We start from the raw sequence: 72089 nt of genomic DNA on the forward strand, positions 1-72089 counted from the left end.
GCCCATGTGCCCTTTGTCTCTCGCTATTGGATTGATCATATTAAAAATCAAACAGGCCTTATGGATGCAACTAATGGCGGATGCCAGTAACCAGCAGTCACTGTAGGGTGGCCTTCTGTCGAGCCAGCATGGACACTATAGGACAATTGTCCCAGCTGCCTTTTACCAGGGCTCATCCATAGTTTTGCCATTCTTACTCCCAATTGGATGCTGGCCAGCAAATTCTACACAGTTGCTCCAAACGGACTCTAGCAAGCACATCTATAATCTGCTTTGCACTACAAAATGTTCATGAAAAATGGACGAATATCAGACAAGCCAGGCACCAGGCTAACACCCTGGTTTGAGAACGGCTTCATCTGGCTGTCCGGAGGCTTTAAACGCCCGATGGTGACCTTGGGATCCTGGATGCATGTAACCAATATATGTATATGTCTGCAGATTCCCCATTCGGTCCTGGATATTCTCTATAGGATATCAACTATGGCTACTTTTTCCTGAGTACTTGTTGCTTGCACCATGACCTGATGGACTCCAGATCTGCAATGGCTGGCTGTATCCTTCACATGCCGTGGACCGGTCTTCTCGCACCCCTGAGAGGACCACATAGGGCTTCTATGTGGCTAGTCTCCAGGAAGCGGCCTTGAGTATCTCTACTCAAAATCCCGTGGGTCACTTAAGCAATCACCCCTGGGTAGTCCCTAAAGATATCTTACTATGATTGCATCCGCTCTGCCTGACAGTGACTTAGACCCCACGTTTTCTGAAGGGACTCGTGAGATTATCTTTTGTGGTTGGCTCTGCGCAATCCACCCCTGTGGGTTGCTCTCCTCCCAGTACAGCTGGATTAGATCGATGTTGTCCTGTGACTAGGTGTATTCAGCGCATGCAGTGGATTGCACCTTTGTTGCTCATGGGTAGAGATATAGCAATAGACAATCAGTGAGAGCAACGCCATCTCTCTCTCTCACTACTTTATTCTGCCAGGACCAGCGACCTATGACAAGATAGGAGCATCACTCCGATCATTAATGCACCACACCGAAACACGTCCACACTGTGCCCAACTCTTAAAACTAAGCACTCACCCCTGCTGCATCTTGATACCCCTCTGTTAATGGCCTTTGGTGCCGCGTCAGTGGACTATGAAGAACTATATTATTTAAATACAACTACAATACAATAGAGGGGAAAATCGTATTTTCACTGCTGGAGTGCAGAAGCAGAGGAGGCAGGGAAATGGTACACAAATCACAAAAACTGTTAGACAAAGAGGAATCGCATGGAAGAAATTTTTGGAGAAAAAAACCTAAATATGAGGATTGCATCAGAAAGGACGGAGAGGCGGGATCTCTTCAATTTTAAAAAGACAGCACACTCCTTCCTGGAAGAAATTTTTGGAGAAAAAAACCTAAATATGAGGATTGCATCAGAAAGGACGGAGAGGCGGGATCTCTTCAATTTTAAAAAGACAGCACACTCCTTCCCTACCTCCATACACTCAATCTCATGCGGAATGTCCACATAGAACATTACCACGGCACAGCCTCTAGTCTGCACAGCACGTCGTCTACGGAATTAGCCTGAGTTGGGATATAATAATAATATTATAATATTGATGCCTTCCGCCATATACAATGTCTTCCACCTCTTGCTTCTTAATTCTTAGAACTAAGCTCACTCCTCTGTATAAAACAAACTGTCCAACGGGCAGGCTAATCCCTTGTTCCCAGGATTGAAGTTGTGATTAACATTAACATTTTGAGTGGAATGCAGATAACAGATTTTGTCAGCAGAATCCTTCCATAGGCCCACTATAAGTAATAGCCGGCCAGAGAGTATAAGCCATCAATGTATCGATCGAAAAAGAAGACACTTATTCAATGTGAAAGTCCTTACTCTTTATTAAACAAATAGTAATAAATAAAAAAATTCCAAAAAAACAATTCATCAATTACAGAAAGAATATTTGAAATGGCTGTGATTCTGGGTTCTTTTTAAACATACTGTGAACGATCCACTTTTTAGATCCAATCAGAGTGAGTGACCACTGAGACCCCTATGCCTTTGTTACGTGCTATACATAATGGACTAGTATTGTAAAAATGGCACAATGCTTTATGGTGCGAGCCAGAAAAAAAACCAATTTATTTTTTAGAAAGTGCCCCTGTCTGCTTGGGACTCCAGCACTCTTTACAAATGAAGCACTGGGCTGAATATGCAGCAGGCAGACTCCACTAGGGTGGACAGTCTGAGCTCCTCTGCTAGATTGTTCAAAAACACCTACGAACTTAGGGCCTGATGTAAAAATGGGACGACAACCCATTCTCCCACGGGGGGGGGACGGGGGGGGGACGGAGTAATTTACTCTATCCCCCTGTTGGAGGGACCGCTGCATTGTCACAGCGGTTCCTGCCAATGGATTTCGCTGCTTGGTGCAGGGTTCCATCACCAGGATGGAATCCTGCACCAAGCAGTTTCATTTTCAAAAAGAAAATGTTTCTGAAAATAAAAAAATGTCCCTTTTGCAATGCGCCTTATTTCTGTTTTACGGACCCTCACCGCCTACCGTTTGCCTGGCGGTGACGGGCTGTAAAAAATGGCTATATATCCGCCCATCATAATTGGGGGGCGGGGGTGGCTGAGAGACATACAGCTATTTTTTTGACGACCCTTACTCTATTAGGCCATTGGAAAGGCTTGACTATGGCGGTGACTGAGTAGAAACCGCTGTAGCCAAACCTATTGTCGGCTCACATCAAAATCGAGCGGGCTGACCGTTATCTTGGAGGTATCAGTACTCTGTCGCCATTGCAACAGAGTGCCTCTACTGCCAAGATATAAACCAGGGCCTAAATCCCTTCCCATGCTCCTGGGGTGTCCTGTTTGAGTGTTCAACGTTTATTCAACCTTGTCAGAGTGAAGCATAACACAATAGCTTTTTAGCTGATCATCACGTCAGAAAAACTGAAAAAGATAGACTCTGAGAGGATAGATGGACTCGTGGTCTACATTGCAAGTTTCCCTTTTACAAGCGACACCTACATCATTGCTTTTGTTCCACACAAAAAGTATTCCGCTGTATGGCCTGTGCCACTTTCTTACTCGCATCAAGATGGCTAGAGCTAGAGGGAATCTCAATGAAAGGAGGCCAGTTATCTATACAGCCAACAAAGCCAGATCTATTAGAGTTATCAAGAACACGCACAAGCAGAAGAAATGCAATCAAACATGATTATATGCTCCCAGAATCTGGCGCACATCCATTAGGTAAGTACCTATCTAATAATAATGGCATAGGAGAAAACTGGACTCATGTGCCAGTCTAAAAGCTGTTGCCAACTGGACCAAGAGCAGTAATTGGTCAAAACCACTTAAAGAGGTTGTGTTGTTAATAATACTTTCAACATTCTGTCAATTTCTATTTTTAAATTCTTCCAATCCCTATTTGCACCCTCTTTGTAATCTTGTACCTACACTGGCTGTCCTTGTTTTTAACTTCAACAGCTGAAACTGGGCCTGCCCCTGAGGGGGGTGGGACATAATGTGTTATGATCTCTTAGAGCAGCAGATGTGCACAACAAAAGTGGTGTATGCATTTTCTAATTGAAAAATGCAACTTCCTCACTTTGTACACAGTTATTGTACCAGATCTACAACTAATACTTCCTATCCTTCACTTAATGACGCTTCTCTGATAGGCTGATGTAGAGCGGCATCTGAGTACCAGAATTGCCTGCAAAACAACTTTTCAACCTTCTATTATCCATTTGCGATTGCGTGGTGGTAGACATCAAGAGTAGACATTAGCAATAGATGGAGATATCTTCCCTTAGGTGGGACATAATTGATGGGTAACAGCCCAGTTTAGAATGTCCTTATGCTTTAGTAAGATTGGATGTCTCACCTGCTTTCTACTTCCACCAAAGGATAAGCAAGCCTCTTTTATTGCTAAATTCCCAATATTCCTTTGGATTTAAGTTTGAAAAGAAAGGGTGGGCTTTGAAGACTACCGGAGCTCTGCATCAATTGCATGTTCAACAATCCTGAAAGATGCCCAGCTTGGCAACTTCTAAAATATTCTATCAAAAGACACTCTCAAAAAAAGTGCAATGAATGAGTCTTTTCTAACTTTTAGCATCAACATCATCAAAACAGTCAGCAAAATGAAAAAGCATATGTTTTACTCAATCTTTTGATTGATTCACCTATAAATCGAACAAAGAAAGATGTAAAAAGAAGACTTTGCATAGAAAATTATTACATTAAAACAAGACCAATGTTAAGCAGATTCACGGCTAAGTTTGAATGTGTGCTGCCAGGGAGATAGATGGGCCCCTCTAGGGTTCTTCATTATCCATGTTTTATAAAATAGTACTCCGATCATAATATATGAATTTAAAGAAATTCCAAGGAAGTTCTTTATCATAAGCTTCCCAGACAGTACAGATAATTCTGTGAGGCGGAGGAGGTCTACTTAACTTATCGTCATAACTTAAAACACATAAATAGATTACGGACTTCTTGTAATAGATTAAATACAATTCTAAAATGGGACAACATAATATCTTTTAGATCCAGGACACCATGTTTGGAGTCCCTCTTCAGGCATTTAATATTCGTCCCAAAATGGGTATCTCTATGGGCACATGTCGAAAATGTTTCAAGTCCTGTGACCGTTTTCTAAATTGTCTCTGGTGCCTTGCATCCAGCAGTGATATTACAAGGGGATTTGCAGATGCTGGAGCAAATCAAACCAGTGGCGTATGTCCATCACGCTAATGACATTCAGAATTAATCAGTAACAAATTGTCTTTACACTCTTCCCCTTCTGTTCCAAGGGTAGAGATCCTAGCAACCAACACAAAGGACAATTAGTGACCATTAGCTTCTATGCAGAGAACATACAACCAACAAAATGTGATTGCATTTTCCCTTCTTAATAGATTTTTGCTATAGAAAGTTGATTAATAACAGGTTCCTCAATGGAAAGAGCCACCCGTACTGGATCGATCCTTTTATCCAGTCTTTGGCTTGGGAAGGAGGAGCGGACAAATGTCTTAAATCTCCAACAAGTTTCCTTGCTCTGGGCTCCTGGAAGCCTTGTCTTCACTTAGGGCCAAATTGTCCTGCAGGCCATTAGGCGATGAGGCATTAGTGGGTGCCCCATCACCTCCCTCTACAGGCTTGCCTGCCACATCTGCCTCAGTGTGTGTCTTCTGGTGTTTACTGAGGTGGTCGCTGCGAGTAAATCGCTTGTTGCATAAAAGGCAGGTGAACTTCTTCTCCCGGGTGTGCGTCCGGACATGCCTCTCCAGCTCGTCGGACCGAGTAAACCTCTTGCCACAAAACAACCAGTTGCAGACGAAGGGCCTCTCACCTGTGTGCCAGCGTAGGTGAGCCTTTAAGTGGGAGGCTTTGCCGTATACCTTACCACAACCTGGGATGTGACAGCTATGAATGGGCTTCTTCCTGAGGCTAGCTGCTGAAGCACCTAATCGTTCCAGCTCCTGACAGTTTGGACAATCACATGTTGACCGACCATTTGCTGCGCCATAGGAGCTCCCCCGAGGAGTTTTTATCCCAATGGATCCCTCCATTAGAGAGTTGTTGGACACTGGCTTGGGTTTATACATGTCCTGAGACAGCATGTGCTGGCTTGAAGTAATGCCAACTCCTGGATAGGAGGCAGGGCTCAAGGTTGTGAACTCCGGACTGTAGCTGGAAAGTTGTGAGTTGATGGGCATCTGTGATGGTACTGAAGATTGCAGGCTGTCTGATTGAGACTGAGCACTCAACCAGTTAGAGTTGGAATGCATGTCCCACCATGATGCAGTTGCATTACTTGAGCTGGTAGATATGCTTGGGTGAATGCCTGTCTTGTACCAGGATCCATAGGAGTGTGCCAAGTCCAAAGATGTGTAGACGCTGGGAAGGCAATCTGCGGTTGTGTGGCTCTTGGAGGCCAGAATAGAGGATTCTTGGTTTACAGATGATGAGGCGAAGGAGTGAGAAAAAGGGCTATAGTCTGTACTGTAGGCGGTAGAAGCCTGGGGACTGGAGGAGGGTGACAAAAGGCCATTGCCATTGGGGTATGCAGCAGCATAAGATTCCCCCATCCCGTCAGAGACGTGGTTCCTTGGGGTACAAAAGTCAGAGCTAAGGTTGTAAAGCTTTTTCGACGTATCAGACACTGTTTTACTGAAAGTGGTTGTATCCTGAATTGGACTAGAACCTCCAAACTTGTTGCAGGCAGCTGTCAGCATAGCAAGCGGGCTGGAACCATACCTAACTTCTTCCTAGAAGATGTAAAGATAGTGGTATTAGTAAACAAAATCCTGGGGCACAGCATTTTCACATATGCATCCAATAATTCTCCTCATATACAGTAACAAAAGGCTTCCATCTTTAGAGAGGGGATTGACAATATTTGGATTAAGATGCACGGAACAAAACCAAACAAAAAATGATACAGGTTGTGGCCATTTTTGTATACCTTTATATTCTTATAATATACACCACTGTCCAAGTAATGCAAAAATACATCTTTCTAGCGTATCCACAGCATTAGTTCACAACCGTTAAGTTGTTCTCTTCTAGGTCAATTTGCTGAAATGGAAGCTCATTAGATTGTGGACTAATTCTAAGCCCTGCTTCACTATCCCAGGAAACTTGTATCTACAATCACATGCAAATGCGTATAGGAGGAAACTAATTGGTTACCATGATACTATTTCTCCCACAAATAGAAGGGTAAATATCTAGTCAAATGAGAAAATCCTTGAATAGTGAGAATACAAAAACAAAGGCTGTGGAGCACGAGGATGGAAATTAAAATAGTTGTCTCTTGGAGGTGGATAAGAGAAATATATTCCCAATAAATATTGACTAGCGTGAAATTAATACTCAATTTCAGGATGTAGAGTTATCAGTTGTCTTAGTATCAGGCAGTGTCACAAAATTACACCTGCTCTTGTCAATACCATCAAGGGACGCAAAACAAAACAGTTTAAGCGGGTTATTAGATGTGCCCAAGTGTAGGCTCCATAGGAATGAAAAGAGTATCCTTCGACTGAGACAGGTACTGAACTAAATTCACAATACTCGTTCTTGTAGAGTGTCGACATGCGACTAAACTTGTAGCAAATTTGGGATCAGATCCCAAGCCTTCCAAAAAAATTGTATCTTTAACAGAGCAAAATACACAGCTGTGTTTCTTTTTAACACACTGCACACAAGAAAGTAGCCACTGCCCCTAAAAATTGATACTAAGTTGAAGACTTAAAATATTTGCCTCAAGCTCCAAAGAAAAGCGCAGAAGGCGATTACAGAATGAATCCAGTAGTGGCTGCTAACGGACCCTTTGGGGGAGGGTTGACGAAAAAAGTTTTTTTTAAAACAAAACACTTAGCCATGAAGGCAGGCCGGCCGGCCGCCGCCTCTCTTCCGTCCTCTTCTTCCTGTCTCCGGTCAGCATCAGGATGCAGGAAGCACTCCTCCTAATAGCCAATCACAACGCTGCAATGCAACGTTGCGATTGATTTAAGCGCCGTGGATCGGCGCTCAGCCAGGTAATGATGGTCATGGCATGTTCTCCACGCAGGCTGTAATTAAGCCTGCGTGGAGAAGATGCGAAGTGCACATAAATGTTTGGCCGGCTCGAGAGGGCAGGCCAAACAGTCATGTGCACTTAGGAGTGGGCAAACCACTCCTCCCCTGCTCCTCTGTAGTCGGAGCAGTCCGCCCCGAAAGCTGCTGCAGCAGAAAGTAATAGAAAATGATAATAACGCGAGTTATTATCATTCTATGGTTCCTTTACTTCACTGCTGTGAACCAGTGTTGCGACGCTCCTCCACCTTAGCGGAGGAGCCGCCACTAAATGAATCGCATCTAGTCATGCACGTCCCGCGAAACTAACTGGATTCATTACATTTTGTCCTTACCCTGCAACCAATTGTTTATGTACTTGGTAGAGAACACATCATTAAAAAAGTTAACAATCTTTTAAGGTTTAAAGAAGGATAAACTGTTTTGAAATTTTAAAAAGTTGTTTTCTATTTGCTGTATACGTTAGAACTATTTTAAGTAATCATCCCTATATTTTTAATTTAGTCTATTTTGTCAGCTATACACAAGACTATCAAAGGATGGATCGTAGGGGTGTCGAAAGGAGGATAAATAGGCTACAACACTGAGTATGTATCTAAAGATCGCCAGTGCAAATGGCATTCATGCCATCGGGCAATATAAGGCTTACAAAAGAAAAGGGTGCTGTTTGAATGAGACAAAATTGAGTTTTCAGAGCCGGACTTTATCATTTGAAACCTGCCCGGCGCTAATTGTTTTTTTAACAATGCTCCACTTATCCTTGCTAATCTGAACAAGAAAAGGGGAGGGGACTCTGGGCTAACATTTCCCTTGTTCTTTTTCTGAGAGACATGAGCTTCAGCACCTTAAGACAAAAGCACACCTGGATGTGTTGCAAATAGCTGGTAAAAGAGGGTGCAGACAAACACCGGTCTGTCATGGTCATTTTTCTGACATGGAAGGCAGCCCTAAGACAGAATTGGGTATCGTTTTCTCCCCGGGAAAAAGTCAGAAAATTAAACATAACCCTGACTTTAAAAAAAACAGTAAAAAACTCAAGTCTAGAAAATAAGTTAAAAAAGTTAAAGTTATACAGCATGGGAAATATATAATTATATGATTTAAAAAAATGTGAATGGTGAAACAAATAACATAAAAAGCTCTGATGCTTTGTGCATTGCATATCAAAGGTGGATGGTTCACGTTATGGGAACCAGGGGAACAAAACAGAACAAGCATTTGCAATGCAATAGGTCTCACATTTGTGAGAGTTTAAGCTATTGGCATTGTAAATGACAATGCATTTTATTTATCTGTTTTGATAAGTACCACATAAATAAAAGGCATTGCCATTTACAATGCCAATAGCTCAAACTCTTGTAAATATGAGACCCATTTCACAATACGAGACCTATTTCACTTCAAAGAAGCGGCCACCATTGTCCCGGGCTGCTTGGAAATTGAAAGCAGGAGTGGCGGGCCGAATGATGCAGGAAAGCATGTCGTGCTTGCAGGACGAGAAACTCATTAAAGACGATAGTGTTTACAGACAAATTAAGACTTACGGTGTAACAACAGAAGTAAAAGGGCCAGTCCTCATGAGAAGTTACAAAAGAAGACAAGTTGGTATTTAGGCGGGACTAGCAAGCATATTAAGGAATCAGAAGCCAGCATTTACAAAGGACAATGACACAAGCCAATGACAAATATGGACGGGGAGTGGGCGGGGCTTCAAGGCCATAATCAAATACATCATGCCTCGCAGAGCAGTGCATGCGCTGCCCAAGCTCAACCAAAAAATGGTGCCATTACAGCTCACAGGTAATAAGCAAAATGTTCCCTTATTTAGCCCATCCTCTTTTTAAAAGAAAGAACAATGGCAGCCTGAATGTACTGCACTCAACCTGAACCATGATTTATAGCCACAAGAGAGTGCTGCATAAACAGCAGCCCATTGCACAATATATGCAACCCACACCACACATGCAGGGGCTTGTATAATGCGATAACCACATATCCATTTTGGAACACCATGAAACCCTGTTAGGAATTAATGGAAACATAGTTTATGAATATATCTACCTTAGGAATTGTTATGAGTGTGAAACATGTCCATCTGTGCATTACCAGAATGTGAGGTATTCACAAAGTGATAGAGGGGTCGAGACACTGCTTGTGAAGAAGGCGGTGACCACATGGAAGATAACCTTTTTCCATTAGATGAGTCCAGAACAAGAACAGGTTGTGCACGAGCACCCTTCCTAAAAGCTATAGACTAACATGGCATCCATTCTGCTGGAAAAGCAACTCTGTGGCCTGTAGACAAGCAGGGAAATACCAGAGTCTGGAATGACCAATCCAGCTCTGCTTCACAGTTAGTGCCTAAAATACTGCCTCTTCTCTCTTCAGGGAGGACGTTGAGGTCGCCTTGTCTTAGAAAAGTTTACCTAGGGAATTTGGAGTAAAATGCAAGAATGGATGAAAGTGACACACAGGAGTTTAGAGAACTCCTAAGAATATTTCCAATTTCACAATTATTTCTCCTCAGACACCCCTTGCCTGAATGGACTATCCTTCTCTGTGAGCGAGAGCATGGAGAGTCAAAGAGCACACCACTTCTTTACTCTGAGAATCCTTTGGAGACTTGGGCCTGAAGGGAGTAATGCTGAAAGGGCATCAGGATAATCCAAGGCCAATAACCATAGACATGGGTTATCAGGAAGAAATAGTTCATGGGACTGACTCAGAGGGACGACTGAGTTGCAATGCCCCCATTCCAAGGCTAGAAGAACTACCCGAGCACAAGTGGCCACCAGTGTAAAGAGTGTATTGAAAATGCCACACATTTGTTAGGGAGATTTCCCTAAAATGAGAAGGATCTTGAAAAATATGACTCACCTGTGACACTGAGAGATCAGTCTCGGTCTGAGATCCAAGACTGCTCCAGATTTTCCTTTCGCGTCTGAGATTTTGAGAAACCAAATCTTAAATTGTAAAAATGGGTCCAGAACCAAATGTGTTATAAGCAGTGGAAGATGAAATGGGATCCTCAAAAGAGCCAGAAAGGATGAAATACGAGTACTCAATTACTTGTGTGACCTTAGTTGGCATCCGTGACCTGGATGAAAAGCATGGTCTAAACCAAATGAATTGTTTGTTTGATCACAGTGCAGGACCACAGTTTATCTTAGGGAAGCCAAAACGTAGATCTGTTCTAAACTTGATTTGATCTGCATTGAGGCCAACATAATATTTTCCTTTTTGCACAGCCTGGACAAATCCCTTTTCTTTGGAAGATGCTTGAAGCATTTCTGGGAACTACTTTACCACAACAAATTCCCTTGGCTCTTCACTTGAAGGGCAGCATATGCTTCTTACAGCCTGATAAGGGCCAACATTTCCTGAATAACTGATTCTCTACATTCCTTACAGGGACCTCAAATGTCATTTCAATAGATGATTTAGATACTCAAAGCAGTGACATGCTGTTCCTCTACGATCTGTATGAGGAGCTTGGGTGTGGTACCTAATCACAAGCACCAATCCATGTGCTGTTTTTTTATTAGCTCAGCAACTTTGTAAATGTAAATATTAATGGTTAAGGGGACAGATGAAAAAGGCGATAGTCCAGAGAATGCCCAAGTATATCCCTCATTGCACAATAATTTCTAATCAGAGATTTGTTCCTCTTGGGAGGACTGCCCTTTCCCATCACAGCCTCAGTCCAGATGATTCTGAAGTTTCAATACCCCAGTCCAACTAAGTTTTTAGGGGTTACAGTGAATGTTGCACTTTTCGAAAATCTAGGAAACTGCTTACTTTTTTCGAGTGAAATTTGAAGAAAAGTTGGTGAAACTGCACTTTCATAGCACCATTTTGCTTAACAGTATCTAAGGTGATGTTTTTAAGCGAACAAGCGTGTGTAAAAATATTTCAAGTAATACCAGCCTAAGGCTAGGTTGACAGGAAATATCTCTCGGCTAGAGATTTTCTATACAAAACAGTCTTCGACATGCCCATATGAGGTGCTGTGTCACTTTAAAAAAGCACACGAAATCAAGTAATGGGAATATGACTAATTTCACTGGCGTCGTGATTAGAATTTCACCCTGGACTAATCCGAAAATCATCGGAATAATATGGCTGAAGAGATTGCTTCCCTTGTATAGGCGGCCAGCAATGTATTTTCCAAATTAAATAAATAAATAGAAACTGTCCTACAGCTTCCTAGAAGATTTTGCCCACAACTGACTGGGGGAAGAATTGTCCCCTTCGCCAGACCACAAGGCCAAGCTCGAGCAGCGCAAAGCAGGACAGGCGACGTGTTGTCACAATGCGCTGATTCCACAAACCAGGCAGTCGAGGCGCTGCTCGGGCACGTCCCAGCAGGTGACTAGGTGAAAAGGCCCGTCTGCCTGCAGCTCTCTGCAGACAGGGAGGCGGAGGGCCCCGGGTCTCAGACAGGCTGATTAGCTGCGACTCCGGCCTGCCGATGGCCGGCAGATCTCGCGGGATGATGTCCGGGACAGATAGAGCTGGGAGCCGAAGAGGAGCGCGCGGCGGCGCCTCGAGGGAGGCGCGGGAACACGCTCAGGTGAGACCGCGAAGAACAGGGTTTGGGATAGAGCTCGAGGAACAGAAGGGAAAACGGTCGGTGCCAACGGAGCGAACGTGCTTAGAAGTAATCACTGAAAATATCTCAAGGGGTAGGAGGAAGTTCAGGATAAAATACAAAATACGGAAAGAAAGAATGGGGCAACTCAAATAAAGAAAGGAACTAACTGATGATGAAAATATGTATGCCTAAAGTAGAAAAATACATTGGAGGTTAATGGACAATAAAGGGATGGAAAGACAAGGCACATGGATAGGAGACAGAAGTCTATGAAAGTGAATATAAATGAGAGAAAAGACAACAGTTAAGAAAGGAAACAAGAGAAAATAATTATTGAAAAAAGAAAAAAGGCAAGATGAAAAACACGAAAGATGGACAAGTATGAAAAGTAAGTGTGAAAAATGATGTGAAGCATGACTGCAGAGGGCTATAGCAGCAGGACGAAAAAGACTGCGAAAAAGGAAAATACAAATGGAACGAAAGGAACCAGCATACAGGGATGAAGAGGGGACACTGGCCATACTTAAAAGTAAGAACAGGTGATAACTAGAGAGAAAACCTCCTGTCAAGAAACACGAGAGACTCATACTAAAACGCAGGCATGCAGAATGACACTTATGAGGGGAGGAAGACGAGAGGAAGAGAAAGAAGCAAATGAGAATATGATACAATGTTTGATTGAAGGTATGAAAAGCATATAAATAAAATGAAATGAAACTATATAAAGAAAACAAGATAAAGAAGGCACAGAAAGAATGGCGAAGTAGAGAAAAAGACAGTTGTGCTGATTAGCTCTAAAGCAAAGCTAAAAAGTGCATGCCCTTCTTTAGAACTGCAGGTCTGCCCTCGGATGTAATGGGATATGGAACATTAGAAGGCAGGATGCAATCAAAACTTCAATATTAACAGCACATTGTACTGATTATACTGCCTTGCCATGTTGCTGACACCAGAGATTACCCACAAACAGCTACTATCCCTCAAACTATTTTTAAAAGCCAGGGTTGCTTGGCAGCCCTAAATTTCCTTGTCAGCACTTTTTGTTGGGGATTACTCCAACTGAAAGCCCCCTCAGGCTTGAAGGTCAGTTGTTAGCTTAGGACCGACAGCCTAGGTGGGCAGGCCAAAACTAAAAATAAAATGTACACGTGTATAAAAAAAAAAATGAAGGAGGTAGCATAATTTAGGAAAGCTGCGTGTGTGGCCGTTCACCACAGGTCGGTGAGCGGGGCAGGCTGCAGCTGCACTCCAAGTAGCCCTGTGGGCAGTGTGCCCTGCCCTTCTGAGAGACACTTATGTCCACAGGTAACAAAACAGGGCAAACTCGTCCAAGCTGACGCGGCACATCGCTAAAACCACGGCCCAAGAGTGAATAACACCCCTTCCTTTACCAGGGACTTTTTTTTTTCTCCACAAAGAGACCTTTTTCAAGCCTTGTATAATATTGCCTGGTACTCCTGTCTTATAAGACCAAAGGTCCAACAATTCTTCAAATATGAGGTATTTGGTTCAGTGGTGGGCTTTTCTGCCTGCTCAATTTTTCATTCAAATTGAATTTGCTTTTCAGCAACAAAATACCCCAACCATTGACCCTGATAGGCGAGTTCAAAGTCGCAAGACACGCACACCGTCCTAAAAGGCATTGGCTCTTTGCACCTCTATCCAAGGAGGTATTGTCAAGTATACCGATTGTTCAATAGAAGGGCATCACCAACTTATGAGCAAGACTAAAAAACAGATAGTTGGCACCAGGATGAGTGCTGCAGATTTTTTTGTCATTTATGCAAAAGTTATTAGTATTGCAGAACAAAGCCTTGAGTGTCCAGGGAGTTTTATTAATGAAGCATTAAAAGATGGATGGTTATTCTTGTACCACTGCCCACTCAAGGGCAGATGAGCTGGTAGGAGTTCCCTCATGTGAAGACACCGTCAAGTCAAAGTTTAACTGGAGGTAACTTTAAGATCCGGTATTCAAAGGCATCAGGGTTAAAACAACTCATCAAAAAACCACAGTCCATTAGAGAAAAGTAGTAAACCAAGAATAACACCTCTTTGGCAAAGTGGCTCATTTTAAAGGATCTCTTGTAACATTTCCCCCAACTGGTGATTACCTTATGTGTTCTCCCTTAAACCAATTCCACTCCAGCTTTGCACATAATTTGGTGACCAAAGGATCCCTGGATTCTACTCTTGACGATTGGAAAACATCTCAATATTGAGCTTCTCATGCACGTGCCATTAAAAATTGCATTTTCTACAAAAATTTACAGAAATTGCTTTTGTGCCTATAGTCATTTGACATATAAATTAAGGGATGCAATGAAAACATCCTAGGTAAAAAACTTACAATTTTACCGAAATCGCTCTTACATTATCAAAGCATACACCACGAGATTAATGCAAATTTCCTCACGTTACGCATGCACAATGATGGATCTTTTATGATAAAATGTTCTGAGCTGCAGCTTGTGATGCACTTATTGTTGCTGAGAGTCCCCAAATGGCAAGCCATGGCATCTTTTTTAAAAGAGACAACAATGTGATCAAGTTAACCGCTTTTAAATGAGTAGATGCAGATAATTCATGAGGAGGAACTAAAAATGAAGTTGTTTCCCAAGGGGTGTAAAAGGACCCATCAGTTCGAGATAGTTAATCCTTGCAGTCGACCACTATCCCATGATTCCCTCTTCTAGAGCATTCGAGGAGCTTAGGTATTAGTAGCGTAGCCAATATTCGGTGTGCCAAAATTCCAACTTCATTCCTTTGACTTCTTGGGTTTTGGTGCGGTAGGGCTGGCTTGCAGGACATTGAGAAGGCCATCCCTCCAGGCGCTTTAGGCCTGGAGGAATGTAGCTCCTCATCTTGCAGAAAAAGCCTGCTAGCAAAGCGTCCCAGCCACCAACCAGGAGATAATTGCCATGGTACTGATGCTTTAAATATCGAGCAATGTGGAGATCAGTATGGCAACAGTACGTTACATATCGCGGAGAGGTGATGTAGAGTTTGGCATGACAACAGTGCTTTAAATATGGGGAAGTGTGGAAACTGGCATGAGACGACAGGCTGAAATTTTAGAATATTTTGTTACTTTTCCCTTCAGAACAACCTTTAAAACCAATAGTTCTCAGATACTGTGAAAAGATTGCACAGTTTAAGGTTAAATTCATCCTTTGGTGCCCTCTTTTCCCCAAACATCCTCTTTGGAGGGTTTGGGCGCCTTTGCTAGGCTCGCTCAGTCTAATTGAGGCCGGTATGATTTGGGTTTTTTCAGTGCTGCTTTTATTTGCTTTTCTTCCTTGATGGTAATAACGTTAGAATGATGGAAAACACACTTTCCTGCCTGTTATTCCTCCCCCTGTTTTGCGTTCAATATTATTGGGCAACATAGGGGATGAATCGGCAAAAAAGAACAACACAATTTAAAGTTGTTCCAAACAGGGAACCCCAAAATATTGAAGCTATCACTGCTCTACACTTCGACTTTCATTAAAAACCCTCTCTTAATATAAAACAAGTAATATCAAGAGAGGAGCCCCTCTTCAACAAACCAGGACAAGGGTGAATGAAAACAGAGGCCTCCGATGCACAACCTTGAGCAATAAACAGAGAAGAACAATCCGGCCATTCTACCCAGCAGCTACAGCCGCTGGCACTACCCAAGAGAGAGGGCGCGCATTATCACACGAACTAAACACAGGGCCGAGGCAGGAATGTGCAGGAGGGGAGGCTCTGTCCTTGGAGCGTGTTTTACGGGTCTCTCGTTAATGCTTGCGGTGATGGCAATGGAAAGAGAAAGCTTAGAGCCCCGAACGCGTTCAAGGTCAGCTGCAGCGGCAAACCACAGCGCCTAGGTGGGCCGGGTATTTTGTGGAACAATAAATATCCATTAATGCCTCAGCAGAGACCAGGAGCTCCTGGCGCGGAGGAGACAAAAACGGACCACAATTGGAAATAGGACTGGGCTTAGAAAATGGTATTCTGGCAACTCCTCCATCGTTGGAGTAAGCTGGCCACGCGCAGGCTAAGTGATTGGCGAATGCTGCTCTTTATAAATACTCAGTGACATAACATCAGTGCTTGAAATGGAAAAAGAGAAGTTCAGGCACTCACAGAGTACCTGCTTGTTTCTGAGAAGTGCCGGTACTCTCCAATTAAAAGTATTACGTTTTTCTTGAGAAGTGCAGGTACTCTCCCTCTCAAAATCAAGTGCATGTACTCAGTACAGGTCCATTTAAAGCACTGCATAACATAACACTCAAGTTACCCCACTCTGAGGAGAGCTACGGCATAAGGACAAATCAGGGGAACATTTAGGATGATGCGGGCGCACTGCCATTTCTTTTCCTCAACCACTAGGGGTTGACACAGCACTGCCCAAACATACCTAACGCTGAAGGAAAATAAGACCCTCATAACAAGTTCAGGGCTAACGTCCAGTCCCGTGGCAGACACTTGTGCCTCGCCATTTTCCCCTGATCAGCACTTCAAACCTGCCAAAATTTAACCAGGGGGTAGATGTCTGGAAAATATGGCAAAACATGCAGAATGTAGTGTGTTAAAACAGATTCAGCACTTTGCGCCTCATTTTCAGATTGGCAAATCAAAGTTTGAGGCACAACAGTAAACACTTCAGCTCCGGGGTAATGTAGGAAATACGCCACCCTTTTCTGCATAGTTTGTAATGAGGGCCAACGTTTTCCAAGAGGATGGCTCTCAATCCTGCCCCTTCTACAGTGACACTCATATATCTCATAATTCTCTTCCTTGCTTTGAGAGTAAGCATATTGCATGTTTGCCTATGTGTGTCGCAGTTATATAACGGTAACCTAGCCGAAAGGGTTAAAGGGGATATCAGTGGTGTGACAACAGCCCCGGCAGACCCCGCGGTGCAGGGGGGTACCCCGATCTCCAAGGGGTCCCCTCCAAGACTGTTCACGGGCAGTGGGACCCTGGCCTGAGAGCTCCTGACTGGGTCAAGCCCATGTGCCTTGCAGGGGTGGCCCGGGTAAGTTTCATAACTCCACTGGCAGAGATAATGTTAACAAGTAATTGGAGGGGTAGCTGGGGTCTGAGAGTTGAAGCTGACAGTTACTTTGCCACCACGTAGTGCTCTTTAAAGAAGTGCGTCTTGAGCTCTTTCTTACATTTAATCAATGCATGTCTTTCTGTCGCTCCCCGCATTATGGCTACGATTTGGAGGTGGGCTAAAGAGGAGAGGTTTAAAACGTTAAAGCTTCTTTACTCGTCCCTTCTTTTCTAGAATGATATAAAAAACACCAGTTTTTTTGTAGCTTTTTGGAGTAGCTGAAATAAAATTTGGTAGAAGTACAATGCATTAGCTTTTGGATCCCAGGGCCCATCTTGGGATCTATTTTAATTACAAATAATAAGGAACTGCCTGCAGTGAACGCAGTCTGGAAAAGCGCGTACTATAGGGGAGCGCGCCATTAGGACACAGTCCCCGGGAACCCGGCCACGCCCTCGTGGCTCCTCATCGAGGGATCAGGCCGGAATACAGCAGGAATTACTTCTGGGGCAACGTCGTGACGTCCCTTCCGGCTGGGGCAGGCAACGAGGGGGGAGGAGAGGGCGAGGGCCTATTTAGGACAACTTGCCCAGGTCCTCGCCCTCTCTTCCTTACGGCACCGGCCCATGTGTGCAGGGGACTTTGTGAATCTTCTCGCAACGCAGAGTCGTCTTTCTTGTCCTTTCTTTATTCCCCCTGCAGCTGGTGGACGGTGTTTGGAGAAGGTCTGGGGCCGGCGATAGTCGTGGCACATGCGGTCGGGATTGTGTGCTTCACGGATTAGAGAGAGCAAGGCCTTATTAGTGGAGCGTCTTGTGGTGATCTTCTGTAGCAGTGGGATTCCCCACTCAGGCAGGCTGTCGGGGTGTTGCTTTCCGGTGCACGGAGGTTAGGGGCGGGGGTCTTTGGTCTTTGTGGTGGGCAGTCGCGGGGGAGGTGCGTTAAATAAGTTGTTAGGAACAAAGGGGAGCTATAACACGGTGACCCCTTGCGCCTCCTTTTTAGGTCTCGCCTGAGCCAGCGCTTTAGCGCTGCTCTCGCGAGAGCTTTTGTAAACGGGGGATTTGAAAGTGCAAACTAGTGCTTTCAGGCCGCCAACTACAGTGCATGTGCGCCGGGCGCGCGCACCATTTGGCAGCCTGCGTGATCATTTCGAGGCCGCTTTGATGTTCTCAGTGAGCCGCGCGGTCATTGAGAACATCAAAGCGGCCGCGAAAGTGCTCACCATTTGCCACCCCCTCCCTTATCCCACTTCCTGCTTGTTAAACCTTTATTTATAGATTTCCCAACATAAATCAGAAGTTTAGATTCTATTACACATCGCATATTGCTCCAATAGCATAACTCCTAACAACAAAGGTTCCATGTGCACATTCTACTCAGTTATCTGGTATAACCTTTGGCCTTTTGCTAAACGCCAGAGTGTACTTTAAACACGCACCTCTGTTAATCTGATAAACATTTTTATACGTAGTCCGACTCCTCGGTACGGCGTCTGTGTCCGTAAAATCCGAACTAGTCCGTTAAATTTGTTTTCAGGCACACTCTGTTGTGCTGCAGTCTGCACCTCACACAAAGTACTCTGCAATAAAATACCACATTGTGACATTTAGCACACAACCGTTGACCCGTCTCAGAAATAAAGTGTTTAGGGTGGACTCCTTATTCCCATTTTAGTGACAGAACCAGAGGGAATGCTACCAATTGCGCCCTGATAATCGAGTGTGAGCAGCAGGGCTGGTACTTGATGTACCCCCTGCAGGCATTTCTAGGCGCTTTATGCGGGATATGCCTGGCCTGGCACTCGATTTCTTAATTCTGTCTGCCTCTCTCTACAACCCCCTCCACCCAGCCCCCCCCCCGGCTCGTGGTCCTCTCTGGCATTCTTCACTCTTTCTTCACTTCTGTTTCTTGCTCTCTATCGCCCACTCTTTTCCAGTTTTCCGATTGTTTCTTCGTGTCTACTCTTTGTTTCTGGGCCTTGCCTGCCGCTCCGTGTTTCTGCTCCCCTCGGTTCCACTCTGTGTGTGTGTGCCCCTCTCTCCACCACACTCGTTCCTCGCTCCCCTTATTCCCATCTCTCATCCCCTGGCTTCTCTCCTCTACCCTTGCCCCTCTCCTGTCCCATTGTCCCCTCTCCCTTCTCTGAATCCACTTTCCCTCGCTCCCTCCCCCATCTTTCCTATTCTTATCTTTACTCCTAATGTAAATCGATAAAAAGCGCACTATTGATCTAATTTGAGGCTCCTCGATCCACCTGTTTCTGCTTCTTAACACATTTCTCCTTCCTGCCCTGGTGGGTGTACTTTGAGAGGTCAGGGGTCTCGCCCTGCAGACCCCAAAAATGCCAGGAGGGGCATAAGGTGGTCAGTGGGGTGGGGGCATCTGTTGGGGGCTCCTGCCTCCCTCTACTCCAGTCCTGCTGAGGATGGAGACAGTTTCTACCCGGCATACCCTCACATTACTGACATCCTAGTTGTTCGTGTGGACTATTTACACATTTTGAGGAATCCTTTCTCCCGAACTCCAAGGGCTGGCGAACAGTGGTCCACTGTGCACACCGTACAATATTAACCATTTACTCCGACGCAGGAGAGGACGTCCTGACAGTAACATGACCACACTTGGCCGTCAGTGCACACAATTACTGCCTGTGTGCGTACATAGAAGATCAGGCGTGCTCGGTTGTGCTTGCAGGCCCCCTAGAGGAGGCCTTGTGTCCGTCAGCCTGGCCCCCTCCGGGTGCTGTCAGAACAGGAGACAGGCAGGGGGGTCTGCGGATCACAAGCTCCCAGCATGACTCGTCAGGCGGGTCCTGCTGATACAAGTTTGTGTGTTTTGCAGAACACTGCAGGGCATACCTGGATGCTGTTTTTCGGCCACCTAGACATCCGGTAGTGAGGTGGTTGAGCGCATTTGGCTTATTCTGCACTGACACAATAGTCACAAGCATTGGCATAGCCAATAGATCTCGCTTTTGGGACCTTATACGTGTTTAGCCATGCAACATTTGATGTTGTTGCACCAAGGATATTGTGCTGCATAACTAAATACTTATATACTATTGGCTATGCCAATGCATTTTTTCTTGGTTAATCATCGCGGGAACTTTAAGGCAGGGCTGCGAGTGCTCTGCAGCTTGTTATTCCCTCCTTGTCTTCTGTTTTAGGACTGTATTTATTTTTCTCTTTCAGAGTACACGGTGAGTAGAAATGGAAGCCTGTATTTTTCTCTTCTTGACGCTACAGCAGTCTTGTGTTTGCCCGAGGCCGGTAACTTCACTGGTATTCTCGGGCTGACAGGCCTTCTCCTGCTGTTTCTTCACCGCCATCTCCTCTGTGCTGTTAAAACTCACCCCTGATTGCCTAGGATCAGAAGGAGTAGGCGAGCCCACTCGTGAAAACATTTGGTATTCCTGATGCATTCATAGGCGTGCGGGTGGCCCTTCATGAAGGCTGACGGGAAGGTGTGGTTGTTCTCTGCAGTATAATTTCAGTGGACCTCCTTTAAGGAGGTTCTTTCCCAATGCAAGGTGATCTAGTTCTTTGCACACCACACCTTACCTCGTTCCTGTTTGAATTTAGTTCACCAGCCAACACCTCGTTTCTAAAATGTAATCTGTTCTTAGCATAAGGCCTCCTACTGTACAGCGTTTAGATCACTAAACGGTTTGCCCATGGGAGTAGTGTGGGCATGGGTCGCTGGCAGTGTCTGTTGTCATATATTAGAGGATTGTAGGTATTTTGGAATTTCCCACTGTGACACGGTTATCTTTTGACATTTTTACTTTATAAACACACACAATATATTTCTGTTCCTATTTACTTTAGTGTGTTGTTTTTGTAAAGCACGTCATACCCTGCTAGTGCTTCCAGCAGGGTGCAAAAGCGGAGAGGGGACTAAAATTAACTCTTTGAGCACCAATGTGAAGGGCATAACGGGCTGCTGTGTATAGCCAAAGCACTGCAGGTATCTTACTGAGTGAAAGTTTGAGCTATTGGTGTTGCAAATAATAATGCAATGCCAATATCTCAAATTTCAGTAATGCGAGACCTATTGCATTGCAAATGCTTGTTCCTTCGGCTGCCCGGTACAGAGAGCGGATGAACGCACTTTAACAGTGTACGCGGTGGAAGTCGCTAGTCCCCCGTTCCCCCTCTTCCTCGTCACACGATTAACCGCCTGATGGTTAAGGTGGCCAGAGCGCATTGCGATTAATCCTCAGCCAAGTTAACATAAGCTTGCCCCTGTCTGATAGCAGCGCGAAGGGGTGGTGATTATTGTGGTGTATCGGCACTTCCTGGTATTTGGGTTTGATTTATCCCGCCAATGGCCGAGAGTGTGTTGGGAAATTATGCCGAGCGAAATGAGAAAAGGAAGGACAGGGAGCCTGAATTGGCCCAGTGCGTTAGCCTTTCACAATCTGAAATAAAGTACTTTCAAAAGGACAACTGTTCATCAGTTTGTATTTAAGGTGTTGAGTCCAGTGCAGCGCAGCTCCGCTTATTCAAAGGTATCTATGCGCCTCCTGGTTAGGCACAGAATCACACATGGATCTGAGAAAAGGTGATTCTTGTAGGGGATTCCTGGTGAGATGGTCGCATGTGGTGCAGTCGGTCATAGGGGGCGTGTTCCTGGGACTTCCAAGTGTGGGACTCCGGTAAGGGCGTCCCAGTTTCAGACCAGCGTGAGGGCAACCTCCTGCCAGGGCGCGGTACTGTGATTTGCGTCTTCCCACAGTGGCCTCGGTGGTTGCGACCGAGGGTATGGTAGGCCACCGGGACACTGCCTGTAAGTTTGAATGACGATTTCTGGGTTTGGGGGCACAGACGATCGATGGATGTTGTAGTACTTTAGTGCTTATGTTTGGCACTTACATAGATGACTGATTACCGCACAGTAATGCAGTGTAATGTATTCTTGTTTCATGCATGGTATGGCCATTTTAACTGCTATGATAGCTGTGGTATGGGAGAGCGAGTACTTTTAGGGAGGTTCATGGGAAACTTCCACGGCGCAACAGGGTGGTTATCCCTCTCGCGAGCCATATTTACCCTGATGCTGTTTGTCACTTTAGTGATAGAATATAGCTGTGTTGGACCCCAAAGGGGAGCAGACCACCCGTACCACAAAGGGTAATAGGGTAGGAGACTGGGCAGCCATGCAGGTGAAAGATAAATGTCATAAATACACCGCTCCTGAACTCGTAAGGTTTGCTGGCTCAGGCATAAAGGCATTGTGCCCATTCCGTGGAGCGGAGGGGGGCCGTGCACGTTACAGGGCGCTGCCGGTTCGCTAGCTTTGGATAGTACTGGTGGTGGCGCCAACGGGCTCGAGGAGTGAAATGTGCGGCCGGCCCCCGCAGTAATAGGGCGGTGGGTCGCTTATGTTGGTAGCTGTTAGTTAGCAATTGGTGATACCGGTGAAGGGTACCGGGTAACGTGAGGCGTGTTGGACCGGTGACCCCGACACGCAATTTAGGGGCGGTTCTTTTGGCCGTGAAGTCGATGAGCCGGGTTAGAGGGTCGGCAGAAAGCACAATTTTTTCCGGTCCTTGAAATCACGGAATTCTGCGTTTTGTGTGCCCTGCTGTGGCTCTATTGGCGTTCAGGGAGGGTGCTCCGGTGCCTACATGGCTAATCGTTTTAGTTGTGGAAAATGGGCAGGGTTTCCTGTGGAGGAAGTTGGAATGGGACACTGAGGTGGTGGTGCCCCAGCGGGCTGCTTGAGGCTCGGTGCTGTGAGGGCGGTGTAACTTAGCTGCATCGTCACAGCGTGTCAGATGGGCCATGGTGGAGGGCAGGATGGTACTGGCTACAGGTTTGTTGCTGGGGACGGGCCATTTGGGCAGCATGTTTACAGCCAGGGCAGGCAGGGGGCTCACTACTAGATGTAGGCAAGCACTAGTTGTGTGTTACGGCTTAGTGCTTTATCAGCGATACGTCTACCGCTCGGTACTGTGATTTATGTCACAGGGTTTTTTTCTACGGCTCCTTTGATGCGCTGACTGAACAGACTGGGCAGTAATAGAGTGATGCTTGCGGGTTGGCGCAGCATGGAGAAGCTGTTTTTCTGCCAGTATTAGCAGTTTATTTACTGCGGAGAGCTAGTAGTCTTGGCTCACAGTGTGAACATTGTAGGTACTGCTCAGGGCTAGAAGTATTGGCATTGTTGGTGCTTTGTAGGGTAGTCTGCAGTAGCAGTGGGTATACTGCTCAAAGCTAGTGGTATCAGTATGGCCAGTAACAGCATTGAAGTGGGTTCATTGCCGGGGGCTAGCAGTACTTACTCTGTAGTTAGGGTTTATTGTTGCCATACTGTTACTGCCCATTGCCGGTAGTCCCTGCAGTCTCACAGATGTACTCACTGCTCGGGGTATCAAGTATTATCAGCGTTTACTGTCGATGGAGACCTTAGTATTAGCAGTGTATTTTGATAGGTGCTAGCAGGTTTTTCCCATTTCAATGATCGGTAGTCAGTATTCTTCTCAGTATGGGCAATATTGTCAGGGTATTTACTTCTCAAGGTAGCTTCTTAGCAAGACCTACATAGTGCTCAGGTCTGGGGGTTTGGGTTTATTAGTACCATCTGCGGCATTACTCCCCTAAGGGTGGAGCGTTCACGTGCGATGGGGGTCTTACACATGTACGCACGCTGGCTTGGAGCACGCAGAGTCCCCCTTTTTAGGTCTCGCCTGGCGTAGGCTGCGCAGACATGCGCAGTCTCGCTGGTGAGATTTAAAGATTTAGAGTAACTTCTGTAAAGGGCTTTAAGCCCCGCCCCTCTTTTCCATTGGCTGGCGTCACCGTTTATGCTAAACGGTGGCCAGCCATTGGAAAAGAGCTTCCAGTGACGTACACTTTTCTGTTTTAGAGCCGTCCCAGTTGGACTGGCTCGCTTGACTTACGTGTGTGGTAAAAGGTTTCTTATCTTTATGGGGCCATGTGTTTCAAACACATGGCCCCATAAAGACAAGAGATCACCGCCGGGAGCTTCATCTGCTGTAAGCTCCTACGTCACCGCAAGCCGTGCTGGGATTGGCCCAGCGTCGCAGGTTGCCTAGCAGGCAGTGGAGGGGCGGGGGGCTCGTCTCTTGTTGTACTTCTCTCTGCCGGTCTCCACCCTCGGATCCAGTTCTCGGGTACATCTCGGCTCCCGTCGGCACCCGTCACCCCAGCTGCCACGCCAAGGTGACGTTCGAGGCACTGCGCAAATTAATTTCCTCAGAACTGTTGGAAAAGCAATTAGCAGCCGTCCTAGATGCGGCAAGATCATAAAACTATACACAATGTGGAAAAATGGCACGATGAGCCGCATCTTGTCGGGCTAATGGCTGTTGTAATTTTTGCTAAGTAGGCTCTGCTAATTAGTGTTTTTGTGCTTCTGGGAGCTCGGTGCTGCAATGTGGTTGCATACTTTTAGAGTAGTTATATTTGGGTTGTTTGTGGCCTTTTGTTGGTTGGAAGTGGAACGCATACAGAGTATTGCATCCTCGATAGCATGGGAATTGCCCCCAGCAGTGTTATGGTCAGTTTTGCCTCATCACTGTACGAGGCATGACCTGTTTGGACCGGTTGAGACCTTTGCAGTGCCCCAGCCCTCACCTCACCCCAAGGCCATGTGCTTGTTCTCACCCGGTCAGCCGTGCGCTGATCCTTAGATCGGAGCATGAATAACATCACAGCTAACATGCAGGGGCTGAACCTCGGCGTTCAAAACACAGTGCCTTTAAAATGTTGCACGACACAAGGCACTTCTTGAAAGCTAGCCATTGATTCATTGAAGCGTAGCTAATAGTTGATAGCATGTCATGGGAGGGGTTGCCTTCTTCCAAATGTGGCTTTAGTCAGCAGCAGGGGCATGCTGGGACTTGGAGTTCTACGTTCTCGGATCAAAGTAACGCCCTACGAGTCTCGGTATGCAAAGCGTTGATTAAAAGAACAGGGCAAGACGGCTGCGTAGCAACATGGCACACAGTTAGATAGAATAACATTCAAGGGGTGTGTGTGGTCTGTCTGTCTCTACTGCCTTATTTCGGAGTCTGTATACTGCCGAATTCGGAGAATATTGTTCTACAAGTACCGCTGAATGTGGTCCTGTAGGGCGCTGAACCCTTGCCTACTTAGTATGGTATGATTTAACCACCTCTAGCACTGGAAGCATCCGTAAGTACGCATTTTCACTGGTTGTACAGTCTCCTACTTAGGGGTTTCCTAGTTTGGCTCAGGTTATGTCCCTGTAGTCGACAATTATGTTCGCCCTTTGTTACACTCTGACCTAAACGAAAATTGAGTGTGGGGTAGCTAAGGATTTTGAAGTGGCATCTCCCTACTCCAAGATTAACAAGCATTAAAAATGCAATAGGTCTCGCCTTTCATTCAGTTAAAGCCATTTGCTTTGCTATACAATACCATTAGCAAAGCAAATGGCTTTAACTTAATCAAAGGCGAGACCTATTGCATTTTCAATGCTTGTTCTTCCAGTGGCAGCAGTGGACAGACAGTTAGCATGCCATCTTAGAATGGGGACTCCCTGGGCAGTATGTTCAGGTTACAAGAGTCCAGGTGTTCACCTTTGGGATACCAGTGGGTCAGATGACCTTCCTTCTGATAATTAGGGTTAAGAAAAGTGTCTTGCTTCACCTACCAAAGCATCATCTAATTCCTTGCGAGTAGTCTCATCTTTGCCGTTTCTTGTAACTTCAGCGGTTCATTGCTTGATTCCATTGCTGTGCTGCCGTTCTGAAGATAATTAGGGTTAAGGAAGGTGTTCTGCTCGGCCACGTATCTAAGCATTTAGTTAATTCAGGGGATTAGCCCCATCCTTTCTCTATGCGGTATAGCACTTACGCACCACAGAATAGGCAGAACTTACTTGTCCTGATGATGGTTTCGGACATGGAGGAATGTTAGCTGCACGGACACCCTTTGCGGTTTGTGCTGGGCAATAATGTCAGATGGGATTAGATGGATAGGTTCTCAACACCACTTTTGCGGGTTTGGGGTCTGGCCCTAGCACAGTCAGGGGGGCCCGCTCTGCGAGCACATTCAGAAGGCATGCGAAAGAACTTATGCTCTTGTTCACCGAGGGCTCGTGCAGGGCCGCTTGCAAAGGTTGAGATAACGAAACAACAGGGTGCCTGACGCAGCATCGGACAGTGTTCGGTTGCATCAGCAAGTTGAGGGGATGCAGAAGGAGGGCAATTCCTATGCGTGATTTAGATTTGAGTTGTATACATGTGAGCTATCAACCACTTAGGGGGCAGTTCTCCGTGGGAAATGCCATATTTTCGACTGCCTGCTTGTGGCAGTGTTAGGGGTTTTTCCGAGGGGTCAGATTGGTAGGGGCAGCGCGACTGGGCATACTGGTGTAGTCTGCAGTTCACGGTCATTGGGATACATGCAGTCAGGCTTACTCAAGAGGGATCATACCTGATCCTTTTGTAAGGGGATGGTAATGGGGCGTAAAGCGAAAAAGGGATAGAGTAGGCTTGTGATGCTTATGGGGGGCGTATATGTCCTGATTGTCCACCCGTCCTCAGGGTCAAACTCATGCACGGATGTTCATAGCATATTGGGGTCTACCTACCGCAGCGAGGGGAGTGAGATAGTCAATTACTCGAACAGGATAGGTGCTGCGACAGGCGCTGCATGCCAGATATTTCGCCCAAAGAAATTACGGTGGTATGTCTTCCATAATGGGGTGGGTGCTGAGTCACTTGGTCGTGCAACAGGCCACTTGCTGTCTACAACAGCTGCCGGAGTTGAGGCTGGTGGGCTTCGAGAGTGTCTCTCTTGTATGGTTGGATGGATTTCAGGGCCTTTCAGATCGCACGTATCCAAAAACACTCCCTAAGCTAAACTAAACACACATTCACGGGCAGGTGAAAGATACCAGGTGCCATGTGGGACTACAGTTCCCAGAGTTGGTTATCCTTTATCAAGAGGGTTAGGTCCGGTGTAGGTTTGGACACAGGGCCTTGTAGCTGGGGGGCTCAGAGTGTCCCCCTTTTGTTTAATGGAGGACGAGGACCGTCAGAGCACACACATTCGCCAGCGTGTGGAAGACTCCTTATGCCAGGGGGTACTGCAGTTCCCCTAGTTAGTTATACTTTAGGAAGTATGGATATATTTTGGCCGGGACAAGGGACCTCGAGGGGGGCCATGTCTAGATTCGCCCATTTGGGATTGGACATTCCCTGGATAATTGTGGTCTCACAGTGCCGGGGTGTAATTGGGGGCCAGGACTACGGTCAGTTGCCTTTTAATGTTTCGGCCGAGGGCCTTGGGGGCCGGAATGGCCTAGCGGTGCCTAAAGGCAGGGGCCTGCTTGGTAATGCACCACAAAAAATCAGGCATTGGGATAGTGTGGTTGCACCGCAATGGTGGGCACATGGGTACCTGGGACCCAGACTGGTTGATCCGGGCATTGGAATACGACATGGCTCCGAGCCTGAAGAATGATGGGAACTTGAGGGTTCAGGAGTGGCCTGGTGGTGGGGAGGGCGAAGGGCGGTTGGCCCTGGTCGCCCTTGTGGCGGTAAGGAGGCCACATAAATTGCCTTACATTGTTAAGGGGAGTCCTCCTGTATACTCACTAGGCCAGCACTGAGGGGGAGATACAGTAAGCTCTCCCCAGAGAGAACGGGGACACCTGCTGGGGCAAGGGCGCCAGTTTACAAACTAGGACATGGGGCATCCGCCCCTGGTTATTCCCTACGAGCCCTGATGGGCAGCCTGGTGGTGGAGGGGTGGGCCCCTCAAGTGGTGGACAAGGACCAGATGGCAGGGGCTCACCTCTCAAGGACGCAGGTGGGATGCACCTTGCGTGGTTCTCAGTTGGTTGGGGGACGCGAGACAGAAGGCCCCTTAGTGCTGGAGCAATAGACAAACATTCTTTGTGTATATAAATTGAGTTCTGTCAGACTTGCTGATGGATTATGATTTTATGATCAACTTAAATGTAAATATTGTTTAGCAATTGAATTTGATAAATCCATATCATATGGAATTGTATTAATTATATATTGTCATGTTTGTGTGATGGTTTGTAATAAACATGGCCTCTTTTACTCACAGCTCTGGTTGTCAAGTATTGATTTGTGGGTTCGGATGAGGGCGGGGCCGGGAGCAACCTGGGGGGCCATGTCCTATTGTAACCAGTCCATAGTTGGCCTAGTTTGCCGAATGCGCTATACATAAACATCTTCCTCCCGTCTTCCCTGCCTCCCACTGTGCTCCACACATTTTACAAGCCATCTATATTCCCAAAGAAAGTCACAGTTGATATGTTTAGCTTCCCACATCCTACCCATTACGTTTTTGTCGTTCTGCACCACCTGGCACTTCTTGGAGCTGCTTCTAATATAAGCAGGGCTGGTGAAGATTTGTTGCTACCCTCCTCAAAGGAGCACTTTATTAACACCACCACAATGTCATAGGGCCAACAATCTGGTGCCATTTTAAGTTGGCGCAATAGGCTTCCACGTTTCTAGTGTTGCATTGCACCTTGAAGGGGGCCTGAAACATTCTGAAACAAAAAGGGAGTGTAACAATTGCAAAAAAAAGACTTTTCTCATGGTCAATGAAGTTCTCTAGATATGCAATAACGTCCTAATTCCAAACGTTGATCAGATCTCTGCGTCCAAGTGCCCTTCATCGTGAAGCCTCTCCTAGATAAAGTGCAAGTAACTTCATAACTGGGGCAGTACATTAAACAGGCAATAGAGATGGGCCTGGTGGTGTCTATTGATGGGCAATCTTGAATGGTCCCACATTCACCAATGTGCGAGGAGAGACAAAGAAAATATTGGAGGAACAAATAAGTAAGACAGGGAGAAAGTTTATTTATGTATTTATAAAGTTTTGTATAGCGCGAACATGATACTAGCGGGTATCAGAGTGCTTTACATGAAGGAAGGTAAAGAATAAATTGGACTAGCAACATAGTCACATATTCTAGATTAGGAGTCCGGGCTTCATTACAGTTTATAGGGAACTGAAAATGCTCTGATTTCTGGTGGAAAGTCGAAATACAGAGTAAAATGCTCAGTTGTACTTTCTCCACCGTAGGGATACTATTGAGAAGGCTATTCAAGGGAGGACTTGGAGACTGTTTTTAGAATTTCCTCCAGATATCGGACAATTTTAAATTTACGTATACATGGTTCTAAAAACGTTTTAACTCTTTATGAATACTATGCCATGAACAGACCTCTGATCCTCTTTTCTGGGACTAGTTTGTGCTATAAAAGCACATTACCTAACTATTCAATTCATTAATTAACTAATTCAAATACAGCCCTGGTATCTGTGTAATTGGGGGAAATTGGGAGACAGAGATGGGAGAGTCCCAATGCCCATGTGAGAAAAGGAGAGACCAGAAAAACAAACGACAGATAATGAGGGAGACAATAGCGTGAGTGACTTAGTTTACATGATAGTGAGAGAGGCCAGCATGTGGGAGACATGAAGGAGAAAGCCCTTGTCTGTTTGAACAGAGGAAGACAGTAAAGAGAGATTATGGAAGACAGAGAGGGATACAGAAAAGGGAGGTAGCCAGGAAGACTGAGTATCCAGGGCTTAATTTGAGTCGGTGGTTGCAGGTGGGGTCCACTGACACCGATTCTTGGAGACCAACACCTATTTTTCATCATCAAACTTTGACCCAGAGCATGAGAGAGAAAAACACACAAAGAAGAAAGAGGAGAAAAACATCTGCAGGGATGAAAAAGAACCTGCAGGAGTGAGATAAAGAGACAGGGAGTGTCTGGTGGTGGATGTAAGAAGCATATGGTGGAATCGAGAGTAGACAGCATTGGTATTCGGCTCCTCTGCCATTCCCTAGCACTTCCTAATGACTTCGGAGCAAAACTTTAGGGCCTGGTACTTATTCTTTTACAAATTAAGCAATGCAGGGATCTGATGAAGAGAAAATCTTACATGGTGTAGACAGTGTCTGTATCGTAGAAGAAGGGAACTGGGGACAGGGTTTGCATGTGGCAAACATTACTGTCCTAGAAGCTAAGGCAGTGTTTCACACCTTAGCGTGCCTGAACTCCATAAATAAAGGGAGGAGCTCTACCACTAACCACCCATTCCTAGCACCAGGATCTCAGGCAGCACTGCAAACCTTACAGACTAATCATAATTAGGGCTCCCAGTTTTATGGTATTTATTTTTTTGCCATTTCCATCTGTATTTATCCATATTTATTTTTGGTTTTGTAGAAAAATTAAGTTGAAATTAGTATATTTCCACATTTATTTTAACCAATAAATATGCGCTCATGCTTGAATGTCTGCCAGGTTTCAGTGCTGTGAGCACCCGCAGAAGAAAAATCAGTGCACTTATATGAAAATATGCAAATTTCTGAATCAGCCTTTTGCATATCAACTGCTGTTAAAGCCTCTTTACTAAAATGCCTTTCTTCTTTTAACCCCCTTACCCATCAATCCACACATATATTGGCCTGGCAGTCATGGCAGACAGTATTTAGAATACCTCAAAAAGCAACCCAATTTCCGTTTTTATACACATTTAAAAATAAATACAGACAAGAAAATAAATGTTTTCGGTCTGTATTTATCTGTAAAAGTCAGTAAAAAGGGAAAAAAGGGAGCCTTAATCATAATTCAGTAACACACTATTCAAACCCGGAGAGTGCAATACATACATCCGAATCCCGTACAAGCAGGAAGCCACACTACTACGAACCAACCATTCCTAGCACCAGAAGCTCAGGCAGCACAGCAAACCTTACAGACTAATCATAATTCAGTAACACACTATTCAAACCCGGAGAGTGCAATACATACATCCGAATCCCGTACAAGCAGGAAGCCACACTACTACGAACCACCCCATTCCTAGCACCAGAACCTCGGGCAGCACAGCAAACCCTACAGACTAATCATAATTCAGTAACACACTATTCAAACCCGGAGAGTGCAATACATACATCCGAATCCCGTACAAGCAGGAAGCCACACTACTACGAACCAACCATTCCTAGCACCAGAAGCTCAGGCAGCACAGCAAACCTTACAGACTAATCATAATTCAGTAACACACTATTCAAACCCGGAGAGTGCAATACATACATCCGAATCCCGTACAAGCAGGAAGTCACACTACTACGAACCACCCCATTCCTAGCACCAGAACCTCGGGCAGCACAGCAAACCCTACAGACTAATCATAATTCAGTAACACACTATTCAAACCCGGAGAGTGCAATACATACATCCGAATCCCGTACAAGCAGGAAGCCACACTACTACGAACCAACCATTCCTAGCACCAGAACCTCGGCCAGCACAGCAAACCCTACAGACTAATCATAACTCAGTAACACACTATTCAAACCCGGAGAGTGCAATACATACATCCGAATCCCGTACAAGCAGGAAGCCACACTACTACGAACCAACCATTCCTAGCACCAGAACCTCGGCCAGCACAGCAAACCCTACAGACTAATCATAACTCAGTAACACACTATTCAAACCCGGAGAGTGCAATACATACATCCGAATCCCTTACAAGCAGGAAGTCACACTACTACGAACCACCCCATTCCTAGCACCAGAACCTCAGGCAGCACAGCAAACCTTACAGACTAATCATAATTCAGTAACACACTATTCAAACCCGGAGAGTGCAATACATACATCCGAATCCCGTACAAGCAGGAAGCCACACTACTACGAACCAACCATTCCTAGCACCAGAACCTCGGCCAGCACAGCAAACCCTACAGACTAATCATAATTCAGTAACACACTATTCAAACCCGGAGAGTGCAATACATACATCCAAACTCCGTACAAGCAGGAAGCCACACTACTACGAACCACCCATTCCTAGCACCAGAAGCTCAGGCAGCACAGCAAACCTTACAGACTGGGACTTTAATTCAGTAACAAACCAATCGAACCCCCAGAGTGTAATGTAGCATGTCTGAATCACGCAGAAGTGGGGAGCAACTCTACCACTAACCAACCATTCCTAGCAGCAGAACCTTACAGACTGGGACTTTAATTCAGTAACAAACCAATCGAACCCCCAGAGTGTAATGCAGCATGTCTGAATCACGCAGAAGTGGGGAGCAACTCTACCACTAACCAACCATTCCTAGCAGCAGAACCTTACAGACTGGGACTTTAATTCAGTAACAAACCAATCGAACCCCCAGAGTGTAATGCAGCATGTCTGAATCACGCAGAAGTGGGGAGCAACTCTACCACTAACCAACCATTCCTAGCAGCAGAACCTTACAGACTGGGACTTTAATTCAGTAACAAACCAATCGAACCCCCAGAGTGTAATGCAGCATGTCTGAATCACGCAGAAGTGGGGAGCAACTCTACCACTAACCAACCATTCCTAGCAGCAGAACCTTACAGACTGGGACTTTAATTCAGTAACAAACCAATCGAACCCCCAGAGTGTAATGCAGCATGTCTGAATCACGCAGAAGTGGGGAGCAACTCTACCACTAACCAACCATTCCTAGCAGCAGAACCTTACAGACTGGGACTTTAATTCAGTAACAAACCAATCGAACCCCCAGAGTGTAATGCAGCATGTCTGAATCACGCAGAAGTGGGGAGCAACTCTACCACTAACCAACCATTCCTAGCAGCAGAACCTTACAGACTGGGACTTTAATTCAGTAACAAACCAATCGAACCCCCAGAGTGTAATGCAGCATGTCTGAATCACGCAGAAGTGGGGAGCAACTTTACTACTAACCAACCATTCCTAGCAGCAGAACCTTACAGACTGGGACTTTAATTCAGTAACAAACCAATCGAACCCCCAGAGTGTAATGCAGCATGTCTGAATCACGCAGAAGTGGGGAGCAACTTTACTACTAACCAACCATTCCTAGCAGCAGAACCTTACAGACTGGGACTTTAATTCAGTAACAAACCAATCGAACCCCCAGAGTGTAATGCAGCATGTCTGAATCACGCAGAAGTGGGGAGCAACACTACCACTAACCAACCATTCCTAGCAGCAGAACCTTACAGACTGGGACTTTAATTCAGTAACAAACCAATCGAACCCCCAGAGTGTAATGCAGCATGTCTGAATCACGCAGAAGTGGGGAGCAACTCCACCACTAACCAACCATTCCTAGCAGCAGAACCTTACAGACTGGGACTTTAATTCAGTAACAAACCAATCGAACCCCCAGAGTGTAATGCAGCATGTCTGAATCACGCAGAAGTGGGGAGCAACTCTACCACTAACCAACCATTCCTAGCAGCAGAACCTTACAGACTGGGATTTTAATTCAGTAAATTAATTTCAGTGGATATGGCTTAGTGTCAAAAACCATGGGTGGTAGCGTTGGAATGCCCATGTACCATGCAAAGAAAGCCCCTCTTCACACAACTTGTAGCAGAAAGCAGTGCAAAGAACTATTTATGTTACTTTAATGACTATTTTCCAGCGCAAAAAAGTTTAGTGCCAGAAACCAACTACTTTATCAGCTCAACGTCCTCCACTGTAATAATTTCACTAACATGCACGACCTTTTAGCAGAGGCTTAAAATAAGATCTCAATCTTGAGACGGACTTTTTTAATGTGATTTTGTAAACACAAAACAGAGATTTATTTGAGCATTTATCGGGTTTTACAAAATGCTTTGAACACTCCCAGACCATTGTTAATGCCAATTTCTGATTAAAATCATATTTCCTTATTAATGCAGACCTTTTTTAAATCGAAACAATAATGCTGTGATGGACACAACAATGTTTTCCAAGCATAGGTCACACTAGGCTTCTACTAGGCCTCACCTCCATTCTGTTTTTTGGAGCATTCATAATATTGATTGTGTGATTATTTCTTATTGACAAAGCATGCAGCAAAATGTGCTTTACGGTGACATGCTGTTCTCGTGGAAGAACTCAGGAGTAAGACTCGGTTACTTTTCAAGGCCCTTCCTGCTTGCTCACTGTAGGTTGTTCATTCGTGAGACTTTGCATGGTTTATGTAACCAGATTTGTTCTGGCACTTCAAAGGACTTTAGGTCCGTGGGAACATATGATTATCCAGTCTGGTGACCAGTCCTTGGTTTACACGACATTTTATAATGCTGTGCTGTCACTTGACCTATATACATGGCAGAAATACAAACTAGGCCACGGTCGGCCACGTCGTGCCTGTGTGGTTGGTGCACTTATTCCCACGTACATTATTTCTGAAGATAGGTCTCTCAATGGCAGGCCCATCTTCAAAAATAAATAATGTTCCCACACTAGGGAGTTTCCTCTCGGAGCCTGGGGGGCGTTTGGGGTCTTGTTCTGCCATACCTGTAATTAGGGGGACGCCTGCTGGAATGGCATTTGGGGGCTGTCCAAAACTGAACGGCACCTCTGACCCGGTGTCCGTCCCTGTAGGGTCTTCTATAAGGAGATCATAGATGCCGCACCGGCAGTGGTAACTTCACAACCTCTGCACTCCAGGTGAGACAGAGGAAGCAAGAGGAATGGAGGCGAGACATGCACCTTGTTCCACTACTGGCTACCGAGTGAGGTCTTTCTTCCATCCAAGCTCGATGAAAGGAGTACCACTGCGCTCGTTAATTACGCGACTTCTACTTCTATCGACGAGAGGTCGTTTTGTGGCGGTTACTATACAAATGTGAAACGTGGCTTGTTTTGAAGTGCGCAGTAAGTACCATCAGCCAAAGATGCGCCTCTCAGGATCCCACAGTATCACCGCGTCCAGCCGCATGCATGCCCCGCCGGGTCCAGCTACAGTGCCTCCGGGTAGGTTCTGCACGCCTGGAATGTGACGTGACGGAATGGGAGGGAGCATTTCCGGAATGCCTGTGATTGATTGCACAAGGTGCCTGTGTGGGCGTCCAGGTAACTTTCTGAGTCTGATCCTGTGATTATGGGGTGACGAGGAACGGTGCACGCACTGTACGTGAGTGAGACGGGCAGAGCGGAGAGCGCCGCCTGAGGGCCCTGTGGCAAGTGCTCGTCCCACCACATAAATCTTGCCCATGAGGCGGCAACCTTAGCGCCCTTTCATGCACAGATATGTTAAGCTGCGTGGTGCGGGGACTTTGGAGAAACAGTCTTACCTCAGGCTGGCTCTTGGAAGCAATTAACATAAACTGATGTCAACCTCCCTGGAAAAACGTGTCCGTGATTCTGAACTTTTTCTGAGAATACCTCTTTGGCCGACGAGGTCATGTCTTTGACGCGATGTGATCTTCGGAGCATATCATTTCAAAGGCTTTGCCATTGGGTAAAGTCTGGAGGAAGAGTGCTGGTGTACAGATCACATTAAATAGTTACTTTCTGCTGACCTATAAGGATTAGGTGAGTGGGTTAAAGTACGCATAGGCTCGGCGGGGACTTAAACGCCTCTGGACGCTGTCCCTGTGTACTGCCGGTTATTCTCCTTCCTGTCTCAGCAGAGGGTGACTAGGACGCCATCTTGGGACAGACTCTGTCCCACCCGGGGTCTTGTGCTCACCGGGGAGTGGGACGAAGAGCCTCTTGTCGAACTCAGAGTGAGGCTAGGAACAGAAGCTAGGGCAAGACTTGGAAAGTAAGGGGGAAGAGTTGGCTTTAATTATTTTATGGATAAGGCTCAAAGTCAGTGTGCACATGGATCAAGAGAGCCAATTTCCCAACAGGGAAAGAGAGACCAATTATTTACTTTCTTTGGGCGAGCTGTAGGTGATAACGGCAGCCTGACATACACAGAGCGAGAGGTGAAGAGGGCACGGAGGATGGTGTACCGAAGAGTACTGGGGATGGAAGGAGACTGTGGAGCTGAAACAAGTGCAGCTGTAACAAGAAGTGACAAAGCCGATAGTTTTTTCACTTGTATAGTGCATGAACACAGAACCATAAAGCTCAGGGGCACACATTACCACACAGACCTACATGCAGTGCTTTAACTGGGCCGGTACGGACTGCCGGCACTTTGTTATTTTGAGAGGGAGAGTGCCGGCACCTCTCAAGAGAGATGCTATACTTTTAATTGGAGAGTACCGGCACTTCTCAAAAACAAGTAGGTACCCTGGTACAGAGTACCTGCACTTCTATTTTTCAATTTCAAGCACTGCCTACATGCAGGCACCCAAGCACAGAGACCATTAAAATTACGGTCCCTCTGCAGGGCCACTGGAATTATGCGAGTGTGCGGCTGCAGCGGTTTTTGCAAAATTATGGATTTGCCGCATTTGCTACATAATCCGTTATCGGCTGCATAATCTGCAGATTTTAACAGAAAAATAGCTTCTAACCCAAACAGTACAAAAGTTACTAAACGATGCGGCAGCGACTAGTCTCGCCGCACCGTGGAAGTTCTCTGGAGAAGTTGACTGGTCACCTTTGTGTTGCTTATTGCTATGTTTGGGTGTTAAACTGGTACTAATGAGATACAACCTATGCCCAGACAGTATTGCCAAGTGTAAAAATTACAAACTAATTGAGTAATACCATCAGTAAATGTGCATTACGCTGTATAATTTTACTTTTCTTGCCGCATAATTTAGCCAACCATGACACATACTTTGGCCTTCTTCCGCCGCATAATTCCAGTAGCCCTCGCTATGCTCAAAGACCAACAATCGCACAAGTGTACATTCACATTTAGCACACAGACTCGATAGCACAGATGTCAGCAGCCTTACACTCTCCACCAAAAACAGATCCACACTCGCACAAGTGTATGCTCACTCCTAGCACACAGACACCCAAGCACAGATGTCACCAGCCTTACACTTTCTTGGGCTCACAGATCAACAGTTGCACAAGAGTACGCTCACCCCTAACACGCAGAAACTCAAGCACAGAGCTCACCAGCCGTACACTCTCCTCCACTTACAGATCAACAGTTGCACAAGTATACACTCACTCCTAATACACAGGCCCAGGTGTCACCAGACTTACACTCTCCTACAATAACAGATCAAGAGGTGTACAAGTGTACACTCAGATGCAAACACACATAGGCACCCAAGCACAGGGGCTACCACATTTACACTAATTTGGCCTTCTAATTCCAGTGACCCTTGCTATGCTCAAAGACCAACAGTCGCACAGTGTACACTCACATTTAAACCACAGACACAATGGAACAGGGGTCACCATTCTTACACTCTCCCCAGCTCACAGATCAACAGGCGCACAAGGGCACACTCGCTAACACACAGGCACCCAAGTACAGAGGTCGCGAGACTTACTCTCTCCTACACTCACTGATCGAAAGGCACTCAAGTGTACGCTGACACCCTAACACAAAGGCAGCCAGGCACACAGACCTGTAGGCAACCAGCTACACATACAAATAGAAATACAGGTACCCTTGCACATTGATCAATAGGCATGTGGGCACCATAGAAATAGGCCACCCACGAATGTACATTGGCCAAAATCACACACGGAGAACACATAATAATAGGAGACGTCTAATTACCGATCAACACAGGTAAACAGATTTTCTGGCATGCATGCACAATGAGAGCTGACAAGCACCTATTTATATAAAGCTGCATATACACACATACAAAAAAAGACAAACTCGGTCACAGATAACCATATAGAAAAACCTACACTCACAGGCAACACACATGCAGGTAAACATAGACAATGGGAAGAATAAAAGGCCAAGGATGACCGAGTAATGGATAAGGTGTACGGTGGGTGCTGAGAAGTTGCACGTTTTTCTTTTAGTCTTTTTGCAACCTTGCACTTTACACTCAGATAAAACATATAGTCACAATCAATACATACAGGCACGTATGGCAGAGTGGGGCCAAAAAACAAATGGGGGTACAAGTCGACAAGCACCCTCTTTTGAGCACAGATCAACTGGCTTACAAGCACCACAGCAAACAAAGCCACCCATACGCAATGGGACATACGCACAGACAGACAACACACTTACAGTGGCACTAACACACACAGGATCAAATAGATGGTGAGACAGACATATAGATGGACAGATGCTGGACAGATGGATGCAGGCATCATGACCAATTAATCTTTAGCTCAACCTGCAGAGGAATTCTGGTTCTGTATAGGATTGGAGTGTGTACTGACATTCCGTCTTGGCATGTCCTTGAAGACATGGCATTCACTGGGTAGTGATATACACGAGCCACAATGCCCAGCCAACCCTTTCAGTCTAACACTGACCCTTCAGGCGACAGTGTGGCCTGCAAACTCAGTCCACCTCTAGCCACGTTAGTATGTATACTCACACAGACGCAAAGATGTATTTCAGTACCGACACAATGAATGTTTCCAGAGCCCGCAGTGTACACTGGGCATCATCTATCCAGCCATATTCTTCCCTTTTGCAACTCAATATCGGGTGTTTTAACACAATTCATTCAATGTAAACAAAGACTATGGCGCCCAGATAACACTAATTTGTTAAGTGAAACGCATTCCAATGTAAGGTATTTGTGCTTATGGGGGAATATAGCATCGATGCATTGACTTTACCAGGTTTAATACTCAGTAGAATACATTCGTTTGGTGTTAATAAACTTACAAGTTCACTACGTTCTGTTTTCCAGATTTCAAATAGTTATATATATTCCAGTAGGCCTGACTACAGATACAGTTTTTTCTGCTTGGCTTGCGATTGTTTTCATTAGCCTGAGTTTACTTTTTCTAGCAGACAATGAGTCGGTCCCATGCGATAAATTGTTTAAATGGGACAAAGATAAGCTGAGGCCTTTGAAACTGATGGCTTATTTAGGCCAGGCACTGCGATATTACATGCACACCAGCTATTTCAGAAAAAGTGAAGTTTCCAAATGGTTTCTATAATATATATATATTTTTAAAGGTCCATTTTTGAAAATTCAGCCCTCGCATCATCATGGTGTAACAGCTAAACTTTAAGTCTCATGCATTCCCTGCTCCAGTCATAAAACTTACAGTTCCGCATCAGGCACCGACGTTGAATTTTCTTATAGTAATAAATCAAACCTACAAAGAACATTTTGTGGCAGGAGCTAAAGGTTCAGTTAAATGGGAAGCCCAGATTTACAAAGGGAATAGGCGTGAGGGTGATGGCCTTGGGCTGCGGCAGTACGTGAAAACATCACGGCTATTATGGAAAACCAAAAAGGAATAGCACATATCTTTTTCTTTTTTAAGTCAAGGCAGCTGTTGGTCATGTTTTCTTTAACATCTGAAAGGCAAGCTATAAGTTGGTGGTATTAACAGTTGTTGGTGGTATTAATTCAGCAAGGTTGGGATCCGAAGTTCAAATATGGACCTTGAATGGGGAAATTACTGAGTATAAGGGACCCCTTTTAAATTCAATATAATGGAAAAAAAGGGACATCCATTTAAATCTATGGGTGAACCTCCTTTTTCTCTGTGCCGGATTTCCTAGAACGCGTGGGTGCGATGTTTCTCTTCATGAAATATGGTGTCTACTCCCCGAGTGCTGCTGGTTTCCTACACTAGACTAGAAGGGTATAATACTACATACAGTGCTATCTAGTTGTTCACCTTCTCTGATCACTACTGGATTACATACAACTGGAGGATTCGATGCTCCTTCTGGTAATATATGGTGGCCCACTATTTCTAATGGATGACGGGTTTCATACTCAACGGGAAAAGTTAGATTCCATCCTCCTGTTTGGCCTTGTGTAGTTCTTTTTTCTGGTGCTGTGCGGTGGTCTCCCTTCTGCCTGTGCCGTTCAATCTTCCATTTGGAAGATTTTGAGGTTTCTGCTGGCGGTATTTCGTTGTTCTCTGCTACTGAGCAGTGAGGTTTCTTGATTATCTTTGGCGATCTCTTCTTCCTGAGCCAGGTGGTCCTTCTGCTCTTAATAATGTTTGTTCCCCAACCAGAGAGTATTACAGTTAATTTTGGGTGTAATGGAGGCTCCTCTGTCTCTAGTTGATGCCGGTGGTGGCTTCTATTTAATGGCGTGGTAAGGGGGTGAGAATAAAAAAAATATTAAACAATCACTTACCTGTGTGCCGCCGCAGCTGCCTCTCGGTCCTCTTTGCCTGCGTCCCGCCGCCAGGATTCCAGGGCAGGAAGCAGGAGCAGGAAACACCCAGACTTCCAGGTTCTCCTAAGCCAATCACAATGCAGCATTGTGATTGGTCTGAGCGGCGTGGTTCGGCGCTCAGATGGGGACAGGGAGCGTGGACATGGTCTTCACCACAGCCTGGGTGGAGAACATGCAAAGTGTGCATGCTGGTTCGGCCATCCCGAGACGGCCGCCAAACCCTCATGCGCACTTAAGAGAGTGGTAACCCCTCCTCCTCCAGCTCCTCTGTGAGAGCCCTGCCCCGCCCCAACCCAGCTGTGCAACAACGCAAAAATAAAATCATAATAACAATGAGTTATTATAATTTACATTTTTCCTTTTTGACCTGCTCTGTGGGGTGACGCTCTTTGAGTTTCTCCTGGTGGTCTTTGGTTTGTCTTCTGCCTCTAGGTGCTGTGGGTCTCTTAAACTAGGCGATTTCTGAGGATTTACTTGACGCTACTGTATTTCAATAGACTGGTGTTCAGGATATCCTTGTTCCATGTCCACTGCCAGAGGTGTGAGAACGGGTGCTCTCCTTGAGCATTTCTGCATATTCTCAGTGGTGTTAGGGTCCTATTGGTCATTGAATATGGGAGGGACAATTGCCTGCAGGGTTTTATCAGTTTTGCCAGGTGGTTTGAGGTCTATGTGGAAAGGGGCCGGTGCACTACTGTTAACAGAATGTGAACCATGGTGATATGTTATGCATTCCAGGCATTTAAAGCGCCCCTTCTGTACCACTGATTATCTGATAGAAACTCACTCAGTAGTGGGAACTGAAAAGATTAATCCTTTTCATCCGGTTTAACGCTGTAATATTTCTCCTCTTAGATTAACTCTCACCCAACCTCCTGCAAGAGAGATCTCACCCTGAGAGTGTCTGATACCAGGCAGTTGACCCCTCGGTACACACTCAACGTAAGATGCTCTTGGTAAGACTGGGGGTGGGGGCTCCTGTAGAAGATTCAGTCTCACCCACTTCAGAACCTATATATATCAAGGCACGCCCTCTGGCATCTCACCCACTCTCAGATCAGACAGATCTCACCTGCTTCTGCGCGAATACTGAAGAACCCCTAAAATATCACGGACCCTCAGAGCTGACAGATCTCACCCACAACTGCCCTGCAGAATGCAAGCACCCTGTCTCTATACGGAAAGACGATGTACACCAAACACAACCCGAGATCAGCCGTGGGGCACTATGGCCCTTCCACTACAACATGGGTACTCACAAACATTTTCCCGGGGGCCGCAAAGTTTGGCCTATGGTGTGACCGAGGGCCGCACTGATGCCAGCGGGGGGGTGTAAAGTGAGTGTAGGGGAAGCAAGGCATATATATCTAGTGGCTGTCTTTAGAAATAAAGGTGATCCTAAAGTTAAGGGCTTAGTTTCTTCCTTTGCCTAACTGCAATTAACTTTAAGTGCTTGCTGTATAATTAACTTTTTTTTTCATGATAGTGCTGAGTTGAGAAAACAACATCCCAGTGCTGCTGCGGCTGCCCAGGAGGTCGCATGTAAAGGTCATGAGGGCCCGCGGCCCCTGGGCTGTACTTTGAGTATAACTGCACTACAACCTCCGGCCTCTTCCACTCCCTAGCATTATAGGCCCCTGGGCAAAGCAGTGCACTGGGCCCTGCCTACACAGCCACTCACAGGAATAAAAAAATGTTGCATAGATTAGAATGGGGCCCCTATGCTCGTGGGGCCCGTGGGCGACTGACCAGCGTGCCCATGCCTTAAGAAGGCACTGCTCCACTGCAGTGGGCTCAGATCCCCCCTTCCTCTGCCCTCAAACAGAAACAACGGATCGGATAGCTTCCTGCCCATCCGAGCAGATTTCACCCTGCCACTTGCCCTTCGTTAAGAGACCTCCCCCTGGCACCCTTCTAACATTGAAATGCTTCCTCTTAACATGTCGCTCACTCGGGATATACAGATCTGACGTTCATACTGTCCCGGTAGTGCAAGCACTATGTGTGACACACAGGAAAACAGCCCGGAAACAGCTTGAGTATTCCCTCCCTTGCTAAGCTCCAGCCTCATCCAATCAAGAACTCAAGTATGTCGCTCAGATATGGACAAAAACCAGAAGTACTCCCTTGGGCATCTCACCCACTCTTGGAGTTCACACATCTCTCGTACACTGCACCAACCCCAGCAAACTCAATATTTCTGCACACCTGCAGCAGCACAGAGGAAACCCAACCTGAGTTGATCCATCCGCAGTGCCCCCGGAGTGTCCACTGTCCACAACTCGCTATCAACTACAGAACCCACCGAGCTCTCTCTGACCCCCGCCTTTAATATCCCTCCCACCCTCACAGCAGGAACACCGCCGCTGACGGTACCCTGAGACCGTCCTCGCCCAGCTACGGCACAACCAGAGCAGACTTCACCCGACACCAGGCTAAGAGCGAAGCGCTTCCATCGCCATCTCCCCCACCATCGGAGCAGACGGATCATCGCCTCGTGGCACGTTAATACCTCTCTCGCCAAGAGCGCTCACACACATTACACACTTGGCCCTGACACTGCATAATTAAAAGGAAAAAACATTTACCTAGCCAGTAATACAAAAACTGTATCTAGGCGCTGGAATGAATGGTTCTGGTGCCAAAGCAGACACATCACTCCTTCCAACGCAGGCCCGATGCACTACTACACGCGTAGAAGTACATAAATAGAGGCCCACACCAATGAGTAAAACACAATGTAAAGAAAGAATCTTTACGAGTGCTCACACAGCATGTGCACAGCACCCCCGGGCGAGTCTGTGCGACACAGCGCTTACAAACTGCGGAATAGAGCTAGGAAGCGCTACATACAGCATGGATTGGTATTCAGCAGGGGCTCCCAAGCAGTGGCGCTGTACTTATGTTGTACAAGGAATACCTTCCCTAATAACCACGAAGAAGCACATAAAAGGTGCCGCAGCTTTCATGCAGTAAAGATGTCGCAGTTACTCACACACAGCATCTGCCTCAAATAAGCCTCGCCCGGAGTGCTGTTGTGCAACACTTCCGGTGCCCGGTACACGCAGGGACGTTTATCCTGGACTCGAGGGGGACAAGGCCTCATTAGCTCACCTACCGTCGTCTGCAAGCCCGTTTTAGAAGGAAGGAAACGCGCCTCTGCCGCCTTTCAGCAGCTGCTCCAGAGGCCTGCTGGGCCGTTCACTCCTGCCCGCTCCGTCCCTCGGCTCCTGCCCTCTTTGAAGTGGGCTCCCTGCCTGTCCGGCAGGTGACCCCACCCTCCTGCCCTGAATGTAATAGAACATGGAAAATCACCTCTGGTGCCCTTAGACAAGAGCTCCCGGAGGCAAAGTACAGAAAAAGCTGAGAGATTACAAGGGTGCTTGCACAGACTGCGGGGTATTTGCAGACACTGAGGACATGCCTGTATAGACTGGGGTCGGGTGTTTGCAGAGACTAAGGAGGTGACTGAAGAGACTGATTAGGTGTCTGCAGAGAGTGGGGATGGTCTGCAGAGACCGAGGAGGTGATTGAAGAGACTAAGGAGGTGTCGGCAGAGACTGGGAGTTGTCTGCAGACACTGAGGAGTTGTCTGCAGACACTGGGGGGGGGGGGGGGGGGGTCTGCAGACACTGACACTACACTGAGGGGGGGTCTGCAGACACTGAGGGGGGTCTGCAGACACTGAGGGGGGTCTGCAGACACTTAGGAGGTGTCTGCACAGACTGAGGAGGTGTCTGCAGAGATGCAGAGACCGAAGAGGGTCTGCAGAGACCGAGGAGGTGATTGAAGAGACTGATTAGGTGTCTGCAGAGAGTGGGGATGGTCTGCAGAGACTGAGGAGGTAATTGGAGAGACTAAGGAGGTGACTGAAGAGACTGGGGAGGTGTTTGCAGAGACTGGGGTCGGGTGTTTGAAGAGGCTGAGGAGGTGATTGAAGAGGCTGGGGAGGTGTCTACAGAGGCTGGGGAGGTGTCTACAGAGGCTGGGGAGGTGTCTGCAGAGGCTGGGGAGGTGTCTGCAGAGGCTGGGGAGGTGTCTGCAGAGGCTGGGGAGGTGTCTGCAGAGGCTGGGGAGGGTCTGCAGAGAATAAGGAGGGTCTGCAGAGAATAAGGAGGGTCTGCGGAGAATCTGAGGAGGGTCTGCGGAGAATGAGGAGGTGTTTGCAGAGTCTGAGGAAGTGTCTGCAGAGACTGGGGCCGGATGTTTACAGAAACTGTGGAGGTGTCTGCAGAGACTGGGCCTAGGTGTTTGCAGAGACTGGGCCTAGGTGTTTGCAGAGACTAAGTAGGTGTCTGCAGAGACTAAGAAGGTGTCTGCAGAGACTCAGGAGGTGTTTGCAGAGACTCAGGAGGTGTTTGCAGAGACTCAGGAGGTGCCTGCAGAGACTCAGGAGGTGCCTGCAGAGACTGAGGTTTTTGCAGAGGCTGGGGAGGTGTGTACAGAGACTGAGGAGGGTGTGCAGAGACTGAGGAGGTGAGTAGGTGTCTGTAGAGACTGGGGAGGTGTCTGCAGAGACTAAGGAGGTGCCTGCAGAGACTGAAGAGGTGTCTGCAAAGACTGAAGAGGTGTCTGCAGAGACTGAAGAGGTGTCTGCAGAGACTGAAGAGATGTCTGCAGAGACCGAAGAGGTGTCTGCAGAGACCGAAGAGGTGTCTGCAGAGACCGAAGAGGTGTCTGCAGAGACCGAAGAGGTGTCTGCAGAGACCGAAGAGGTGTCTGCAGAGACCGAAGAGGTGTCTGCAGAGACCGAAGAGGTGTCTGCAGAGACCGAAGAGGTGTCTGCAGAGACCGAAGAGGTGTCTGCAGAGACCGAAGAGGTGTCTGCAGAGACTGAAGAGGTGTCTGCAGAGACCGAAGAGGTGTCTGCAGAGACCGAAGAGGTGTCTGCAGAGACCGAAGAGGTGTCTGCAGAGACTGAAGAGGTGTCTGCAGAGACCGAAGAGGTGTCTGCAGAATCTGAGGAGAGGTCTACAGAGACTCAGGAGGTGCCTGCAGAGACTGAGGAGGTGCCTGCAGAGGCTGGGGAGGTGTGTACAGAGACTGAGGATGGTGTGCAGAGACTGAGGTGGTGTCTGCACAGACTGAGGTGGTGTCTGCACAGACTGAGGCGGTGTCTGCACAGACTGAGGCGGTGTCTGCACAGACTGATGTGCTTGCACAGACTGATGTGCTTGCACAGACTGACGATGTGCTTGCACAGACTAAGGAGTTCTCTGCAGAGGCTGAGGAGGTGTCTGCAGAGACTGAGTAGGTCTGCAGACTGAGGAGGCATTCGCAGAGACCGAGGAGGTGTCTGCAGAGACTGAGGAGGTGTCTGCAGAGACTGAGGAGGTGTCTGCAGAGACAGAAGAGGTGTCTGCAGAGACCGAGGAGGTGTCTGCAGAGACCGAGGAGGTGTCTGCAGAGTCCGAGGAGGTGTCTGCAGAGACCTGGGAGGTGTCTGCAGAGACCTGGGAGGTGTCTGCAGAGACCCGGGAGGTGTCTAAAGAGACTAAGGATGAGTCTAAAGAGACGGAGGATGAGTCTAAAGAGACTGAGGATGAGTCTAAAGAGACTGAGGAGGAGTCTAAAGAGACTGAGGAGGAGTCTAAAGAGACTGAGGAGGAGTCTAAAGAGACTGAGGAGGTGTCTAAAGAGGAGTCTAAAGAGACTGAGGAGGTGTCTAAAGAGACTGAGGAGGTGTCTAAAGAGACTACGGCCGGGTGTTTGAAGAGACTAAGGTGTCTGTAGAGACTATGGAGGTGGTTGCAAACACCTCCTGAGTCTCTGCAAACACCTCCTGAGTCTCTGCAGACACATCCACCGTCCCTGCAGACACCTCCACCGTCTCTGCAGACACCTCCTGAGTCTGTAGACACCTCCTGAGTCTGCAGACACCTCCTGAGTCACACAGAGTCTGAGGTGTCTGCAGAGACTCAGGAGGTGCCTGCAGAGACTGAGGTTTTTGCAGAGGCTGGGGAGGTGTGTACAGAGACTGAGGAGGGTGTGCAGAGACTGAGGAGGTGAGTAGGTGTCTGTAGAGACTGGGGAGGTGTCTGCAGAGACTAAGGAGGTGCCTGCAGAGACTGAAGAGGTGTCTGCAAAGACTGAAGCGGTGTCTGCAAAGACTGAAGAGGTGTCTGCAGAGACTGAAGAGGTGTCTGCAGAGACTGAAGAGGTGTCTGCAGAGACTGAAGAGGTGTCTGCAGAGACTGAAGAGGTGTCTGCAGAGACTGAAGAGGTGTCTGCAGAGACTGAAGAGATGTCTGCAGAGACTGAAGAGATGTCTGCAGAGACCGAAGAGGTGTCTGCAGAGACCGAAGAGGTGTCTGCAGAGACCGAAGAGGTGTCTGCAGAGACCGAAGAGGTGTCTGCAGAGACCGAAGAGGTGTCTGCAGAGACCGAAGAGGTGTCTGCAGAGACCTGGGAGGTGTCTGCAGAGACCGAAGAGGTGTCTGCAGAGACCGAAGAGGTTTCTGCAGAGACTGAAGAGGTGTCTGCAGAGACCGAAGAGGTGTCTGCAGAGACTGAAGAGGTGTCTGCAGAGACCGAAGAGGTGTCTGCAGAGACTGAAGAGGTGTCTGCAGAGACCGAAGAGGTGTCTGCAGAATCTGAGGAGAGGTCTACAGAGACTCAGGAGGTGCCTGCAGAGACTGAGGAGGTGCCTGCAGAGGCTGGGGAGGTGTGTACAGAGACTGAGGATGGTGTGCAGAGACTGAGGTGGTGTCTGCACAGACTGAGGTGGTGTCTGCACAGACTGAGGCGGTGTCTGCACAGACTGAGGCGGTGTCTGCACAGACTGATGTGCTTGCACAGACTGATGTGCTTGCACAGACTGACGATGTGCTTGCACAGACTAAGGAGTTGTCTGCAGAGGCTGAGGAGGTGTCTGCAGAGACTGAGTAGGGTCTGCAGACTGAGGAGGCATTCGCAGAGACTGAGGAGGTGTCTGCAGAGACTGAGGAGGTGTCTGCAGAGACTGAGGAGGTGTCTGCAGAGACTGAGGAGGTGTCTGCAGAGTCCGAGGAGGTGTCTGCAGAGTCCGAGGAGGTGTCTGCAGAGTCCGAGGAGGTGTCTGCAGAGACCCGGGAGGTGTCTGCAGAGACCCGGGAGGTGTCTGCAGAGACCTGGGAGGTGTCTGCAGAGACCTGGGAGGTGTCTGCAGAGACCTGGGAGGTGTCTGCAGAGACCCGGGAGGTGTCTAAAGAGACTAAGGATGAGTCTAAAGAGAAGGAGGATGAGTCTAAAGAGACTGAGGATGAGTCTAAAGAGACTGAGGAGGAGTCTAAAGAGACTGAGGAGGAGTCTAAAGAGACTGAGGAGGTGTCTAAAGAGGAGTCTAAAGAGACTGAGGAGGTGTCTAAAGAGACTGAGGAGGTGTCTAAAGAGACTACGGCCGGGTGTTTGAAGAGACTAAGGTGTCTGTAGAGACTATGGAGGTGGTTGCAAACACCTCCTGAGTCTCTGCAAACACCTCCTGAGTCTCTGCAGACACATCCACCGTCCCTGCAGACACCTCCACCGTCTCTGCAGACACCTCCTGAGTCTGCAGACACCTCCTGAGTCTGCAGACACCTCCTGAGTCACACAGAGTCTGAGGTGTCTGCAGAGACTCAGGATGTGTTTGCAGAGTCTGAGGAGGTGTCTGCCGAGTCTGAGGAGGTGTCAGCAGAGTCTGAGAAGGTGTCTGCAGAGTCTGAGAAGGTGTCTGCAGAAGGTGTCTGCAGAGTCTGAGAAGGTGTCTGCAGAGTCTGAGAAGGTGTTAGCAGAGACAGAGCCGGGATGCTTGCAAAGAGGGACAGCAGTCTGCAAGGAGGGTCCTAGTTGTCAAGACCGTTCCGAGGCCCTGGGGCAGCGGAAGCAGCTCGGTTAAACTCCGGGTCCGTTGTGATGCTCTCATTAGGGTTTCAAGGGCGAGTTAATGAACTCAAAGCCCCTTCCTGGCACAGTAATGAGCAGATGCCCTCTGTGTCTCGCTGACTTCACCGACCGCAGCCAGAGAGAGAGGCCGGGCCCACCCCGTGTCCTGACACGCAAGGGACGCGGGGAACAGAGGCAAGTCATCGGCTGCCCTGCGAGCCCTGTATAAGGAACAAGGAAAGGGCCCGCCTTAGGAGGAATGGCTGGCCCTCAGTAAAGTTCCTCAGTAAAGTGCCAAGCAAAAAAAATGAATGTGCCCTTGTGTAACGTAGCCGGTGCTCATGTGAAGCGCTCCAATACCTTCGGGTCGAGTTCGCGATGTATAAATCCGCAAAAAGAAAAGTGGCGGGAATAGGTTTCCGCCGGCAGTGGAAGTCAGTAGCATCCCCGCTATCCATCGATGAGGAGTGTGTGTGTCTCAGTACCGGGGCACGCACGTAGTGAGCACACTCCCCGTGTCTGGGCGCCGCCTCCAGCCCTCGGCCTCAGCAAGGAAGCATCTCACGGACAGTTGGACGAAGACCTCTCTCGGACAGGACGGCTCTGGTGTCCACGCGCTCCGCGGTGCCCACCTTGTGACAGCATCACCACAAGAGAAGCATCCCTACAAGTCCCCGCTGTCCTCCCTCGACAGCCCAGAACACACTGAGATGAATAAAAAACGGTCGGTTCGTCAGGAATGCATCCTACTGTCTGCCCCCGGGACCCAGTGCCAATAAAGTTCTCAGGTGATCAGCCCTGAACATCTGTCCAGCGCCCATCCTGTGCCCCGGGCCTCGCGGTTTCATAATGTATGTAGCAATTCCTGCCACGGGTTCTCTGCTTCAAAGCACTGTAAACATCACGTGTAAAGAGACGCCGTTTCCATTCAGACCTGGGTTATTTCGTATCAGTCCTGGCTCTGAAAGCTCGAGCACCGTCTTCAGTCGAGGCCCAGTAGTCAGTCCGACGCCACAGGCAGGCCTCTGATGTCGGTCATCTAATGGTGCAAGCAAAGACGTGAACTCGTTTGGCGCACTCCCTTTGCCATGGCTCACTGAGGCTGCACACTGGTGCAACACGGGCAGACTGGACAAACCCTGCTCTCGAAAGTGCCGAGACGGGAAAGCGCACAGTGCAGTGCTTTCAAAGAAACACATACATGTAGGGTTGTTGTAACTCTTCTGTTAAACAGGTGAGAGGAAGTGTGAAGGAGCATGGAATGGATGAGATGGAAGGCAGTGAAAAGTAGGATAGGGCAAGCGGAAGTCTGTGGTATTCTACTGCATAGAAAACACGTCCTTCCACTGCCAGCCAATGGTATTTCAGTCAGAAATGCAAGTTCTCTTTTCGGAAAGGACCCACTCCCAACAAGACAGCCCGCGCTGTGTAGGCTGCAGCTGGAACAGTAAGGAGCTCAGCGTTCCACCCAAGGGCGATGGGCGCTATGTAAATACTACTGTACAATAGTCTCATCTCAGGCCTCCTGTGCTGCCAGTGCCCCCCGCCTTAGAAACAGTGCCAGGAGCATCACCGGACTCTGAGAAAGCGTCTTTCCCCTCTGTCATCTCTACACGTATTACCGGCACTCAGTGATGGGTGACACTCTAGACTCGAGATATACACCTGCGTGCAGTACATGGGGATTATGGGTGAGTAGCCGGGCATTCCCATGGAGTGAATGTCTCTTCTAAATCAGCCCGTGAAGAGGCCCCTTCCACAGCAGGGCCAGCAGGGGCCCCCTCTTAGCCAGCTACGGCTCCCCGCACCCCCTCGCGGTGTGTACGCAGTACAGAGCGCCTAGCGCTGCCAGTGTGGCCCTCCCTGCGGGGCAGCACCTGCGAGGAGCGTCGCCGGACAGGGGCGCCAGGGGCCGCCTAGCGCACGAGTTACCGGCTTCTGACCTCGCCGGCGTCCTACATTGGTGGAGGAGGGTGATCCCGGATAAATCACTTTATTGAACTGCGACAGGCGCCCCTTATCTGCCGACAGGGCGAGTTTTTAGAAACAGTCAGCCGCACAGTATTAGGAGTTACATAAGAAAACTGGGCCGTGACATTCCTATTTGTCTCCAAAGTCCCGAGAAGTCTGCTCTCCGTTACTGTAAAGTCTCTATACTCTACCTAGAACATTAAACACGCGAGAAGGCTTCCCTCGTGCGGTCCTCAACCCATGCATCCCACTTTATAGGGCAATTCCAAATCTCAGGGGTATCCTTGCCCCAAAGACACGGCGAGTTCTTTGCATGCTTCACATCACTGACTGGGAAGAGGTGAGACCCGTTGGCTCATCTGCGCGCTGCGGTGTCATGGGAACTCACCTCTGATCCCGGCTTCCCCCTATGAGCGCACTGTGATCCTGGGCAATCCCTTTCTCAGTGCGCAGCGGTGCCCAGAGAAGGAGCCAATAAGGGACAGGGCGAGCGGCTGCATGAATCGCTGCTTCCAGTTTGGGCATCTATGAGTGTATGCACCTCGAAGGTACCGAGAGATGCTGCACTCCCTGCCCTCACCGCAGAGCTGATTCACATCACATGCAAGAAGTGCGGATACAGTGCTGCATGAGGCTCGGGTACCGCAGAACTCTCAGTTCCAGCTCTCCTTGGTACTGAGTACCGCTACCTGCCAAGTACTGAGAGAATCCGCCCTTCCTGCCCCACATTAGCAGCGGGCAGCGTGACAGACAGAAGCAAGTAGTGTACACAAAGTGCTGCACACCGCCGGGGCAGGTACAGCGGGGCTCTCCTCTCCCTAACATCACTTGTTGGTACTTACTACTTAGAGAGTACTTCTACCCCTCAAATACGGAGGACACCGCACTTCCTACTCAAGACTCCGGGTACTTCGACCTCTCAAGTACTGGGACACTCTGCACTTCATACGCCCACTTTATCACTGATCAAAATGACACAATTCAATAAAGAGGTGTGCATAAAGTGCTTCGAACAGCTGGGGCAGCTGCGAGTCCCCCTAGGCTCCCAGTAACAGCACCTGTTGATACCTAGAGAGAGTACTCCAACCTCTCAAGTACTGAAAGAAGCCGCACTTGCTACTCCACTTTAGCGCAGATCACCACGACAGGCAGAAACAAGAGGTGTGCATAAAGTGCTTCAAACAGCTGGGTCAGCTGCGAGTCCCCCTAGGCTCCCAGTAACAGCACCTGTTGATACCTAGAGAGAGTACCCAACCTCTCAAGTACTGAAAGAAGCCACACTTGCTACTCCACTTTAGCGCAGATCACCACGACAGGCAGAAACAAGAGGTGTGCATAAAGTGCTTCGAACAGCTGGGGCAGCTGCGAGTCCCCCTACGCTGCCAGTAACAGCACCTGTTGATACCTAGAGAGAGTACTCCAACCTCTCATGTCCTGAAAGAAGCCGCACTTGCTACTCCACTTTAGCGCAGATCACCACAACAGGCAGAAACAAGAGGTGTGCATAAAGTGCTTCAAACAGCTGGGGCAGCTGCGAGTCCCCCTAGGCTCCCAGTAACAGCACCTGTTGATACCTAGAGAGAGTACTCCAACGTCTCAAGCACTGAAAGAAGCCGCACTTGCTACTCCACTTTAGCGCAGATCACCACGACAGGCAGAAACAAGAGGTGTGCATAAAGTGCTTCGAACAGCTGGGGCAGCTGCGAGTCCCCCTAGGCTCCCAGTAACAGCACCTGTTGATACCTACAGAGTACTCCAACGTCTCAAGCACTGAAAGAAGCGCACTTGCTACTCCACTTTAGCGCAGATCACCACGACAGGCAGAAACAAGAGGTGTGCATAAAGTGCTTCAAACAACTGGGTCAGATGCGAGTCCCCCTGGGCTGCCAGTAACAGCACCTGTTGATACCTAGAGAGAGTACTCCAACCTCTCAAGTACTGAAAGAAGCCGCACTTGCTACTCCACTTTAGCGCAGATCACCACAACAGGCAGAAACAAGAAGTGTGCATAAAGTGCTTCAAACAGCTGGGTCAGCTGCGAGTACCATGGGCTCCCAGTAACAGCACCTGTTGATACCTAGAGAGAGTACTCCAACCTCTCAAGCACTGAAAGAAGCCGCACTTGCTACTCCACTTTAGCGCAGATCACCACGACAGGCAGAAGTGTGCATAAAGTGCTTCAAACAGCTGGGTCAGCTGCGAGTACCATGGGCTCCCAGTAACAGCACCTGTTGATACCTAGAGAGAGTACTCCAACCTCTCAAGTACTGAAAGAAGCCGCACTTGCTACTCCACTTTAGCGCAGATCACCACGACAGGCAGAAACAAGAAGTGTGCATAAAGCGCCGCGCTCAGGCGCTGGTAGTGGCGCGCGTGTCCCTGAAGCTGCTGTCCTGCCCAGCCCAGCACCCCACAGCGCAGGAGAAGGAAGGAGTAAGAGGCGCGGGAGAGTTACCTGCCTCGAGCATCGATGAGGCCATGCCGGTCCCGGGGCTCCGCTCTGCCGCCGCCGCGCTGCTCCGCTCACCTCAAGCTGCAATGGGCGAATGGGCCGGGCCGGCGGCTGAGGCCTCTCCTCGCCGCCACCCCTCCCTCCCTCCCTCCTCCCCCGCAGGGCCCGCCCTCTAATTACCACCCCGAGCCGGCCAGTCTCTTAAACCCTCTCTGCACTTCCCCGAGACTCGTAAAAGAGGGGGTGGGGAGGGCGCGGGACTGGCAACGGAGCGCTATCACTGGGGTGAGAGAGAGCCAGGCTCGTGACAGAGACAAGAGAGGTGACGGGACAGGTACAGAGGGAAGTGCGAGAGAGAAAGAGCTGGACCCACAGGCATCCCAAGAGAAAAAGAGAGTGATGGACGAGAGAAGCATTAGAGTGGAGGCAGGGAGTTACACATACACGAGAGAGATAGGCGCACTGGACTAGAGATGAGATGCAGAAATGCGAACAAAAATGTAAGAAACGAGAGAGAACAAGAGTGTTAGATATTGGGGGGGGGGGCTGAGAGAAATGCGAGAGGAGAGACAGAACAAGCCATATTGCAGAGGAGAGGGTAGGAAATATCACAGAGGAGTGGGAGACTTACCAGGGGAAATAACGGAGAAATGGAACAAAAATATTAGTGAGGAAAAAGAGATAAAGTATTCAATATGAGAGAAATATTACAACGGAGAGAGAGAACAAGAAATATTAAAGATGAGGGGGAGAAAGCATGACTTACTGGAAAGTAGAAACTTAGCAATAGAGGAGAGGGAAAGTGCACAAATATTAGTGAAGAGAAAGAATCTAAGAAATTACAGAGAGTGATGGCAAGAGAGATTAGAAGAAAGACAGAGTGAGGAGAGCTGAAAGTGAAATATGAACAGAAGGACGCGTCAGCAATCACAGCAAAAGCGGCCGGGTGCCCCCCTCTCTCGCATGAACGTAGACACGTCTTCGGGGTAACACAGGTGCGAGTTCTTAGGATCCCTACAGACCCTGAACTCAGTCTGGTACCCAGGGCTTTCCAAACTCTGCGAACGTGGACAGGAGCAGGTATTCAGTGCTGTCATTGTAACAGCGCTAAAGCAAACCACCCGGGCTGGAGCCCACACGACGGAAGAAGGGGAGAGGCCAGTTTATTCCCACATGTAACCCAACGACCAGAGAGCATCAGCAGAAGAGGGCTCAGGCCCCCATCATTGCGGCCCGCTCTGTGCAGAGTCTCGGCTCCCCCTGCACACCTGCCAACAGGCCTAGTCAGGCCGGAGACTCCCCATCTTTAAGCCAAAACGGCTTTATTTTAGCTTTCGACCGCAGGAAATTGCCTCTGCTACAATGAAAGTCTGTAAGGAAAATTTCGTTCCGATTTTTTCAGGTCTGATTTCGAACAGTTGACATGTGTGCTCCCGACGAGGCCTGCAAGAGATCCCCCAATAGCTGCTAAACCTATGTGGCCCATGGAGGACGCACTTAAACTAAAGTCCGGAATCTTAGAGGACATTCCAACTTAATTAGAAACACCAATTTAACAAAAACCGGCAGCTCGCTGAACTCACAAATGAATATATCTACTGGAGAACATAGTTCTACACCCTGGGAAACGTCATGAAATCCAGGACCTGCTCCACTTAAATAGAGTGCCAACCTCCTGGAAGCTCATTAGGGGCACAGTGTCCTGCCCCGGACTTCAGTGGGGCAGCCTAAAGCATTCTGGGTGTTGTGAACTGGCTCATTAAACGAACACTGATCTGTATGTACAAAGCTCGTGACCATAATGACCTGGAAAGAGTTGGCCACCATATGGAGCACATTTTTTTAATATATGATATGTTATAAAAAAAAAGCTCCGAGCTATGAATCCTCTACCACGAAGAGCTAGATTAATTGATAATGGATAAAGAGCTCCCTCTGATTGACAACCACTTACTCAGATGCCGCCTCCCCCTCCCCCCATGAAACACATCCAGTTCCAGATCCAGCCCAACCCCAGAACTACGCTACGTGGAACACTCGCCTACAGACCCCCTGGACCCCGCACCCCTTCACCAACGTCAAAGCAACTTCATTGCATCCCACACCCTCACCTCTACATACTACTCAGAGACCTGAACTTCCACCTGGACAACCACAGTGACCCCAACTCCACTGCCCCTCCTAGAGAACCTCACCAACATAGGTCTTCAGCAACTTCTCCACCCCCAATCACACAGTAGGACACACACTCAGCCCCATCTTCACCGGAGGAAACAACATTCGCTTCAGCCACACAACAGAACTGCTCTGGACCGACCATCACTTCATCCATTTCTCCTTTACGAAGCCCACCGCACACAAGCACACGCGCAGCCTCCCATGCAGAAGCTGGAACAAAGTGTCCGAAGAACACCTCACCTCCACCCTCACCTGCACTCCACCCCCAATTATGACAGACGCCAACACAGCAGCAAGAAACCTCCACCAATGGATCGCCAACTGCGCCAAAACTCTCATTCCGCTCCAGAACACCTCGAGATGACACAACAAGAGAGCCAACTGGTTCACCCTGGCTCTCCAAGAATCCAAGCGCTCCTGCCAACGACTGGAAAAGACGTGGAGGAACTGCAAAACCCAAGACGCACGCTCAGCCTACAAAACAGCCATCATAGCACACCACCAACTCATCAAATGAACAGAGAAAAACTTCATCCAAGACAGAATCCTCTCCAACACCCACAACTCCAAGGAACTGTTCGCCATCATACATGAATTTGCCAAAGCCAACAGCGAAACAACCAAAGTACCTCCCTCCCAAGACCTCTGCAACAAACTCAGTTCCTTCTTTTACCTCAAGATCAAGACGCTCTACGACAACTTCGATGACCAACCCGCACTGCCAACAACGCCACCCAACAGACCCTTCTCACCTGGGCCCCTCTTACTACAGAAGTCACCCTAAAGACAATGAAGAGCACCCACTCTGGAGCACCCGCTGCACATCTTCCACAGGCCCGCCACTGCCATGCACCTGAGCTACGCTGAACTATCAACTGCTCCCTCAAGACAACCAGATTCCCCGACAACTGGAAGTGCGCTGAAGTCAACCCCCACCTAAAGAAGCCCTCCGCAGACCTGATGGACCTCAAGAACTTCAGGCCCATCTCACTGTCTCCTTCTGCAACCAAAGTCATTGAAAAGGCAAAATCTTAGACACCTCTCAATCCGAATTTCGCAGCGACCACAGCACCGAGACCGTCCTCCTCGGCGCCACCGATGAAATTCGGGCCTTCCTCGACCAAGGCCATACTGCAGCTCTCATCCTCCTGGATCTATCAGCAGCCTTCAACACTGTCTCCCACCGCACACTAGCCACCAGGCTCCAAGACACCGGCATCCAACGAAAGACCTTAGACTGGATACGATCATTCCTCTCAGGCAGAACACAGAGAAAGACTCCCGCCTTTCCTCTCTGAACCGACAGAGATCAGATGCAGAGTACACCACAGATCCTCTCTCAGCCCCACACTCTTCAACGTCTACATGGCCCTCCTCGCAACCCTTGTCAGAAACCACGGGCTCAACATCGTCTCCTATGCCGATGACACCCAGCTCATCCTCTCCCTCAGCAAGGAACCAGACATCACCAGGAACCACTCCCCAAAAGGGACGAAAGCCGACCTGGATGAGGAATAGCTGCCTGAAACTCAACTTGGAGAAAACAGAAGTCCTCCTCCTCGGCTCCACCCCCTCTGGGTAGGACACGACACCTGGTGGCCCCCTGCCATCAGAGACCCACCCACACCAACGGACCATGCACACAACCTCAGCATCATACTCAACTCATCGCTCACCATGAAATGCCAGATCAACGCCATATCCTCCCCATGCTTCAACATCCTCCGCATACTTCGCAAGACTTTCAAGTGGATCCCCCGACTCCAGGAAAACTGTCACTCATGCACTCATCACCAGCAGACTGAACTATGGCAATGCCCACTACGCCAGAATCAACAAAAAACTCCTCCGCAAACACCAGACCATCCAGAACGCCACAGCCAGACTTATCCTCAATATCCCATGGCACAACCATATCACCCAACACCTACGCAACCTCCACTGGCTCCCTGTCAAAAGAAGAATAACTTTCAAGCTGCTCACACACGCCTCCAAAGCCCTACACAACACTGGACCCCAATACCTCAACGACCGAATCTCCTACCATGCCCCCAAGAGAAACCTCCTCTCAGTCGACCTCTCCCTAGCCACCGTTCCAAGCTTCTACAGGACCAGCGCAGGTAGAAGATCCTTCCTTTACCTCACAGCCAAGACCTGGAACAAACTCCCCCTTCCCCTCCGACGGAGCCCAACACTGCCTCAATTCAGGAAGGATCTCAAGACCTGGCTCTTCGAATGACCCAAACGTAGATGCTCACACCCACCCCCAGTGCTTTCAGACCCTCACAAGTGAGTAGTGCACTTTATAAACCCCTGATTAATTGATTGATTGATTTGCTGGAGACGTCAAACCTATACTTTTTTATGACAGAGTCATCCGGAACCAGAATCTACCAAACAACACAGTACAGGGGAGTCCAGTCCAACGGGAAAACAGACACAAAGTATCGCAAGGCAACTACCCCAAGCAGAACACGGTCAACATCCACTGTTTGTAGTAGAAAATCAAAAGCAGAATGCTGGATACTGCTGGGTGAAACGTGGCAAGAACTCTTTCCAGTGCAAGTCCAAGGAAACTCAATAATAAAAAGAGTTTAAAAAGTCCCTACAGTAGAAGATGAACATCTCAGATAACGCGTCCACAAAACATAACACAAAAACTACACGAGTGTGCTTTAAAAAACATAAAAAAATATGAGCAACAAAATGGTAAACTTAAAAAAGACAACAGACTCCCAGGCAGCTGGATGAATACTTGATAATGAAATACACAACTCACCAAGAAACATCAGAAAAACATAAAAAACAAATTATTAAAAATGGGCAGGAAATTAGAAAACACAAAAACAGACGAAAATGAAACTCTACAAACAGCTATACAAGAACTATATCCTATAGTACATCTGTTAATACCGAAAATCCCTAAACATAAGCCAGTATAGATCAAGTACGGACTCAACAACCAGAGGATTGAGACCCAGAAGGATAGCATACTAAAGCAGTGCAAGGCCTCAGCGACCAGAGGCTGGGGCCCCAGAAGGATAGCACACTACAGCAGCGCAAGACCTCGGCAACCAGAGGCTGGAGACCGGAAAAGGATAGCACACTCAAGCATCGCAAGACCTCAGCAACCAGAGGCGGGAGACCCAGAAGGATAGCACACTAAAGCATCGCTAGACATCAGCGACCAGAGGTTGGAGACCCGAGATGGATTGTGCCCTAATACATCGCAAGACCTCAGTAACCAGAGGCTGGAGACAGATGGCACACTACTGCTTAGCAAGACCTCAGCAACCAGAGGCAGGAGACCCAGAAGGATAGTACACTAAAGCATTGCAAGACATCAGCGACCAGAGGTTGGAGACCCGAGAAGGATTGTACCCTAATACATCGCAAGACCTCAGCAACCAGAGACTGGAGGAGGATAATACACTAAAGCATCGCAAAACATCAGCAACCGGAGGCTGGAAACCAAAGAAGATTAGTACACTAAAGCATCACAAGATCTCAGCCACCAGAGGCTGGAGACCAGAGAAGGATACTACACTAAAGCATTGCAAGACCTCAGTGACCGGAGGCTGGAGACCGAAGGAGGATAGCACACTAAAGCATTGCAAGACCTCAACGACCGGAGGCTAGAAACCAGAGAAGGGTACCACACTAAAGCATTGCAAGATCTCAGTGACCGGATGCTGCAGACCAGAGAAAGATACCATACTAAAGCAGCTCAAACACTCAGCAACCAGAGGCTAGGGACCGAAGAAGGATAGCACACTAAAGCAGCACAAGACCTCAGCAACCGGAGACCCGAGAAGAATAGCACACTAAAGCATCGCAAGACATCAGTGACCAGAGGCTGGAGACCCAAGAAGGATAGCACACTAAAGCATTGCAAGAACTCAGTGACGGGATTCTGAAGACCAGAGAAAGATAGCACACTAAAGCAGCGCAAACACTCAGCAACCAGAGGCTAGAGACCTGAGAAGGATAGCACACTAAAGCAGCACAAGCCCTCAGCGACCGGAGACCCGAGAAGGATAGCACACTAAAGCATCTCAAGATATCAGCAACCAGAGGCTGGAGACCCAAGAAGGATAGCACACTTAAGCATTGCATGAACTCAGTGAGCAGCGCAAACACTCAGCAACCTGAGGCTAGAGACCTGAAAACAATAGCACACTAAAGCAGCACAAGACCTCAGCGACCAGAGACCCGAGAAGGATAGCACACTAAAGCATCGCAAGACATCAGCGACCAGAGGCTGGAGACCCAAGAAGGATAGCACACTAAAGCATTGCATGAACTCAGTGAGCAGTGCAAACACTCAGCAACCAGAGGCTAGAGACCTGAGAAGGATAGCACACTAAAGCAGCACAAGACCTCAGCGACCAGAGACCCTAGAAGGATAGCACACTAAAGCATCGCAAGACATCAGCGACCAGAGGCTGGAGATCCAAGAAGGATATCACACTAAAGTACTGAAGACCTCAGCAACCAGAAGCTGGAGACCAGAAAAGGATAGCACACTAAGGCAACGCAATCCATAAGCGCCCGGAGAAGGATAGTACACTAAGGCAACGCAAGAGTTGGGCACCATACACTAAAAAAATTGTACATTATATGTTATCAAAACAAGCCCCAAGCTAGGAATCCCCCACCACGAAGAGCAAGATTTATTGATTAGATAGAGACATCAAACCTATACTTCTCTAAGACAGAGTCATCTGGAAACAGAATCCACCAAAGATCACAGCACAGGGGAATGCAGTCCAAAGGGAAACAGACACAAAGTTTCTCAAGGCAAATACTCCAAGCAGAATAAGGGCAACATCTGCTGTTTGTAGTTGAAAAACAAACAGCTGAATTCTGGATACTGCTGGGTGAAACGTGGCAACAACTCTTTCCAGTGAAAGTCCAAGGAAATGCAATAATAAAACGAGTTAAAAAGGTCCCAACAGTAGAAGATGAACACCTCAGATAACGCATCCACAAAACATAACACAACAAGCATTTACAATGCAATAGGTCTCGCAACTGCAAGTTTTGGAGCTATTGGCATTGTAAATGGCAATGCCTTTTATAAAAAATTAAAAGGCATTGTCATTTACAATACCAAAAGCAACACCTATTGCATTGCAGAGCACAATATCCGTAAAGCGGGCACTGCGCTCATTAAAGTAAAAAAAAAAAAAAGAAAGAGAGTGGTGTCCCTGAAGTGGGCGCCGCGATCATGACTAACGTTAATTTTTAAAAAATGAACCCAAGCGTGGTGTCCCTGAAGCGGGCGCTGCACTTGGAATTACATTTTAAAAAACAATAAAATAAACCGAGCACGGTGTCCCTGGACTGGGCACCGCGCTTGGTATTAAATACAATAAAAAAATTATAATAAGCTGAGCGCGGTGTCCCTGAAGCGGGCGCCACTCTTCGTATTAAAGTTTGAAATTAAAAACAAAAACAGAAAACGAAATGCAAATTACATTAGGAAGCGGCCACCGTTACCGAAGCTGGCACCCCGTGTGTGCTGTGTCCCTTAATGAAGTACATAGTTCTCAGAACTGGTAATGAAGGCTCCGGAGTTAGTACACAGTAAAAGATCGAGTCCCTAACAAATGGAAACAAGGCGGTAACAAGGAGGGACTAACAAGCGTCATAATGAATCGGAAGCCAGCATTTACCAAGGACAATGAGACCAGCCAATAAAAAGTACGGGCGGAGAGTGGGCGAAGCTTACACAGCATACTCTGCTACTGCATGCCTTGCAGAGCGAGCAGTGCATGCGCGCTGCCTCTAGGCTCGACCTAAAAACTACACAAGTGTGCTTTAAAAAACACAAAGAAATATGTGCAACAAAAGACAACAAGCTCCCAGGTAGCTGGCGATGAATACTTGAAAATAAAATGCTCAACTCGCCAGGAAACATCAGAAAAGCACAAAAAAGACAAATTATTGACTCCACTATCAAAAGAAACAGGAAAATTGGCAGGAATTTAGAACTAAAACTGCACAAGAACTATATCCTATAGGACTTCTGTTCATACTGTAAAATCCTAAACATCAGCCATTATGGATCAAGACCAGGCTCAGCGACCGTAGGCTGGAGACCCAGAAGGATAGCATACTAAAGCAGCGCAAGATCTCAGCGACCGGATGCAAGAGACGGGAGAAGGATAGCACACTACAGCATCGCAATACTTCAGAGACAAGAGGCTGGAGACTAGAGAAGGAAAGTCCACTAAAGCAGTGCAAGACCTCAGCAACCGGAGGCTGGAGATCAGAGAAGGATAACACACTAAAGCATCGCAAGACCTCAGCGACCAAAGGCTGGAGACAGGAAGTTAGCACACTACAGCACTGTAAGGCCTCAGCGACTGGAGACTGGAAACCGTAGAAGGATAGCAACACTAAAGTATCGCCAGACCTCAGCGACGGGAGGCCGGAGACCTGAGAAGAATAGCACACTAAAGAATTGCAAGATCTCAGCGACCGGAGGCTGGAGACGGGAGAAGGATAGCACACTGCAGCATCGCAAGACCTCAGAGACAAGAGGCTGGAGACTGGAGAAGGAAAGTCCACTAAAGCAGCGCAAGACCTCAGCGACCGGAAACTGGAGACTAGAGACGGATAGTACACTAAAGCAGCGAAATATCTCAGCAATGAGAGGCTGGAGCCCAGAGAAGGATACCACTCTAAAGCAGTGCAAGACCTCAGCTACCGGAGGCTGGAGACCAGCGACAGATACCACACTAAAGCATCGCAAGATGTCAGAGACCGGAAGCTGGAGACTTGAGAAGGATAACACACTAAAGTATCGCAAGACATGTGTGAATGGAGGCTGGAGGTCCGAGAAGGAAAGCACAGTAAAGCAGCGCAAGACCTCCGCGACTGGAGGCTGAAGACCGTAGTAGGATAGCACACTAAAGTGTCACAAGACCTCTGCGACCAGAGACTAGAGAGCTGAGAAGGATAGCACACTAAAGCATCACAAGACATCAGTTACCGGAAGCTGAAGACCATAGTAGGATAGCACACTAAGGCAACGCAATATGTCAGCCACCGGAGAAGGATAGCACACTAAAGCAACGCAACACCTCAGTGACCAGAGGCTGGAGACCCGAGAAGAATAGCACACTAAACCCATTGCAAGGCCTCAGCGACCGGAGGCTGGAGACCCAAGAAGGATAGTACACTAAAGCAGCGAAAGACCTCGGTGACTGGACTTTGGAGACCCAAGTAGGATAGCACACTAAAGGAGCACAAGACCTCATTGACCAGAGTCTGGAGACTCAAGAAGGATATCACACTAAAGCAGCGCAAGACCTCAGCGACCGGAGGCTGGAGACCCAAGAATGATAGTACACTAAAGCAGCGAAAGACCTCGGTGACTGGACTTTGGAGACCCAAGTAGGATAGCACACTAAAGGAGCACAAGACCTCATTGACCAGAGTCTGGAGACTCAAGAAGGATATCACACTAAAGCAGCGCAAGACCTCAGTGACCGGAGGCTGGAGACCCAAGAAGGATAGTACACTAAAGCAGCGAAAGACCTTGGCGACTGGACTTTGGAGACCCGAGAAGGATAGCACACTAAAGTATTGCAAGGCCTCAGCGACCGGAGGCTGGAGACCCATGAAAGATAGCACACTAAAGCGTCGCAAGACCTCTGTGACTGGTGGTTGGAGACCAGAGAAGGATAGCACACTAAGGCAACACAAGACCTCAGACAGCGACCAGAGGCTGGACCCAAGAAGGATAGCACACAAAGGCAGTGAAAGGCCTCAGCGACCATAGGCTGGAGACCCATGAAAGATAGCACACTAAAGCATCGCAAGACCTCTGTGACTGGTGGTTGGAGACCAGAGAAGGATAGCACACCAAGGCAACACAAGACCTTGGCAACCAGAGGCTGGAGACCGGAGAAGGATAGCACACTAAAGCGTCGCAAGACCACAGTGACTGGACTTTCGAGACGCAAGAAAGATAGCACACTAAGGCAATGCAAGACCAAATTGTTAAACTACGTGACCTGCGTCTCACAGAAAACAAAACACACTATCTCATGCACTGTCCTAAACATGAGGGATGTGAAACTACTACTATGGGGGATTCAGAGAACACGAAGGGGCTCTCAGTCCACGTATTCACCTCAAATACAACTCAAACTGGGCAACAGACTGACTATCTGTGATTTTGTGAGAGCCGCGTGGACCCAAAAGCTCACATTTAAAACTATTGCAGCACCTGTAACTTGCAAAGCTATAGCAATCCGTGCGCGTGCAGCTTTACTGGAGGCAACGGACTGGAAGCATTGTTTAATATCAACTCAAACCGTGGCGAGGAGAAAGGGGGAAGGGGCGACAAGCGGAGAGAGTAGGCAGAGGAGATACGGAAAGAGCACAGTGCAAGGACGAGGGAGAGAGAATGGCAGGTGAGATGAGGCTCGAAAATGAAATTGTAGCGAGACAGCTGCAGTAAAAAGAGTAGAGCGAGAGAGAAGGGAGGATAGGAATAAGGCTAGGCCAAACATGTGGTTAAGGACACATCTATCTGGAATTTAGCAGTAGGAGGGGAAAGAAATACAGAAATAAGTTAAGTGAGCAATAGCGGAAAGAGTGCTGGCGGGAGTGTCAAGCCAAGAAATGATAGATAGATAGATAGATAGATAGATAGATAGATAGATAGATAGATAGATAGATAGATAGATAGATAGATAGATAGATAGATAGATAGATAGATAGATAGATAGATAGATAGATAGATAGATAGATAGATAGATAGATAGATAGATAGATAGATAGATAGATAGATAGATAGATAGATAGATAGATAGATAGATAGATAGATAGATAGATAGATAGATACCAGAACAAAATATGGTGGTGTGAGCTTCAGAGCAAGAATTAGTCTGGAGGCGAGAAAGTACAGAAGATAGAGAGGGGCCAACGAGAAATACTGGCAGGGAAAAATCATAATGTTATGTCAGATAGAAAGCGGACAGAAGAAAAATATTGAAGAGGAGGGACGAAGGACAGGGTGATAGAAATGTGAAGAAACAATATAGGAGAGCAGAGAGAATGTGCAGCACAGAGAAGGGCAAAGTGCGGCAGAGCTAAACATACCAGAGAGAAGGACAAAACCATAACTAATTTAGGGAAGGGCAGAAAAACAGCAAATAGCAGAATAAACATATTAGAGAGGAGGGGAGAGAAGGAAGGAGAGAGGACTTAACAGTAAATACAGAAGAAGAAAAGAAAAATACATATTCGAGAGTAAGGATAGACGAAAGAGAGCAGGAGAAAGATATACTGAGGAAGCGAATAAGGGAGGAACAGAGAGAACGAGAGACAGGTTGGAGAGAAATAGAGGTAGAGAGAGAGGGCGCTCAAAACAGAGCCAATATAAAAAAAATAGGTGAAGGAGAAATAAAACAAAAGAGAGAGAAACAATGATATAGAATGGTAGTAAGATAATGATTATAGGTGAGAGAACGGGGAATACCTGATTTGGGAATGGGGAAGTAAAAGAGTGAGATGGGCCGGAGCCAAGTAGAAATGACAGGAAGGGAGAGTAACCGCGCAGGATGAGACAACGGGGTGGAGTGTGGGAGAAACAAGGGGGGGGGGATAAGTGTACCCTGCAAGACCTGTGTACACGGTGTACGCGTGGCAAACGCACCCCCGATGAAGGAAGGACCCGGCGAGCTCGAGGCAAAGCTCCAGGCGGGGGCGGCCGCGGGTACATCGAGTTTCACCGGGTGGGGGTGGACGGTGGAAACTGCAGGTAATTGGGAGAAGGCGGTGATTAGCATGGCCTCCTGTTAATAAAGCACATCAAAGAGGTGGGCGGAGGGGGAGGGCCCGCCGAGGCTGCTGGGAGAGCGCTGCCAGCTCCCGCGAGGATGCCTCGGCGCTGCCAGCTCCCGGAGCGGGCAGCACTCAGAGGCGCAGACAGACGCACAGACACAGACTCACACACACACACACACACACATAATAAATTATATATACGGTATTTGCGTAGTTAGTTCCGCGGATCGTCTGTGCTTGTTCTGGTTGTTTATGGCTGAAGGAGCTGGTGATCAGAACCGGTGCCTGTAACGGAAACAAGTAGTGGCAAGCTCCTGTGATGGGTGCATTTTTTAATTTTTTTGTTGTTAAACTATTGCAAGATTATGCCACAAAATAATTGTGCTTAATTTGTAAACAAAATAAAATAATTATAATAATAGGCGCCAGGGCTCTCGTCAGGAGGTCACTGCAGCTTGCATCACACATTGCCCCTGCAATGCTGCCAATGATAGCAACAATACACCTATTACCCATCACATTCCTACAAAAGTGACAATTCGGACTATTTCAGGCCCTCAAAGCTGTAAGAATGGCTTGTGTGGCAGGCAATAGTCATTTTTAATGTAATTTCATTAATAATTAACTGTTGCAGTGATTTCTAAATTAGCCAGACAGTGCCACCTTGTGCCAGACTGTCACAAGCGCTGGTGTTGACAATTAAGTGCCGGCCGAGCACCGGAAAACACTGGCTCAAATTAAGCACTGAAAATAAGTATTGACTATAATTTAATAGAACATGGCAGCTGCTTCTTAGCAGGCAGGTGTACTTAGCAAAGGTATAGAATCCATTTTTAGTTTTAATTCACATACTACAAATGCAGAGGGGTGGCTCAAAGTCCCTCTATTGATGTACACATGTTTTAAGGAAAAAAATATAAGTTGTTTTAATTACACAGCGCCAATAAAATGAAAATTTCTCTAGGCCAGTTACTGCTTCTTGCTGCAAAGTTCTGGCAACTGCAGTTCTCTTCTAGCCAGTAATGCCACTGTCCTATTAAAAGTGAAGCAGGCTGGCCGATAAATGCCAGGTCTGTTGAATTAAAAGTGCAGCAGCCCTGCTGAGAAATATGCACAGTGCTGCCAGAAGTATAGCAGGCCTTCCAAGAAGTAGTAAATATTACTGAGGTGCACTACAGTTGCTGAGTAGTGCTGGCACTAACCTATTTCAAATATGTCAACAAGTGTCCCATTACAAGTATGTATTCAGACCTACTGAAAGTGCTGATACTGTCTCATTGAAAGAATAGCAGTCCCGCTGAGCAATGCTAACACTGCCCTATTAAAAGCATGGCAGGCCTGCTGAGACGAGCAGGACTATTCTGCTAACAGTAGAAGTATAGTAGCCTTGCGGAAAAGTGTGAGTACTGGCCTAATCAAAGTATAACAACTCTGGTGAGAAGTCACAGCACTTCATGGTGAGAGTATAGAAATCCTTCTGCGAAGGGCCAGCGTTCTCTTATTAAATGTTCAGTAACCTCAATAACAAGCATTTACAATGCAATGGTCTCGGCATTGGTAAAGTTAGAGCTATTGGCATTGCTCATGACATTATTTTTGTTTATGTTTTTGTTTTTAAAACATTTAAAGAAACGGTATTGTTATTTACAATGTCAATGTCAATAGCTTAATCACTCTCAAATGCGAGACCTATTGCATTTGCACCCACACACAGAGCCACCTACACACACACTGATTAAGCTATTGACATTGTAAATAACAATGCCGTTTCTCTACATGTTTTAAAAACAAAAACATAAACAAAAATAATGTCATGAGCAATGCCAATAGCTCTAACTTTAACAATGCCGAGACCGTTGCATTGTAAATGCTTGTTACTTCTGTTCCGACAGCAAACAAAATGCCTCCACTGACTTTAACTGAGTCATCAGCTTTCCAAACATATCACCCACAAAAAAAGTGTTAATTCACTCTTGACCTTTATCGGACCACCCTCAAACACTTGACTTCACCCTCATTTCTGAGGCAAGAGGTTTAAAGGTTTAACAAAGCAAATGTCTCCTATTCCAATTTTGGCACCCATACAAACCTCGCCTGATCCAGTAGTTAAATCGGTTAAGCAGTTGATTCTGAGATATGTATTTATCCTGCAAGTCACACGGGCTCTCATTCCTGCCGGGCTAATTGAGCCTTTCACTCCCTTCAGCATATACACCATTTGTCATTAATTATAAATATATATCCCAAACGTGTTTCTCCTTTTGGGACTGTAGGACCCGTGGAAAGAGGCGCGCGTGCCGGCAGAGCATACCGGCTTGCCATCATTATTGTAAAAGTTCAGTAAGCACGCTCTCAGAATACAGCGCAACCGAAACGTGTTGTGTGATTAAACAATTTCCTGCAATAACTGGGTCTATTTGTGCTGTATCCTGAGAGCGCGCCTACTGAACTTTTACTATATATTTCCAATGTGATTTAAAGTAAACCATTGTGCACAATTTACACACTAATCCATGGGAAAGACCGGTTTGTTAAAGCGACCTTTATACATCCGTTCAGAGAATTGCGATTGGCCGCCAGTGCTTTAAAATGGACAAATATATAATATTTTCTTGGATAGGACTCACATATGGCGTTTTATTACTGTGCAAATATGCACACTTTTTTTTTAATCACAAACGTTAACAAATATGTTATTAGAATATATTATTTCAAAATGTTAGAATGCATAAAGTAAAAATACAGATGATTTGCTATGTTATTTTACTGCGTATATTTCATATAAATTGGTAAAAGTGTTTTTTCACTTTTTTTTCCCTAATCTGCATTGCTTCATTATTAATGTGACCTACACATTTGCTTCCCCGATAAAGTGGTACAGTAGTCTCAGAAGTAAAATATTTCATCATAAACCTACTGCTTGTGATGACCCAGAAGTTCGTTATTTGACTTGGTTTAGTCGTTTGATACAATGAAAAAGCAATTAACAAAAAAACAGAAATAACCATCCTTGTTACCACACAGCTGTACGTATATATATCTCTCAGAGGCGCAACTAGAGGCAAAGTTCGGGGGGGGGGGGTCGCTGAATCTTTAAGCGAGAGGCAGAGTGGAGCTGCAGGGGTTCTTAGAAGGAGTGAAACAACAGCAAGGCCTCATTAACATGCAAATGGTCTTTTAAAGACCTGTGAAGTGCTCGGTGCGGCTGTGTGTGTACCCGGGAAGCTGTCTCTTCCCGGACTGCCACACACGACAGGGGGGGGAGCTGAAGCCCTTTGTGTCCATTGGGTGTTGCGCGCCTGATATATAAAGATATAGTAGCCTTTTCACGCAGTGGCATGCCAGTGTGTCATATTCCCTAGAAGGAAAGCACCGTGCCCCACTGCACGCTTTGTAAACTCTGAATACAGCGATAACCATCGTTCGGTGACCACCAATACTACTGCACCTGCTCCTCCAAAGGACGGGATGTATTAACGGCAGTGCCACCCAGATACACACTTTATTCAAAATACGAAGTGACCTCTTTCCTTCCTGCCAATTTCAATAGCTCATTAAACTAAGGGACTGTAATTTAAAGTACTCCTTCGCACCTTCAAAATAAGAGGGTCTCGCGCGCTCTCTGGAAGCCTCTGCAGTGGTCTTCACGAAATAAACACTGTCCGTCGACCCTCTTCCGCCGACGAGCTGAGAGCGGCCGCCAGCAGTAGCGAGGTCTTTCCGGAACTAACTTCCCCCAACAAGAGGCAGGGTCGGTCCTCCGGAGACGCGCGATCCTGTTGTCCAATAAGTCGCCTGAGCAGCCTAGCCATATCCAACCTAGTACGAAACACCGTGACTCACGTTTTACTGAACTAAAAACATTCAGGCGCTACTTTACGCGATTAGTCATGAAAGAGTACATTATTTTATTGCGAAAAGTCTCGAATACGATCCTATACTAAGAGTCCAATCAAAGAAAGCTTTCCTCTTCTACACTTAGCTTTGTAGGCGTCTTCACTTTTACGGACCAATCACGTGAGGCCGCACACAGGCTACTCTTGCAAGACTTTGCTGATTGGTACAATTTTCAGTTAGTCCGCCTCTCTGCTATTACAGTATGTTTGTAGTTAATGCAGTAGCCATGTTGGAATGAGAAGCCTTCTGCATTCGATTTCAGGAGTAGGCAGGCTTTTTTATTGATGGAAGCTTTTTCAAATTTTAATTCAATGATGTACATGGTAATCTTGTCGCACATGATAATCTTGTTTTTCAGCATTTCTTTTGTAGTTTAAAAATAATGAGCTAATTGTTGTTAGCTTTTAGTCACATTCTTTTATAAAAAAAAAAGTATAGCGTCGTTACGCTTTTTATAAATTACCCAATCTCAATAATAATGTCTCATGAACGCCTTTTTAAAGCACTAGAACAGATATCTTCTTCAGGCAGGTGAGCGAGCCACTGTACGGTAACGCTATTATTTTCAGATCAACCCGGAAATACATGTGGTGGAACGATGTACGGTCGGTGCAGCCGGAAGTACAACGGGAAAATCTTGCTGGGTCGGCTGTTGTGATTAGAACCAGAGTTGGGTATAAATGCAAGAAGGGTACGATATACCCGCGGAGTAGTGGCCGGCGTATCTCTAACTGTAAGGGATAACAAGGCAGAGCAAAAGGCAAGCACACCACTGCCTTTCTCCGAGGCAGAGCAGAAATGCCTCGGAGAAACGCAGCGTCCTTTTCGGATTCGGGGGCGTGTTTTGCTGTTATCTCCTCCAGCCATTGGCTGGAGGAGATAATTAGACTTTCTGCAAAAAACACGCCCCCTGATCCGAAAAGGACGGGGCCTAATCGGAATGTCTGACCTCTTCTCCAGTGGCTGGCCAGCATTCAAGAGGCCAGCCAATGGAGAACAGGGGAGAAGAGGGGCGGGTGCAAGCCCCTCTTCTCCAAGTCATTAAATCTCGCGAGTGAGACTGCGCAAGCGCAGCCTTCGCTAGCCGAGACCTAAAAAGGGTTAGCTGTGCCCAGAGGAATGTATAGCTGAAATACTAAAAGTGTAGCATTGTCCTAATAAAAGTGTAACACCGCTGCTGAGAAGTGCCAACGCTGCCGTATTAAGAGCACAGCAGATTCTAACCATTCACACGTCCAATGCCAGATTTGCCCTAATAAAAGTGTAACAAACACCCTGGGCCTTAAGTGGGCTGGGTCCCTCAGTGTTTCAGACCCAGTAGTAATGAAAAACATTGACATGGGTCCCTATCCGGCTCAAGATTCATGTTCTTGACTTTATTGGCAAAAACACCGATCTATTTCTGTACAAAGAATGTAAAAAACGTTAAGGTAATCCATGTCAGCAATTTAGTTCCTGGTTCAATCTTCTCTGTCGCCTCCTCTATAGGTACTCGAGATTTATAGGAGGAGATGTCTTCTATCTTATCCTATGGAGCAGGAGTATGGGGTTATAGAGATGTGGGCGGTATTCAAAGTGAGGAACATAGAGTGTGCCGGCGTATATTGGGGCTTCCTTTGCAATCCATCAGGAACTGAGCTAGGAGTACATTGAGGACCAGATGAATCCTATGCTGCCTTGGTGCTCAGTCTGGCATAATGAGGAAGCCAGTCTAAACAGGGAACTCAGTCCACATTGTCTTTCTTGTTGTTACGAGTACAGAATCCCCTGGCTTAAACACATCTGGGAGACAACTCCTGGCCCCGGCTGTCTTTCCATTGATCAGAAACCAACCGATATTCATTAGAAGGACGGAGGGTGGGCCAGAGAGGGTTTTTTATCCCACAGAAGGGCTCAGAGGGAGGGTAGAAACCCTCTGACAGGGTCTCTTACATACTTCACTGGGGGCGGCATCTTACTTGTGCCTGGTCCGGGTACTTGGGATCGTTTGTCGTTGTCCCGGTTTAGGTTAGGCTCAATAAGGTGGTTACTTTGTTTTCCACAAGGACAATTTGCTTCCTTTGACATGTATCTCCGTGTGATGAGATGTCTCCCCAGACCTAGTTGCATTTGGTCTTTTTTTGTGAAAATTTTTCTCCCTCTTACAAAACGTTATTTATTCCGTGCTACAAAATTTTTCATTTAGCAAGTATTGAGTGGCGCAGATTTACATGCAACAAATATACTGGCCAGATGTATACACAGCAGAGGCTCCCTCTTAAAATGTGCATTACGATCATTGCAAAACTTATTGATGTTCTAAAATGTGGTTTTGCAAAACCTAAAATTCGGCATCTGCTTTTTATCATGTTTGTACTTTTCAATGATTTTGCAGACCCCAGTGTCTGACAAATGCCTTTGACCATGTTTAGCATTCTATTTCTTTTTATCTTTTTTATTCTTGTTATAACTATTTATGAATTTACATATTTATATTGTGTCTCTTATGATCTGCTTTTAAATGATCAAACAAACATTATGACTAGCTCCTGTTTATGTTTCACGTTTTACTTAATCTTGCATTCCTTAAGAGTGTTAGCTATTTCCAGTATGTTGTGTTTCTGTATTTTTTATTTCGTACAGTGCATACTTTGAACTGAATCGTCTCCTGGTGTTTATAATGGACCACAATTGAGAGCTCTGGAGTTGAGGCTGAAGGCAATTTGAATTTCTCACAGTGCGTGCCAGTGAGTCAGAGAGATGTTCAGAATACGAGGCCATCCGATCCTTGGCCTCTGTGCAGAGAGTACACAAGGGCGGCTCCTCCGTTATGGCAGAGGAGCATAGCCCTACTAGATGGCAGCAGAGGTAAACACTTGAAAAATAAAATGATAAACCAGTTTTATGATTATATTTTTCTTCTTACCTGCAGCTGCCATCGGCACGTCATAGGGCGGGGCCATGCATTGGGGAGGCAGGGTGATGGGCACTACTAAGTGCGCATGACTGTTTGGCCAGCCGTCTTAGGCTTGCCACACCGTCATGCACACTTAGCATTTCCCCACCCGGCTGCATTGTACAGCCGGGTGGAGATAAGCCAAAGGCTCCCAGGCACAGTCTGAGGGCTGAGGACCGATCCAGCGCCGCTCTCATGCTGAGAACAGCATTCCAGCCTAAGAGCAGCATCGGGAATTGCCCTCTGGGAGCCTGCGCAGTGTGTTCAGCCCGGGACCGGATCGAGAGAGGAGCAATGCAGCAGGTAAGTTCTCTATTTTATTTTGTATTTTGTCTGTACCTCCCCACCCCCCTCCTTCGGATCCTGTGCAGCCGCTATTGAGAGTACAGGGCTATGGCGATGTATTTAAGCTGCAATTGTGATTCTGTTCACATTTGAGAAGGAGGTTCATAGTTGTCAAAATAACGACAGGGCGAAATTAGAACATAATGCAGTCTTACAAGTCAGTGGGAGCGTTGCGTGTTTGGGAGTTGGTACACTGAAGGAGCTGCGAGGAAGGGCAGTAAAGAAAGAGTGAAGTCAGAGTGTGGAAGAGGAAAGAGATGAGGTGTAAGAAGGGCAGATGGCCAAGATATGGAGAGAGAAAGGTGCATGTCTCACATACAGGTACAGGAGTGATTGAGACAACTGAGGATCACTTCCCCTTCCACAGGCCTCAGTAATGTGTAACTCATTGTCTCACAATTTCAG

At 47.2% G+C, this 72089-nt stretch overlaps 1 protein-coding gene across 5 annotated transcripts; it reads right to left on the reverse strand.

Annotated features, from left to right (window-relative positions):
* Positions 1–1886: 1886 nt before the first annotated feature.
* Positions 1887–52611, reverse strand: SP7 (Sp7 transcription factor). Of its 5 annotated transcripts, none has more exons than XM_085654671.1 (2): positions 52526–52611; positions 1887–6295 (listed from the first exon to the last, which is right to left on the reverse strand). In XM_085654671.1, exons 1-2 carry the CDS (start codon positions 52548–52550, stop codon positions 5061–5063), a joined length of 1260 nt encoding a protein of 419 aa, XP_085510797.1. In that variant the 5' UTR covers positions 52551–52611; the 3' UTR covers positions 1887–5060. The 5 variants fall into 5 exon arrangements, with proteins under 5 accessions (XP_085510797.1, XP_085510801.1, XP_085510800.1 ...); XM_085654675.1 differs by having other exon boundaries at positions 1887–6299; positions 52526–52567; XM_085654674.1 differs by lacking the exon at positions 52526–52611 and adding an exon at positions 50459–50474 and having other exon boundaries at positions 1887–6299.
* Positions 52612–72089: the final 19478 nt, after the last annotated feature.

Source organism: Triturus cristatus, chromosome 4_1, assembly GCF_964204655.1.
Source record: "Triturus cristatus chromosome 4_1, aTriCri1.1, whole genome shotgun sequence".
Classification (NCBI taxonomy): Eukaryota; Metazoa; Chordata; class Amphibia; order Caudata; family Salamandridae; genus Triturus; species Triturus cristatus.

Bases quoted from the DNA above. Each gene is read 5' to 3' on its own strand.
- SP7 (XM_085654671.1), bottom strand. From the start codon at position 52,550: ATGGCCTCATCGATGCTCGAGGCAG. The intron at 6,296-52,525 runs GTAACTCTCCCG...TCTTCTAGGAAG, and splicing joins CTCATCGATGCTCGAGGCAG to AAGTTAGGTATGGTTCCAGC.